General features: G+C 43.7%; 1 non-coding gene across 1 annotated transcript; it reads right to left on the reverse strand.

Annotated features, from left to right (window-relative positions):
- Positions 1-27,681: 27,681 nt before the first annotated feature.
- Trnas-cga lies at positions 27,682-27,756 on the reverse strand. The gene has a single exon. It is a non-coding gene; the product is annotated as a tRNA-Ser (tRNA).
- Positions 27,757-72,089: the final 44,333 nt, after the last annotated feature.

A 72,089-nucleotide genomic window follows, 5' to 3' on the forward strand; every position in this document is an offset into this window, starting at 1 on the left:
GCCAATAATGCGGTGACCCACATCTGGCTTTACGCAACCAGTTATTCGACTCGCCACTGATTTGACAGAATTGTTGGATGTCCTCCTGTCAAATTCTGCCCAACTGGCGCGTTAGATGGTCAAAATCCCGAGCTGGTTGGAGGGCCCTGTCCACGATGCTCCGAACGTTCTCAGTTGGAGAGAGATCCGACGACCTTGCTGGCCAAGTGAAGCTTTCGCAAGGATGAAGCCAAGTAGTAGAAACTCTCGCCATGTGCGAGCGGGCATTATCTTACTGAAATGTAGGCCCAGGATGGCTTGCCATGAAGGGTATCAAAATGGCGGGTACAATATGGTCGCCGTACCGCTGTCGACTTAATCAGGGTGCTGCGGATGACAGCCACAGGGGACCTGCTATTCTTCCGCCTGGAATCTCACTGACTGTATTAAGTTGTCTTCAGCGATGAGTATCGCTTCGAACTGAGCCGCAATGACCAGCGGAGACGTGTCCGGAGGCGCTCCGGACAGCGGTGGAACACCAGCCTCAAGTCGCCTGCCACGTGGCCCGACACCAGCAGTGATGACTGGGTGCCATTTCCTTTCATAGCAGGACCCCTTTGGTTGTCATAAGAGGCATAGCGGTACCTCGACTATATTCTACACCTCATTTTGTTGCTCCTCATGGCAAACCACAGTCGGATTACATTTCAGCAAGATAATGCCCGCCCACATATGGTGAGATTTTCTACTGCTTCCATTCGCGCTTGCCAAACCCTGTGTTGGCCAGCAAGGTCGCCCGATCTCTCCCCAACTGACAACGTTTGGAGCATTATGGGCAAGGCTCTTCAACCACCTCGAGAATCCAACCACCTCGAGAATTCAACCACCTCGAGATTTTGACGATCAAACGCGCTTATTCGACACAGTTTGGCACGATATCCTTCAGGAGGGCATCCAACAACTTAATCAGTGCCAAGCCGAATAACTGCGTGCACAAGAGCCAGAGGTGGACCAAGACATTATTGACTTGCTCAATGGTAAAGCTCTTTCACTTGAATGAATCATCTAATTTTTCTGAAATTGCAATCATTTGTTTGTTTGTACATGTATATCACATATACCGATATCTGTCGCATTCCCATTCGAATAATTCCTTCGCGGTGCATCGGTTTTTTTTGTTTTGTTTTTTGTTTGGAATGTAATCTTAAAGATAGTAGTCGATGTTTACTGGTAGGGTCAAAAATTAGAATTTTGATACAAGGCCTCAGACTGACAGCTACCACTTTATTTGTGTAATAACTGTACATTATCTGTAATAACACACCCTGAACGAACAAGTTTAGAGATTCGATTAACAAAAAATAGAGGAAAGTTAAGATGGTGGTATTTATGCTTCAAGTGTTTTATACTGTCTCCTCTCACTTCATTACAACGCACAGAATGTTCATATCAAATTCGTGAAACTGTCAAAGAAGTCATTTGGAATGCTGTTCAACTCTCATCACATCAGTTTGAATGTTCATTATCTCGTCAGAGCGTTGACCCTCCATGTGAATTTCTGCCCTCTGTCATTTTACGGTAGATTCATATTGACAACTAAGTCTCGTCAGCCGCGATGATTTCGTCCACTGTCCGCGTTTCTTATTTCAAACAGGTCACGCCACGCGCCGTTTTTGTTAGGGTGTCAGGGTGAGCGGGACAAACTTTACACATGGTTTTCTTCCAAAAATCCTGAAGAATGTCATTAATACTTGATTCTCGTTAGTTGCTCGATTGCAATTAGTGACATAACAACGTTGACAATGCGGTCGGACGTCCTCTACTTTAACACTATCTGTTCACAGCTGACGGGTCGAATGAGCGTCTGTTGGCTACAGCTGTTCTCGCAAAGTGCCACCGTAGTTACTGCGCTAATGTTGCTTATACGCCAGGAACAAAATCCGTTTGGTGTATCAAATGGCATTAATTAAGGAAGAAGATTTCTGTGGTTCCTTACAGTCCTCCTCGTAGATTTTTTTTCCGTGCCTCCATAATACTATTTCTCCCCTTCCTCATGCTGCTGCGTGAATGACCTAGTATGATTTACGTTTAGAGAGAGAGAGAGAGAGAGAGAGCGAGCGAGAGAGAGAGAGATAAGTACAGTAACAAACGTTGTCTGTGGCTCAATACAAGAATGACAGGCTGTAAGTACATAAGTCCAGAGTTCGAAATGATGTTAGTCTTATAACTTTCATTTCTGTCGATGCTCTAAGTATCCGAAAAATGCCACGATGCCACGAACTTAATTTTCCTGGTACGCAGATGAATGACGGGTACCACACATCCGATAGAAGTATAGTGAGTGTGCAGGCTCTCCTACAGGTAGATGACCGCTATACTCTATTACTTTTTACAGTTGCCACGTTTTAACGACAGTAAAATTTCTCGGCGTAACTGAGTCGATTAGCCTGCCACATTACACTAATAGCTCAAGAACTTTCTCTCTCCGCGTTGATTGGCTACGAATTCCAGTTCATGCATGACTCATACCCATTACCGTAAACTATCTTCGCAAGGAGTTTCGGAGGTGAATAACATGCTTGACGAAAACACGAGAAAAAGAAACCAGCTCTACAGCTTGAGGCAGAGATATTCTTGCTTACCTTTGCTATTCTGCACGGACTTTCCATTCGAAGTCGGGAAGTAAGACGATCGCTTCCTTCTTTTAGACGTGCGACCAAGATGTGTTTGGGCCCTGTAAGGGTGATCGCAGTGAAATTTCTGCTACCTCAGCCAGTGCAAATGGAAAACTATTCATCGTATGGGTACTCAAACTTTATAGGAACGACGTTCAGACTGTTGTTTAGGAAGTTAGCGTTGCCACGGCAGAGAATGCTGGACGAAACGCGCGATCTTCAAGCAGCGCACGAGTTGTGCCGCCAACATTGAACATCCCGTGCTCCATAGTTCGGAAAGCGCTGCGAACAGTTATGAAGATGGTATCTCTAGTGCGGTTCCAGGCTGTCGTGGATGCAAATGGTCGTCACAGTGAGCAACGCTTGTAACCTGGAACCCAAACACGGTACGCATTTACTGAACTTTAACATTCTCATGTGGTGCAATTGGCCTTCGGTCTCTCCCAGGAGCAATGTCCAAATCTTCAGTTAATTCGAAAATCCGAATCTTGTTTTTCGGTCCCGATGCGGAATGAGGACCTGCCCGTATTCCTTTAATGCGTCGATCCTCGCGAAGAAGAGCAGCACTATTGCTGGAATTTTGATGAAAAAGCTTAACGACTGAAGCCGTTTTCACCGTACCCACCCACATCCAAGTCGGCTGTCCGCAACTGTAACGCACACTGATGCTTGTCTTTCGAAACTACGTCGCTGTACCAACACCGGTGCCTGACGGCAAGTCGTGCTACTAACAACACACATCCTGCACCGTAGTCTGATCATCATTCCTAAACAGTTGGGTATCAACACGGTAAATAGTTTTCCGTCTACAGGTGCTCAAGTAGCGAAACTTCAAAATAATCGGCCGTACCGCGCCCAACAGTCCTTGCTCGCACGTCTAAAAGACGGGAGCGGTCCCTTACTTTCCAACTTGGAATGGAAAGTCCACGCACAATAACAAAGGCAAGCAACGATATCTCTTTCTTTCAATGGTTTATTTGTTATTTGTCTTTCGCATGTCCTTACAAATGTTTCCACGAAGTTTCATTGTCCTACAATCACTCGTATTTCATGGAGGCCTTCTCAAGTAGCGAACTCGCCCGCATACTGATTGGGACTGCACTGTTGAGAGAATTTACAAGTACTCCTGCCGAATGAACATCCGTGACTGAGGATCGTAGTAAATGCCCATCATAAGGTGTAATGTAAGTCGCGTGTTGCGACTCCGAGCTACGAGGGAATGGGTAGAGCGGAGGCGACCACCTCTAGCTTGGCCGCCTCCGCTGTACCCAGTCCCGCGCAGCTCGGAGTCGCAACACGCGACTTACATTACACCTTATGATGGGTATTTCTTAGCCCGAAACCGGTCGTGATGCTAGGAAAATAAAAGTCTTGTCCAATTGAAGCGGTTTATCTCCGTATTTACTGAGAGAATTTAGTTGTGATGTAGAAATTTTCGTACAGTCGGAACGTACTTACCACTGTAAACGATCACTACCTCCTCTCGCCTCACTCGGACAGCGCCGCGGTGCTGAATAACCTGACCTGAGGGGCGAAGCAGTAAGCTTTCGCTTCAGCTCACAAGTTTTTGCGCGTACGTAGAGGCACCCGGTTCGTTTGTTACTGACAGGAATGGGCAAGTGAACGAACGAGAGAACTATGACTTTTATATATGACGTAGAGTTCAAAATAAGTGCCATATATGTTAATACGTTTATCCCAGCGTGAGGCAAGGCGGTTAATACCTTCATGGAAAAACGTTTGCTGTTGCCTGCGAAACTGTTTGTACCCAGGCGTCTACATATTCGAAGCAAATCGACGCCAACGAATGTCTCCCTTCAGCGCTCCAAAAAGAGGAAGTCGGCTGAGGAGAGATCGGGACTGTATCAGAGAATATGCAAGGGCTGCCCTGCGAAACTTGTGCAGCGTACTCGAGAAACCTTGGCGACATGAGAGCGTACATTTTGTTGGTAGGTTGTTTCTTTTTTCGACTACGCTACAGACGTTTCGCTGGGATCCTCTCATACGTTCCCGATACCTCCTCATCCGATTTCCTCTTTTTGGAACCCTGAACAGAGACGTTCGTGACCTTCGATTTGCTTCGGACGAAGATGTGCACACCTGGGTCTAATCACGGTTCCGCAGGCAACCCCAAACAGTTCTCCGTGAAGGTACTGACCGCCTTGTCTGACAGCGGAATAAAGGTTTGGCGATTACTTTTGAAATAATAAACAGTTTACTTACTTTTTTCCATCTGTTATCTGCAATCTGAGAAAGAACGTCCGCCAGTCTGATCGTAACTGGCATGCAGTCTCTCATACCGATGTTGGTCTTACATGTTCTCTGACAATTGCTTTCACTGTATGTTCAAAATGTGTTTGGACATCCTGGATAAGATTGTATCCTGCTTCAATTCACGAGTTCGCTTAATTAAAAAAGAACGCTAATTCTTTTTCCGCGTGGTATGCAAAAGCGGGGAGCTGCACACACTTCCACATATATTTATAGCAACATATATATTTATACAGCAGACAAGACACTTTTTAGTTTCATCAAAATTCTAAGAAAAATATCACTTAGCAGCAACTTAAAAATCCGCTTATAACAATCGACCATTATACCTCTGATGATTTATGGACGTGAAATATTAATACTGAGACATAAAGATGAAAAAAAAAATTGTTAATATTCGAAAGAAAAGTACCAAGGAAAATTTTTGGGCCTGTATACGACGAAAATAACATGGAATGGAGAATAAGAAGAAATGAAGAATTAAGAGGGCTGTACAAACACCGTAACATCGTCGATGTGCTCAAGAGGAGAAGGTTGAATTGGGCAGGCCATATAGCAAGAATGACAGAGAATAGACTGTCTAGAATGGCATTCAGCAGAACAATAGATGGAACGAGAGGAAGACCCAGAATCAGATGGCTGGATAACATTCGGGAGGACACAACTGGACATACAGCAACAGCAACTGGACATACAGCGCATTGGACAGACACAAGCGGAAGAGGCTCTTAGAGCAGGCGTATGGTCGATAAGGCCCTTGCCACATGTAAAGCAAAGCATATATTTATAGTACACTTTCGGCCATTTTGCTGCAGTATCGTGGCTCGTGTAAGCACTTCTGGCTCGAGAATATATCACGGTAAATACTGTGGAGTAGCACTGACCGACAATGTTGCCGGACAACATTGCTGCACCATACTGTCGACAATATGCAATTTCTATGGTCTGTCTGAACTATCTTTAGCAATGACAAAAAGCATAATTGTTTCGGAAGCAGTTTGGCTCTTATTCTAAGTCAATGGAAAAATTGTTTCTACTACACTGTTTAGAATTTGAGTATTTCTATCTGCGATGTCACTACGAAGATGTAAGCAAACGCTCCTCCTCGACGATAACGACGTATCAGACACAGAAGAATGCTTTCTCGGAGAGATAAGCGGAGAACTACCGCGTACGTACGTGGGAATCCACGCGAGAGCACCCAAAGCCTTGCAAAAGTTACTGTCAGAGGAATAACAAATCAAGCTGGTGGAACAAGACTGTTGTGAAAATCGTGTATAATTACAAATAATATACACTAAAATGATGTCTGTTCAGCGGCTACACATTGGAATGCAATAGAAGCGGAAGTATTGTCTGGTAGAAGAGTGGATTGCTGTGCATTTTATTTCATGTCTTATTTTATTATGTAGACGGTTCAGTTAACAAAAATCTGAACAAATCCTTATACCATTAACATTAATATCATATATTCACTTTTTTTGTAATACATGTGAAAATCTTATTTTAGGAAAACACATATTCTGTGACAATTGCTGCAATTCTGCCGTTTAATTTCTCTAATTGACTATGAAACCAGTTCAAACAATACATCAACATAGCACAGAAAAAACATTTTGTAAAGGTAAGTAAAAATCAACTTATTTTGTTTAAAAAACTTTATCTTGTAGACACAAAAACTGGTATTATCACTTTTAATTTCTTGCTCAATGTAAATTATTTGAAGGATGTATTGATAATGGTTAAGCTTTGCATGAACATTCGCATTACACTGTGGTTCATTGTATTTCACAACAATAAAAGACATTTCGAAAAAAAGTGTCTCAACTGGTTACATACCAGGCTATAGATGCCAAAGACCTGGGTTGAATACCCGGCCAGTCCTAAGGTTTTTATCTGTCACTTATCGCTTCTTTCACCTCGGGAATATATTTGCTACGGTAAAAATACCGAGCTACGCTGAAGTTAAGATCAAAGTTCGGAAGAAGGCAATAGCATACCACCTCTATAAAGACCACGCCTAGTAAAGCTGTGTGATGCTCGTAGCGAACTTCGGGTTGATGACAGCGTTTAACAAGTGTAATAAATCAAAGCGAGTTGGAGCAGTTTCTTTACGAGGAAAGAACAGACAACATACCTGTATAATATATGCGCCTGATCGTGTATCGACCTTTCAGAGCAGACACACAAGACTGTCCGACCTCTCGTGGGAATACAATAGGGCTGCGAGCGAAGAGGATTAACGGACAGGGGTCACCAGTCTGTAGCGTGTGGCACACGCAGACTTGTATGGAAGGCGCGATGGCCGAAACCATTAAGGTAAAGCGGGAAATCCGGGTTCGAATCCCGGTTCGGGACCTTTTTTTTTTTTACTGTCGCCACTGAGTTATGCCAATTGATTATTATTTGAGATTACTACTTACGGTGACCGAGTACTGTTCAGGATTTTCTGCACACCAACGGAAGCTCTACGCAACGTCTGATGAATGTTTCAACACCCCTCCAACAGCGCTGACTACTTGCCAAACTCTGGTCAACTCGCCAGGCTGGTTAGACAGCAGCCGCTACGTGCCCACAAAATCGTCCTCTGCTTTCCCGCCGCCTTCCAACTCAATTAGCCGCCCTGTGAGGGACAATGCCAGCTGGAAGGGCCAAGTGGCACAGCCGGTCACTGGCCCAGCGAGTTCGCTGCCGCGTGTCGCAGCTCCGCCGCTCCTTAACGGGCCAGTCGGGTGAGACGTCCCTCTGAGGCTTATTACGCTCATGTTACGTCTGTAAGTACCAGACAGCTACACAGTATTTGTTTGCAAGAACGTCGGCAATACTGTCGTTCGTCAGCTTCTGATTCTTTTTTGAAACATGCTGTCGGCGCAGTGAGTCACGTACGTTGACAACATATGCCATTGCTTGTCTACTGCAACGTCATGAAGTCGTACTAGTCCTGCTGTTACCTAGAGCGCCTGACCACCATCGCCAAGAGCAAGTGTTAACAGAACTTGGTGATACTCGTCGCAAGATGTGTAAGCCAAGCCTATGCGGTCCCTATTACTGCGAATGTTTATATTTTCGGCTGCACTAGTGAACAAGATGAAAAAAACTTCTGCTACGAGACATTTCATAAAATGACTGTTGGCTGTGATTTAGTTGCCCAACCACTCCCTATTATTTAAAGAATTTATAAAACGTCATATCTCCCTAACTATGTGTCGTACAATGATACAATTTTGCAAAAACATTCAGTTGAATACGTGGGTACTGTCTGCAAAATGTGTTGCGAATAGAATGGGTTGTAAAGAAGTAACAAATTAAAACTTCATAGTAGATGATAAAAGTTTACAACGTGGCCAGCCAGGGGAGTCAGTCAGTCAGAGAAAGTTTCAAACAATGTTTGAAAATGTGTGTAAACTGTGTAAAGTTTGTCGAAAGTCGCTAAGAGCACTGATTCACAAATATTAGATGAATACAGTCTGGGTAATTTGGGCGCCGTGAGTTACACTACCTCAGCTTGTAACTATAATACTTGGCTTATTGCGTTGTATCAATGACTGTACGAAATATCAAAGTTTTGTTGCTTCTGGAAAGCTGTCTGTAACTCGGATTGTGCACAAGATTAGCCGTTTAGGAATATCGATGCTGTAATACGTAAGCTGAATGCTATAATTTCAGCACTCCAAGCCCATCAATAGTCAGTAACGAAAACATAACCTTCATATAATGGATTTTTACTAAAAGGTTGTTATAGCCACAGCAGCTTTTCTGCATACTCATATGTTTGTGCAAAAAGTTGTAATTGACATTCATCTTGCAAAATATTGTTCCGCATAGCAAAAACTGTTTCTTTTTTGTCATCAGTCTTCTAATTGGTGTGACGCGGCGCACTCCGAATTCCTCTCCTGTGCCAACGTCTTTATCTTCAACAACTGCATGTGTCAAATTAATCTAAAAAAGTCTTCAATTCCCTGTAATTTTTTTTTTCTTTTTGTACTTAGTCCTTACGATATCACATCGGAATTCACCCGCTTTGGTCCTAGGGGGCACGTCAGTATTTCTAGACGTAAAAAAAAAAAATTGCATAATATTTAATTTTGTTTGCACCATTGAATTAAAACAAATATTAGTGTGCCTTGAAAAAACTAATCAGTAATTAGGAAGACAGAACAACACATTACTTTCATAAAGTTTGTTCAATGTTACACTTCCGTCATTTTTATGCACAGTCTTATTTAATATTTTAATTCACATTCTGTCCATTAATCGCGTTTTTTTTTTTTTTTTTTTTTTTTTTTTTTTTTTTTTTTTTTAATGTCCATCAGAGGCCGGAGAGAAAACAACAGTGAAGAAACACTTGATATTGCAACATTGTGATTTTGCACAAACAGTAATTTCCATGTTCGCGAATAGTAGGTTGCTCCGCCATTAGCTTAAAATTTCCACTTACAAATCGTAGCCGTACTCCCCTGTCTGCACTATTCGTACCATCCTTTGTTTCATGATGTTATGTTACTCACAGAGCGCACTTTCATCCACTGGCAACAATTGCTCTCGTCAATCCTCGGCAAAACGTAAATCCATTGTAATAAACGCAAATGGAAAATTTTACTGACTTCTCATCCCGTCCTTTAATCTCATCGAAGTTAACTTTTTCCATTTGCACTTCTGTACATTGTTTATTATGTTCCATGACATCCATTCGAAAGTCGTTCCAATTCGTGACGTAAAACAGTGGAGGAGGAAAATTAAATTGCGATTACTTATAAAACTAGTTATACCACGCTAGGAGAAAGTGCACTTTGTCATGTAGAGTGAAAGATTCATCTTGTGATGGTTGTCTGATTAAATAAGTGAAAATAACCCACATTTCTATTTCAGAACTCACTCTCTGTGCAAAACCCTCAGGCTGTATTAGACATGTAGTGAGCCTTGGTTGAAATATGCCTTCGACTCAGAACCACGACGAACTTGCTACAGATGGAACCCAAGCGCGGAGAGCGTTTAAAGCGAAGTTGCGTTTATCAAGCGCGTTTACGAACATGGACCGATAAAAATATGACCAACGCTGCACCATAAAATTTTGTGCGAAGCTTGTCGGAGCCGATACTGTGACTTACGAAAAGTTAAAAGGGTTTTGAGGACAACATTCCCGATTCAGAGCAAAAGTGTGTGGATGGCACAAGTACTTTTTAGACGGCCGCGAAGAACTGGAACACGAGGCTCGTGCGGGAAGATTGGTTTTTTTTTTCTTTCTTTTGGGGGAGGGGGGGGGGGGGGGGGGGACCAAACAGTAGTCATCGATCCCATCGGTTTAAGGAAGGAAGCCGTGCCCTTTCAAAGGAACTATTCCGACATTTGCCTGAAGCGATTTAGAAAATCACGGGACACCTAGAGCAGGATGGCCGGACGCGGGTTAAAACCAACGTCCTCCCGAATGCGACTCTACTGCGCAACCTCGCTCGGTCGTGCGGGAAGACTTTCAACTTCAAAATGGATGACAATGTGATCAGAGTGAAGTGTCTTGTGAGGCCAGATCACATACAATGTGCGCATAACAGCAGCAGTCAACAAATTTAAACTTTTTTTCTCCGTCTGCTCTGTAAATGGGTCGATTTACCCAGTTTTGGGACGCTGGATTCACTGGTAAAATCACTTTTTCCCTATCACGTCACATTCCTAGATACACAGCAGAAACAAAAAACAGTTGCGGGAAACACTGACAGAATTAAACAAACAAGAAACACATATTTAGAACTTAATAATTCAATACCATTTATATACATGGCCATGACACCAACAGATCTAAATTTGTTCACAACATAATTTCAGCTTTAATCTTTGGTATTCGAAAAAATTGACAACGATACTTTTCGCTTTAACATGAGATCAGCAGTAGTCGCCCATCATTGCAGTGTTCCACTGACATTGACAATGGTGTTCCATTGCGCTGATATCTTGGTGATTGTGTCATGCTTCTTATCGCTTAAGGCACCCAAATTTTCCACAAGGGAGCCGCGGTGGGAATTTACAAAAGAGCATTTTACGTGACACTCCATACCCAATATTCATGTAGCTGTGTGACAGATCATTCACAATGGAAACATAATTATCACCTCTTCTGTTGCCCCAAAAGCCATTCGCGATTCCTTTGAAAGAGGACCAAGTTGCTAACACTGGGTCTGATACCGTGCCTCTCAAATTACCAAAAGGAACAGGCAATCCATCTCGAGGCACACGCTTATCCAGTGGTAACACATTTGGATATTTATTTTTTTTGTCTAGTTTGGCTTGAATGCGCAGCAATATTTGCGAGACAGAAGCAACAGTCACGAAAATGGCCTAAAGGTTCACACCACACTAATGCAAATGTGAATGGCATTGCTCAGAGTTTTTCCTTCGAAAATTCTGTTAAAGTGTTCGTGCAGATTATGCACGCAAAATGAGGTGTAAAATTTTTATGTTTATCACCAACAAGGCCATCAAAATACAGTTTATTAGGCCTTCTTAACTAAATCAGTAATTGATTTCAGACCGAGATTTTGGGGTGAAATTCGCCACAGGCAAAGCAAAAGTTGTCGAAGTGGTTCAGATAACAACGACGTTTACCAGTTATTTTTACTAATTGAGTTCTAAACACCAAACATTCCATTATCTCTCAGAAGAAACACACTGAGGTACCAAAAACTCGCAATATCCTGCTGGGCCGAGGTAAGTATTCTCAGAATTGCACAATGCTTGTTTCAAAATGCACAGATCATAAAGTCTCTTCCACACTACGGATTACATTGACGTGACAAAAAGCCATGGAATAGCGATATACACACGTGTATACGGGGTAGTATCTTCCACACAACGTATAAAAGTCCGCCCCCGGTAGCTGAGTGGTCAGCGTGACGGAGTGTCAATCCTAGAGGCCCGGGTTCGATTCCCGGCTGGGTCGGAGATTTTCTCCGCTCAGTGACTGTGTGTTGTGTTTTGTCCTAATCATCATCATTTCACCCCCATCGACGCGCAGGTCGCCGAAGTGGCGTCAAATCGAAAGACCTGCACCAGGCGAACGGTCTTCCCGACGGGAGGCCTTAGGCACACGACATTTCATTTCAACGTATAAAAGGGCAGTGCATTGGCAGAGCTGTCATTTTTACTCAGGTAATTCATGTGAAAAGGTTCCCTTCGTGATTGTGGACACAGGACGGGTATTAACAGACTTGGAACGTGAAATGGTAGTTGGAGCTAGACGCATTGGACATTCCACTTCGCAAATCGTCGGGGAATTCAGTATTCCGGGATCCACGGTGTCAAGTGTGCGCCGAAAATACCACATTTCATTTCAAGCACTGCTTCTCATCACAGACGAGTGGCCGACGGCCTTCACTTAACAACCGTGAGCAGCAGCAGCGTATCCGTAGAGCTGTCAGTGCTAACAGACAAGCAACAATGCGTCGAGTAGCTGCAGAAATCAATGTATGATGAACGTATCCGTTACGACACTGCGGCGAGACCTGACGTCAATGAGCTATGGCAGCAGACGACCGACGCGAGTGACTTTGCTAACAGCACATCACCTGCATCACACCTCTCCTAAGTTCGTGACTATGTGTGTTGAATACTAGACGACTGGAAAAGCGAAACCTGGTCACATGAGCCCCGATTTCAATTGGTGAAAGCTGATGACAGGGTTCGTCAGTGGCGCAGACCTCGTGAAGCCATGGACCCAAGTTGTCAATAAGCCACCGTGCGAGCTGGTGGTGGCTCCATAATGGTGTGGGCTGTGTTTTCGTGGAATGGACTGGGTCGCCTGGTCCAACTGCACCAACAACTGATTGGAAATGGTTCTGTTCAGCTACTTGGAGACCATTTTTAGCCATTCACGGAGTTCATGTTTCCAAACAACGATGGAATTTTAATGGATGACAAAGCACATTGTCACTGGGCCACAATTGTACGCGAGTAGTTTGAAGAACCTTCTGAATTATTGGAGTGAATGATTTGGCCGTCCACAACGCCCAACATGAATCCCGGCGAACATTTATGGGACATAATCGAGAGGTCAGTTCGTGAACAAAATCCTGCACTAGCAACACTTTCGCAATTATGGGCGGCTATATTTCTGCAGCGGACTTCCAACGACTTCTTGTTGAGTCCATGCCACATCGAATTGCTACACTACTGACACGACGAGATATCCCATGACTTCTTTCATCTCAGTCTAATTAAGAATCTTTATCACGCCTGTCATATAGTACTTTTTTTATCTTCTAGCACTCCTGCACTTATAATAATAATAATAATAATAATAATAATTAGAATCGGAACAAAAGAACAGTAAGCACCGAAAAATGGAACATGAACAATAAGAAACTCTTAAAAACTAAAAGAAAAAATATTACGTGCTGAAACCTTCTGAAAGAGAGAGATTAGGATTCTACACACCAAAATACCTACTAATTGATATATCTGATTCCAGATGCAAAACTATGTTGAGTAGCCGAATTAATAAGTTAAATTTGAATGTTTTTCTTGTTCTGGTCTTCAGTCCGAAGACTGGTTTGACGCAGTTCTCCGTGCTAGTCTAATCTGAGCAAGCTTCTGCGTCTCTACTGCAACATAAATCCATTCGAATCCGCTTGCTATGATCCAGCCTTGGTCTCCTCCTCCAAGCTCAATTGTTTTGAAGCCTCAGCATGTGTTGTATTATCCGATCCCTTCTTTTAGTCAAGCTGTGCCATGAATTTCTTTTCTAACCACTTCAAATCACACCTTCTCATTAGTTGTTCGATCTACTGTAATTTTCAACATTCTACTGTAGCATGGCATTTCAAACGCTTCCGTTCTCTTCTTATCTGAATTGCTTATCATAAATGTTTCACTTCCACGAGAGGATAAATTCCAGACATACCCGAGCGAGGTGGCGCAGTGGTTAGCACACTGGACTCGCATTCGGGAGGACGACGGTTCAATCCCGTCTCCGGCCATCCTGATTTAGGTTTTCCGTGATTTCCCTAAATCGCTTCAGGCACATGCCGGGATGGTTCCTTTGAAAGGGCACGGCCGATTTCCTTCCCCATCCTTCCCTCACCCGAGCTTGCGCTCCGTCTCTAATGACCTCGTTGTCGACGGGACGTTAAACACTAATATCCTCCTCCTCCAGACATATACTTTCAGAAAGACCTCTATCACTTAAATTTATATCAGATGTTAAAAAATTCCTCTTTCTTTAAAAAAATGCATTCCGTGCTATAGCCACTCTACATTTTATAACCTCTCTACTTTGGTCGTCATCAGTTATTTTCTGTCCAAATACCGAAACTTATCGACTACTTCTAGTATCTCCATCTCCTGCCCTAATTCCCTCAGCATCGCTTGATTTAATTAGACTGTATTCCATTGACCTTGTTTTATTTTTTTGGACATTCATCTTATAGCATATTTTCGAGAAACTACACATTTCGCTCGCCTGAAGTCCTTCGAACCTCTGACACAATCACAGTTTCGTCGGGTCAACTTTTGTCTTCGGCACAGCCTCTCAGCTTTGAGCCGTGAGGTGGCAATGTTGTGGTCGGTAACGTCATCCACCAGTCAGACATTAAACATTGTCTTTGGTTGCTTTGCTATCTACCGAAAACTGTAATTACAATTTATATGAATTTAGATTTATTTATGAATTCATTTTCCATTTGGATATAAAATTCTTCCCTAGCTTGCTACTTCTTTGAGAGATCGAGGGTCAATTTGTGTGTTATACTGATGTTAACCTATTAATCCTTCGTTGTATTTCCACACTGCGCTTCGCTGATTGCGGCGATTTTGATCTAAATGTAATGGCATCACTTTTTGGCTTTTTTGTGCTGCTATCTGTTTCTGGCGTTTTGTATTGGTGTCAACGTGTTGTGCTGTATAGCTCATGTAATGTTTTCGAAGCTACATCTCGTTAGTTCGTGTTCCGGGGGAACATGAAAGCAGATAGTATCATTGGTTGACATCTCGGAATCGTGTCTGTGTTGCACTTTGGGTCTTGTTATGGTGTTAGTGGTCAAAGCCAATGGATGGTATCACGGTTCTGGTAAACCTTAAATTTTTATTTATTCTCCCTGATCACTAACTCCCTTTCCTTTACCGCCTGCTCAATGTGCAGATGCTGCAGTTTTGTTTCTGTGTAAATTGTAGGTAACTTTTCTCTCCCTATATTTTACCCCTAAGTCCAGAATTTCAATGAGTGTACTCCAGTCAACATTATCAAAAGCTTTCTCTAAATCTACAGTGCTATAAACCTAGGATTGACTTTCTTCAACGTATCTTCTAGGGCAAGTCGTAGGGTCAGTATTGTCTTATGTGCTGGTTTATTTCTCCAGAATCGAAACTGATTGTTTGCCAGTTCTTCCATTCATCTATCAGTATTTTGTAACCATGGCTTAATAAAAGCGTGGTTCGTTAACATAACACCTGCCAGTCAGCCGTCTTTGGAACTGGAATTATTATGTTCTTCTTGGTCAAATTTTAACAATGCATTTGGACATGGGGAAAGTGTGAGCAAGCAAGAAAGCAAAGAATCTTACGACCGATCAGAAGAACCCGAAGAACGATTGTGCTGAACATTAAGACTGCTTTCAGAGGCAGCCAGAGTTCTTGTGCTATCACAACTGGCGAATATGGTTTTCGAATAGGATCCATAGACGAAACAACAAAGCTGCTAATGGTACACTGCAAACTCTTCCCTTCCGAAGAAAGCGAAAATGAGCAAAATCAGTTCGGTGCTCAATTGTTTTGACAGTCGTTTCGTCGTACAAAAAGAATTTTTGCCTCCAGTACTGTCAATGAAACTTTTTATCGAAAAGAGCTCGGAAGACTCAGGAGGAAGTTGGTACGTGTACGGCCAAGTATTCCACGTACTCGGACGCTGCACTATAGCCTTGCTCCCTGTCACAGACCAACTTCAATCAACGAATTTTTGCAAGAAATACAATTCCTGTGGTTCCTCAGTCTCCCTATCCGGCATATCTAAGTGCCTATGTATTTTTTATTCCCCCGACTTAAAATCCATTTGAAAGGACGTCACTTTAGTACTTTGCATCATATCCAGAAGAACGTAACCAGAAAGCCGAAGACCTTTCTCAACTTCCACGAAGACAGGGAACGATGTATCCGTCGCTCGGTGACTACTAAAGAGAATTATTTAGAAAGGGTCAACCTTGAGGTCTAAAAATAAGATTAATCGTTACAAAGAAACGTGTCTCGTTTTCCTAGCACTCCTCGCATACACTCACGTCCGAAGAAGGAATAGAGCCTTCGACCTATGCGTTACGACGACGCACAAAGACCTCAGACGCCGGCGCAAAGTACTTTACAAGCTGCAGGTCCGTTGCCACATTTTTCCAATATTTGCCGACTTCCATAGGTAACAGCATTCGCAGATTTCGGTATCGTAACAAGAGTGAAGTCATTTACGCAAATATAATAATCGAGCTGACAGCATTAGAATATCCGTGCCACTGGGTCCTTCTACTACCAAACAGTAGACGGGACAACACGTTTTACGTTTTATTTTTCATTCGGATTTAGAACGCTAGCTATCGTCCTCCATGTCACCCGACACGACACTAACAACAAGGTGCTCAAGGTAGCGAGTCAACACAATTAGCATAACTGGTCGGCAGCTCCGCGTTCATCTGTAGAACACTTCTTTCGTCGCAGAGGAAAGAGGGGAGAGGGGAGGAAGAGTGGTGTCCTTCCGTGTAAAAAAGCATCGGCGACTTTTAATACCAGTTGGTTGCTATTTGCGTCAGGGCACACGGCAGTTGTATCATCAAGCCTAAGAGTGGATAAATCTAACGTCATACGAAGAGAATTATATACAAAAAATAATACTACTCGTCCAAATTCTGGAAGAACCAGGTCTGAACCTCGAAATTATTGCAGTTATTACTGAAACACTGAATAAGACAAATCCTACAGTAAAATTCAGGAGAGAAATTTCGGTATATTCTGAAATTAAAACAGGAGTAAGCCAAGGTGATTGAGTCTCTCCATTAGTTTTAAACTGAGTCTTAGAAAAAGTTACTCACGGGTGGTGAAAACAGAAATCGGAACTTAAAACTGACAAACTAATCAAAGCAGGATTAGACAATATTAGGATAAACTGCTTAGCTTTTGCTGAGGACTTAGTGATCCTATATGAAGACTTTGAAGTAGCATAAAATCAAATAGCAAATCTTGAAGAAACAGCACAAAGAGTGGGGCTCCAAATATCACAGGAAAAAATGAAGTAGATACCTAGCAACAACCTGTCACCCAAAATTGTAAAAACCAAATAAAAGAAAATCTAAATAGTTTTTCAGGTCAAATTTTTAGATGAAATTACTCAGGAAACTGGCCTGGAAAGACTGGTTACGAAGTTCTTTATTACAAAATAAAAACAGCTTTCAGGTTTGCAAAAGTTCTCTATACAAGAAATGCATCTCAAAATAGACAAAACTGAGACACCAGAACACAGTCATCAAATCTCACTGACTTTATGGGACCGAAACACTTACCTGTGACAGAAAGAGACACACTGGTCAATTGCATCTGCATGCAGACAGCTGGGGCACCACCTGATGCAGAAGAGCGGTGTTTCTAGGACGCTGGTTAACTAAGATCGCAGCTACACTGACAGGGAAAGTCTCTCCCGAAGGGACCGGAATATCTGGGAACGGTTTTCCGTGGCAACAGATACACGGTACAACAAATCAGGTGAGTACTTTGCACGACATTGTCTACCCAACTTAGGAAGTCTTAAGTCGGCCGGAGGAGACCGTATCACTTACGTTTCTTCCGCGAAGTGACGCCTTATATCAAACAGTCGGATTAATTCTGAGGAGATAACAATCTGCGACTCTTTTCTGTCCATCCATCACAACTTTATAGTATTAAATACGACCTCGGACTGCCCAAGTCTGATGTATATCAAATCCGGTTCTAGTGTGACATCGATGTTTAGATCTGTACGATGCTGATATGCCAACGTTTCCAAGGTATGGTCACACACTGTCCAGTCACATCAATGTGATCATCTGTCAAAAGCCTGAATAATCACATTTTGCAGTGCGGATCGCAAAGAGATGCGCAGGAAGGAAGTCAGTGAGGTTCTGGACAAGGACGTGGAGCCGTGCCTGCTCCACTGCCGTGATCAGCTGCAGCAGGTTCCTCGGTTGAAGATCCACGGCGCGAACAGTCCGCGTGAGGTAGTCCCACAGAGTCTCGACAGGCTTTAAATCCGGGGAGTTTGGTAAACTCATCGTGGCGCTCTTCGAACCACGCACGCAAACTGCTAGCTGTGTGACGCGTCACACTGTCCTGAGGAAGAACAAACTGCGTGTAAGAGCAGACGTGGTCCCCCAAGGACAGGTGCATACTAGTCGAGATCCACTGTGCACTGCAGAATAACAAGATCACCCAGCGAATGACACGAGGACATTTCCCAGACTACAACGCTTCCTCCTGGTTGTATGGTATTTGCTTTTAGATATTTCACACGGTTCATGCCAATGGCCATCTGTCCGAAGGAGCATAAAACGCGATTCGTCTGAAAAAGCCACCTGTCGCAACTCAGTGGACGACCCGTTTCGTTACTGGTGTGCAAAAACTAGGCTTTGACGGCGATGTACAGCATTCAGCATAGGTCCATGGATTAGGCGCCTACTGTGGAGGCCCGTGCGCAGTAACTTTCCCTGAACCGTTGTTGGGAAGACACTGTTGGTATCCCCTCGGTTTACATGGGTGGTGAGTTGCTCAACAGTTGTATCGCAAGTAATCATTTCTGTAGCCGTCGTTCACCCCTGTCGTTTACAGACCATGGTGCACCACAATTGCCTCGCCGACGATTCTGGATAACGCCAATTTGCCAGGGACGGTATACTTTAGCCACCGCGGCACTTAAACAGTTTACAACCTTAGCCGTTTCGGAAATGCTTCCACCCTCGGCCCGAAATCCCTCTGGACGTCATATAAGTCGGTACGCTTCCACATTAGGCCAACGACTGCAGTGTTGTTCGGGTCCCCCCGACACGCTTTATATGCCCTCCGCTACTAGTGTTGCCAAATGCCGTCTGTGAGTGGTTATTGTAAGTTGACGTCGATCGTAGGCGGTAGCCACATTAATGTGTGATAGTTAGTTTAACTGGTCGAATTTTGCACAGAGCACAACATAATCATAACTAACACTTGGTTTAAGAATCATGAAAGAAGGTTGTATACATGGAAGAACCCTGGAGATACTAAAAGGTATCAGATAGATTATATAATGGTAAGACAGAGATTTAGGAACCAGGTTTTAAATTGTAAGACATTTCCAGGGGCAGATGTGGACTCTGACCACAATCTATTGGTTATAACCTGTAGATTAAAACTGAAGAAACTGCAAAAAGGTGGGAATTTAAGGAGATGCGACCTGGATAAACTAAAAGAACCAGAGGTTGTAGAGAGATTCAGGGAGAGCATAAGGGAGCAATTGACAGGAATGGGGGAAATAAATACAGTAGAAGAAGAATGGGTAGCTTTGAGGGATGAAGTAGTGAAGGCAGCAGAGGATCAAGTAGGTAAAAAGACTAGGGCTGGTAGAAATCCTTGGGTAACAGAAGAAATATTGAATTTAATTGATGAAAGGAGAAAATATAAAAATGCAGTAAGTGAAACAGGCAAAAAGGAATACAAACGTCTGAAAAATGAGATCGACAGGAAGTGCAAAATGGCTAAGCAGGGATGGCTAGAGGACAAATGTAAGGATGTAGAGGCCTATCTCACTAGGGGTAAGATAGATACTGCCTACAGGAAAATTAAAGAGACCTTTGGAGATAAGAGAACGACTTGTATGAATATCAAGAGCTCAGATGGAAACCCAGTTCTAAGCAAAGAAGGGAAAGCAGAAAGGTGGAAGGAGTATATAGAGGGTCTATACAAGGGCGATGTACTTGAGGACAATATTATGGAAATGGAAGAGGATGTAGATGAAGATGAAATGGGAGATATGACACTGTGTGAAGAGTTTGACAGAGCACTGAAAGACCTGAGTCGAAACAAGGCCCCCGGAGTAGACAATATTCCATTGGAACTACCGACGGCCGTGGGAGAGCCAGTCCTGACAAAACTCTACCATCTGGTGAGCAAGATGTATGAAACAGGCGAAATACCCTCAGACTTCAAGAAGAATATAATAATTCCAATCCCAAAGAAAGCAGGTGTTGACAGATGTGAAAATTACCGAACTATCAGCTTAATAAGTCACAGCTGCAAAATACTGGTTGGTTGGTTTTTGGGGAAGGAGACCAGACAGCGTGGTCATCGGTCTCATCGGATTAGGGAAGGATGGGGAAGGAAGTCGGCCGTGCCCTTTCAGAGGATCCATCCCGGCATTTGCCTGGAGCGATTTAGGGAAATCACGGAAAACCTAAATCAGGATGGCCGGACGCGGGATTGAACCGTCGTCCTCCCGAATGCGAGTCCAGTGTCTAACCACTGCGCCACCCCGCTCGGTTGCAAAATACTAACACGAATTCTTTACAGACGAATGGAAAAACTAGTAGAAGCCAACCTCGGGGAAGATCAGTTTGGATTCCGTAGAAACACTGGAACACGTGAGGCAATACTGACCTTACGACTTATCTTAGAAGAAAGATTAAGGAAAGGCAAACCTACGTTTCTAGCATTTGTAGACTTAGAGAAAGCTTTTGACAATGTTGACTGGAATACTCTCTTTCAAATTCTAAAGGTGGCAGGGGTAAAATACAGGGAGCGAAAGGCTATTTACAATTTGTACAGAAACCAGATGGCAGTTATAAGAGTCGAGGGACATGAAAGGGAAGCAGTGGTTGGGAAGGGAGTAAGACAGGGTTGTAGCCCCTCCCCGATGTTGTTCAATCTGTATATTGAGCAAGCAGTAAAGGAAACAAAAGAAAAATTCGGAGTAGGTATTAAAATTCATGGAGAATAACATGACATTGTAATTCTGTAAGAGACAGCAAAGGACTTGGAGGAGCAGTTGAATGGAATGGACAGTGTCTTGAAAGGAGGATATAAGATGAACATCAACAAAAGCAAAACAAGGATAATGGAATGTAGTCTAATTAAGTCGGGTGATGCTGAGGGAATTAGATTAGGAAATGAGGCACTTAAAGTAGTAAAGGCGTTTTGCTATTTGGGGAGCAAAATAACTGATGATGGTCGAAGTAGAGAGGATATCAAATGTAGGCTGGCAATGGCAAGGAAAGCGTTTCTGAAGAAGAGAAATTTGTTAACATCCAGTATTGATTTAAGTGTCAGGAAGTCATTTCTGAAAGTATTCGTATGGAGTGTAGCCATGTATGGAAGTGAAACATGGACGATAAATAGTTTGGACAAGAAGAGAATAGAAGCTTTCGAAATGTGGTGCTACAGAAGAATGCTGAAGATTAGATGGGTAGATCACATAACTAATGAGGAAGTATTGAATAGGATTGGGGAGAAGAGAAGTTTGTGGCACAACTTGACTAGAAGAAGGGATCGGTTGGTAGGACATGTTCTGAGGCATCAAGGGCTCACCAGTTTAGTATTGGAGGGCAGCGTGGAGGGTAAAAATCGTAGAGGGAGACCAAGAGATGAATAGGCTAAGCAGATTCAGAAGGATGTAGCCTGCAGTAGGTACTGGGAGATGAAGAAGCTTGCACAGGATAGGGTAGCATGGCGAGCTGCATCAAACCAGTCTCAGGACTGAAGACCACAACAACAACAACAACAACAACAACAACAACAAAGTTAGTTTAACATAAAAAGTTTTGCAACAACCTCGTACTTGCATGGTTTGTGTGTCCTTGATCAGAAACCCGTTTCTTAGTAATCTTTCGAGCGAAGTTGAATAGTTATGTATAGTTACTTTTATAATGGAGGAAGAGGAAACGTTCACTGTCAGTGCAGTCCACTCTCCAACTGGGTACAGGACAATGAGGTTTCTGCATCTTGTTCACTTTGTCAGCACGCTTCAATGCGTCGTCTGGTGTTTACGCCGTGCGCATATTGCCATTTAACGTCAAGAAGGATTGACGGCGCAAGAGGTTGCCCGCCGAAATCACGTACGACAAGCAACATTATTCCAATATTCAATCCTAAAGTGAGACAAAAACAATGAAAACTTACCTTGTAGCTCTCACCGACAGTCTAAAGCATAGAAATTATGAGTTGTAGGATGCAGAGGAGACTGCAACAGAACTGAGCTCTGCCTTTTGGGAGCCAATTGGGGGGTCGACACACAGTCCCGCACATTACGAAACCATATCCATGCATCAAGTTGACCTTCACGTTTGCACTACAAATGACACTGCAAACTTGACACCGTGGTGTGTGAAGAAGATAAGTCTAGGCAATGATTTGTGGACAATTAACATCTCCGAAATAGACCGGCCTCCTCAGAGTCCCAAACTGAAACCGATCGGACGTGTCTTCAGCTGCAGATATCGGCGTCTAACACCAGTACGTTCGCTGATTTACACTCTTCTCGAATGGGACTGAGATTCCTCCACATTCAGACACCTCTGTGAAAGAATACCCACCAGAGTTCAAGTGGTCATAAAGACGAAAGGTGGACACAGCCCATATCAATGTCCGATAACACGTTTCCAGATATTTCTGATCCGACAGTGCACGGAAATCGGACCAGTCATCAATTTGCAGTGCGTAGTCGCAGGAACACGCTTCACACACCGGATTTTCCGAGCAGGCCCACCGTCGAAGAGTGGAACAGGCGTGAGCATCAGTGTCTGGACAACCTTGTGAACGGCCAGCCAAGAAGGATCCAAGAAAGTTACAATGCACTGGGAGGTACAATACGGTCTCGAATGTTCTCCAGCAACGCATTTTGGTTTCACAGATGTGCACTTTCGAGCTGACTTCTTTTTTCATCGTACAGTTATTTTTACTGTTCCGTACTTGTTATTTTCTCATGCAGTATATGTAAGGCGCACGCCCTCGCTGACATGCATCTGGTAGTGCAAAGCTCTCCTTTCCTTTCGGGCAGCTTGTAAGCCAGCACGCTGTACCCCGTGACTCACCTAGAGGAGTGCTCCGGCGTGGCGCCGGCGGGGCTGGTGGCCAGGGAGGTTTGGCGGCGTGGCGCGTGCGCAGGAGACACGGTCCCGCGGGCGCATCCTCCTTCCCTGCTGCCGTCCGCTGCTGCTGCTGCTGCTGCTGCTGCCGCGGCGACGGACACCTGTAGGGTGGGAACAGAGGCTGCTAAAGACAACACAACACGTCTGCGTTAACAATGACAGGCGCCTCGCCCAACGACTCGCCGTGCTTTTGTTCACTGCCAGCCCGCCGTACACATTCTGCGAGTGCCTACGAACGACTCCGACGCTCTCCTTTTCCGCCCAAAGAAACTCAATGCCATCTCTCTGCTTGGAACGCACTTCCGTGACAGACGCCATAGCCAAGGGTACGTGTAACGCCACGAACTGTCGTAAACTTCATAAAATTATATGTCCCACAACAAATTCTGCATTTTTTTTACCGAAATTGGCCGAGAGAAGAAAGGTGTTCCATTACTAATAGAACGGCCCTCGCAGAAACCATCCCGCTGGAAGGGTTATCGCCGTGTCCACAGTATCGAACTGATATGAACTGAGACTACAGCCGCGCGGGATTATCAGAGCGGTCTAAGACGCTGCTGTCATGGACTGTGCGGCTGGTCCCGGCGGAGGTTCGAGTCCTCCCTCGAGCATGTGTGTGTGTGTGTGTGTGTGTGTGTGTGTGTGTGTGTGTGTGTGTGTGTTTGTCCTTAGGATAATTTAGGTTAAGTAGTGTGTAAGCATATGGGACTGATGACCTTAGCAGTTAAGTCCCATAAGACTTCACACACATTTGAACATTTTTGTACAGCTACATCCACACTCTGCAAGCCACCCGATTGTGCGTGGCGAAGGGTACTTTGAGTACCTCTATCGGTTTTCCTTTCTATTCCAGTCTCGTATTGTTCGTGGAAAGGAGGATTGTCGGTATGCCTCTGTGTGGGCTCTAATCTCTCTGATTTTATCCTCATGGTCTCTTCGCGAGATATACGTAGGAGGCAGCAATATACTGCTTGACTCCTCGGTGAAGATATGTTCTCGAAACTTCAACGAAAGCTCGTACCGAGCTACTGAGCGTCTCTCCTGCAGAGTGTTCCACTGGAGTTTATCATCTCCGTAACGCTTTCGCGATTACCAAATGATCCTGTAACGAAGCGCGCTGCTCTCCGTTGGATCTTCTGTATCTCTTCTATCAACGCTATCTGGTACGGATCCCACACTGGTGAGCAATATTCAAGCAGTGGGCGAACAAGTGTACTGTAACCTACTTCCTTTGTTTTCGGATTGCATTTCATTAGGATTCTTCCAATGAATCTCAGTCTGGCATCTGCTTTACCGACGACCAACTTCATATGGTCATTCCATTTTAAATCACTCCTAATGCGTACTCCCAGATAATTTATGGAATTAACTGCTTCCAGTTGCTGACCTGCTATATTGTAGCTAAATGATAAAGGATCTTTCTTTCTATGCATCCGCAGCACATTACACTAGTCTACATTGAGATTCAGTTGCCATTCCCTGCACCATGCGTCAATTCGTTGCAGATCCTCCTGCACTTCAGTATAATTTTCCATTGTTACAACCTCTCGATATACCACAGCATCATCCGAAAAAAGCCTGAGTGAACTTCCGATGTCATCCACAAGGTCATTTATGTATATTGTGAATAGCAACGGTCCTACGACACTCCCCTGCGGCACAACTGAAATCACTCTTACTTCGGAAGACTTCTCTCCGTGTGGGAGTCGCCGTTGTATCTTCACACATCGGAAAGAGATCGCGGATCTCTCTTAAGTTGCACTAACGTGGCGTCGTCTGTCCAAGTACACTGGTGCCCAAAACTTAAGGATAAAACTAACTTCCACATGTCAGGTAACTAACGTAGCTCGACGAAACTTGGACCATACATAGAAAAAACTGCTACAGTATAGTAAAGAAAGAAATACGCAACGAGACGAAGAGAAATAACAGTTTTATTCAAAGACTATGGTTATACTGCAGTTACCGCGATGTATGATGGTGCAATGGACATCACACAAGTCGGGACATGGTGCTTAGTAAGGTGTATGATGTGCATTCCGCCATGCAGTATCAGATTCCCATCAGACCGACGAGAACAGTGACCGACGACAGTGTTCAGATGCCAGTAACCGATTTGAAAACTACGCAGTTTGCGTAATTACATTGCCCGGATACTGATAGGAAAGATCGGTAAAAGTTATCTCAGGGACATTGAAATAAGAGTTTGAAAAAAGTAAATGCCGATTGGATACCAGTAGCATTCGGCTGTGGCCACCAAACAACCTGTCGACAACACTCCTTCGGTGCAGCCTGAAAAGGCTCTAAAACGCAACATAATAAATTGAGATGCGACATTAACAGGAGAAGAAAGTAGTGTTCTTGATTCAAATACGGTTGTTGCCACTAAATTAACGTAATTATTTAAGAGTTACAGACAGATAAGAGAGCAGGTCCTGCTTTTATACAGTCAAAGCAAATTATGGCGACTACCTTCAACTTGCTTTACAGAGCTTCTTTTATAAAGTTTCGTTACATAAACATTTCACTGGAACATTCTTTATACGAACACTACGAAAATACATTTTTATATTAAATTAAGATCTTTTCTCGTTAATTTACAGGTTTATTTACACTTAGAAAATTTATTCTTAATGTCTTTTAGCATTAATTAAGCGTTTGGGACATTTTATTAACTATTCAAAAAGCAACATTTCAGGCCGCCTGTGGCCTCAATACGTGTGCGGGGATTGTCGGTTATCACCTTGTGGGGCCAGTTCTCCTCCCACAAAGCCTTACGGGAGAGGTATATCTGCACTTCCTGGGGGTGATCCTGCCTCCTCCGCTGGAAGATGTTCCTTTGGTGGTACGAAGGTTAATGTGGCTACTACATGACGATGCTCCAGTTCACCGCCTTCTTTAGTGTGGACCTAAAACACTATTACAGACAGAACATTCCCACTTGCCTAGGATATCCTCGTGTGTGTTTTCGGTGAAAGAGCTTTCATGTCCACATTGACAACTTGGTTTACCTCCCTTGGCCTCCGGTCATATGCCCACATGACTTTTTGCTCCTTATCCTCTCAGAGATCCTAAAGTTTGTCTCCATTCACTAAACTCACCCTGTAGAATGCAAGCTGGCTTTCTCGCCGTCGTGGTCGTGTATTTACGATCTCGGAGAGTCCAAGTAGCCTCTCCGGGCTGCCCCACCCACCCTGGGGCACAGACGCACAGCTCCGTCCTCTTCGGAGGCGACCAATCGATTCCATCTCCATACTGCCACTCAAGCGTGGAGTATCATCGTCGCTACCGTGCGGGGATGTAATGCCCTCCCTTGGCGACGAAGGAATATGCTGCTCCGACAGTTTGGTCATTGTTTTTACTGCCTAAGAAGTGCTTGGGTACTCACAGCTCTCTTCGTCTAACAAGACATTCTACATATTTTACACTGTGTTCACATAATGACACAATGTTACAAAAAGTGTTGTATTTAATATGGGATACAACACACAGAAGTAACTATAACATAAAGCGTTAGTAGTATAGTAGAAAGTAGCTCTGCTTTTATTAGTTCATGAAAAGCAGAACAACAGGAAAGGCTTACAATCAGGTAGATTTCAACTGAGGGCTCTTCCAGCAATGGAGGTGACAGAAGGGCTCGGAGACAGAGAGGAACAGGTACGTGACAGAATCACAAACAATGAAGACAGGGCCAAAGGATTTGGTTTAACTGATTGGGAAACAAAAAGAATAATACGCATAACAAGGAGAAGATAAAAGCCTTTGATTTATTTTTTGAAGAAAGGAAGCAGTCCATCGTTTTAATTTTTTAGGGAGAAGTGAAATGGAGATTCCACTGTTAAAAGCAGGGGAGAGAGCGGCAAAGTGAAAAAGAGTGAAAAAGACTTCTAAAGATGAGGAGAACTTCGCTGATGACATGACAGAAGAAGAAATGGCGGTCAATACACAAGACTTGGGGAATCCTGAATTAGTTTAGGGGTTTAATAGAGGTTTGGAAGACTTGCGACAGACACAGATAACGTTCTTTCGGAATTTCTAAAATCACTGGGGAAAACTGGAAGCAAAACATAGTGCAAGTTGTTTGTAGACACTATGAAACTAGAAAGGGCCTATCAGACTTCCGGAAAAATATCATCGAAACAATCCCGAAAATAGCAGGGCACTTAAGTACGAAAACTATCACAGAATCAGCTTAGCGGTCCAAGCATCGAAGTTTCTGACAAGTATAACACACAGAAAGACGGAAAAGGGAATTCTGGATCTGTTAGAGTTAGGCGACTATTAGTTTGGCTTTGAGGAACGTTGAGGGGCAGTTCTGAGGTTGCGCTTGATAGTGAAAGCAAGACGTAAAAATCAAGACAAATTCATAGCATTTGTCGACACACAATAAATGGTTCAGCAATGAAAAATGGTGCAAAGTGGTCGAAAGTCTAAGAAAAATTGGAGTAAGCTTCATGGAAAAGACGGGTAATCAATATTTCGATGGTATTCTATAGACAAGTCGTCGCTTAACGCTACCAAAAATCTCGAAAACTAGCTGACCGAGTCACTTGTACTTTTACACGATAGATGAATGAACATTCGGACGGACACACACATACAGTGTATTTTTTTTAACAACATGCACAGGAAACTTCCTGGCAGATTAAAACTGTGTGCCGGGCCGAGACTCGAACTCGGGACCTTTGCCTTTCGCGGGCAAGTGCTCTACCAACTGAGCTACCCAAGCACGACTCACGCCCCGTCCTCACAGCTTTCCTTCTGCCAGTACCTCTCTCCTACCTTCCAAACTTTACTGAATTTCTTCTGCGAACCTTGCAGAACTAGCACTCCTGGAAGAAAGGATATTGCGGAGACATGGCTTAGCCACAACCTGGGGCATGTTTCCTGAATGAGATTTTCACTCTGTAGCGGAATGCGCGCTGTTATGGAACTTCCTGGCAGATTAAAACTGTGTGCCGGACCGAGACTCGAAGGTAGGAGACGTACTGGCAGAAGTAAGGGTGTGAGGACGGGGCGTGAGTCGTGCTTGGGTAGCTCAGATGGTAGAGCACTTGCCCGCGAAAGGCAAAGGTCCCGAGTTCGAGTCTCGGCCCGGCACACAGTTTTAATCTGCCAGGAAGTTTCATAACAACGCACACTCCGCTGCAGAGTGAAAAATCTCATTCTGGAAACATGCCCCAGGTTTTCTGTTAAACTGCGAGAAATAAAACGCTGTGCTGTGAAAACGTGAGATTTTGTTTTCTTTCCTGCTGTCAGTTTTAACTACGGCAACAGTGCATTTAAACCATTACAAAAATTGTTTCTCCCATACATAGTCTTTCTCATTACAGATATTTTTAAACACAAATTGTATACAGAATAATGTGCTGTTTTGTTTTCTTCCTCGAAGTCGGTTTTCACAGAAGACGGGAAAGTGGTGTTTGTGGCTTATCGGCTTATGATCAGATGCTACTATGGCATCTGAATTTGCATTAACAATAACATAAAAGTCAGCGTCAACGAGAGGGGGAAGAGGAGATTGACAGAGAGAGGTGGAGGTGGGGTGGGGGTGGGGGGGGAGGAAACGAACACAGGAAGGGGAAAGAGGAGATGGACAGAGAGGACATCACTCACATTCCATGCCCGAGGCTGGATTCGAACCTGCGACCGTAGCAGCAGCGCAGTTCTGGACTGAAGCGCCTAGAACTGCTCGGCCACAGCGGCCGGCAACGGACAGAGACAGGAGAGAAAGGGAAAGAGGAGATATAAAGTATGTTAACTGTAAGACGATGGAGTTGTCAGGGGAGTGCGGGGAGAGGAGGAAGCAAGCATTGGCTGGCGAGGGGAGAGGAGCCGTTAGGGGGGGGGGGGGGGAATGAGGCACGCCTACCAGTTGCAGTGCTGGCACTACCAATTGCGCGTCATGCCTACACGAAAGCAGACGAAATGCTTGGAAGTAAAACTCGCTTTCAATGTTGTCCGTAAACGAAACTGAAATCGTCATGTACATTAAAATCTATATATAAATGAATGTATGTATGTTTGTCTACTATGCGCTCACAAACCATTCATCCGATTGCAATGAAACTTTGGTGAGCTGTTCTCCGAACGCCCGAAAAGAGTAATAGACAACGTTACAACAGGTAGGTCAACGTAGCATGCGTAGCGCATATGATTAGAGGGAGGCACGGTAGCTCAGCGTGTTCGGTCAGAGGGTTAGCTGCCCTCTGTAATAAATAAAACTGAGTTAATGGGTCAACGACGAACTGTAACGGGTCTGAAACTTCCTGGCAGATTAAAACTGTGTGCCCGACCGAGACTCGAACTCGGGACCTTTGCCTTTCGCGGGCAAGTGCTCTACCATCTGAGCTACCGAAGCACGACTCACGCCCGGTACTCACAGCTTTACTTCTGCCAGTATCTCGTCTCGTCGGGCACACAGGTTTAAAAAAAAAAAAGGTAAAGCCTTGTCATGCAGCGGACCCGGTTTCGATTCCCACTGCTCGTAATTTTCTTTTCATTTTATTTCATTCCCAGCAATGTTAAACTATTAATTATAAAATTTAAAACAAGTCATATAGTATAACGTAACTGTCAATCTCTACATATAAAAATGAATGTACCTATGTCTGCCCTCTGCGCGTTCCCAAACCATTCATCCGATTGCGATGAAATTTTGGTGATTTGTTCTCCGTCCGCCCAAGAAGGTTTCTAGCCGAAAAAAAAAAGAAATAAGACACATTCCTGAGGATATATGACGTCATAAACAATGAGATGCCACCGCGGGAAAATACCCAGATTTACGCATCCACTATTTGAGAATGAGAGCACTTCGCGACTAGCAACAAACGTTACACACAATTTCAAACCTTTACGAAAATTTTTCTCGCCGACACCCCCCACAAAATAATGAAAGGAAAAAAGGTTGTCGCTTACTACATTTTCTCAGTACATAACGTAAATCTGCCCCAGTAGGCATGGCGTTTTAATGTATTATTTCGTTACTATTAACTCTAATCGCAACATATTTCGCATACAGTATTCACATATATCAGTAAATAGGGGGCTCCTTCAAAGTGATCGCGAACAAAATATCTGAAATGGAAACTCACCTTTTCTTGCCAGGCGTTTGTGGTGATACGCCAGGATGATTCTTGGAAAACTGTTTGAATCATCCAATGCCCAATGCTACGCATGCTTTGTCCTGTGTATGTAGCAGCTCTCACTGAAGATTTGTAAATGGGGTGAACCAATTTTTCCTGCTCCCTTTCCCTTTCGCAGCATTCAATCACACGCAATATAATTTTGCGAGCATCGCTACGTAATACTGGTTTCCTTCTAACCGTAGGCCTACCGGTAGGGGTTGCTGGCGACTCCCGAGATGGGCCAGCAACCGCCTCTTCACTCATGTTGATAATGTTTAGCACAACTGCACAATAAAAACACGCAGAACAGTACAGCGCAAAACAATAACGAAGCAGACGACAATGGCTACCTCGGACAACACAGTCAGCTACGTAATGTTGGCAGCAGTCGAAACTGCGTGCCTACCGAAGCCTCCCGACGTTTACCGACTTCTACCGATTCAGGACTAGGGAGAGGTCTGCCATCTAAAAGTTTACACACTGTAGAGAGAGAGAGGTTGGAGAAGGAGATTAGGACGTATACACAAATTTAGCAATTACGAAGCATTGCCAGCTTGGCTAGTCTACGAGGTGTGGCTAGAAAAAAACCTGACTAGTACTGGTGAAACAATAAAACGAATGCAATAAGGCTGAAAGTCGCGTGGCCTGTCACGTGACTCTCGCTCCGCCTACTGCTCGAGTTTCATCTGCCTCCTGCACTCACAAGGTGAGGCCGCCAATTGTGAAATTCAGATTCGATTCATACTGCGCATAATAAAAGCTCATGGCCAGAGGTGTAGTGTGGCAAAGCACCAAGTTGCACTTCTCAGCCGTTGTCGAGAAAATCGACAGTCAAAAGAAACCGTTGCGGTGAAATACTCTCTATGATTAATAATTTTCTACAGCGTCGTGGCGCAGCGGTAAGCGCTCGGATTCGTAATCCGAAGGTCGCCGGATCGAATCTCGCGCGTTGCAATATTTTTAATTATTAGTTTTTTGTAATTCAAATATATATATATATATATATATATATATATATATATATATATATATATATAAACTATTAATGAATTGCTTATGCATGTTGGTGAAAGCGGATCGCTCTCCAATTGTACCGCCTCCATTTTTCCGTTTTTTTAACAGGGTGTACCAAAGCTCTCCCGTCCGCACTGACTTTCGACGATGTTATAAGCTGCGCTAGGGACCGCATCTACCTTCTTTCGAAGTTAGCAGGCAACTACGCTGTTATGCGGCGGCTCGTTTCGGCCCATTCAACATCTGTCCTTCAAGTGTAACGAGCGAGTAATGGAGTTTATATTTCATACCTTCCGCAGCAAATTTGTGTTCGTGGAGTCTCTATTCTAATTCGAACGTTTGACTTACGCTATACGTATTCGTTTCGGAATACCGTTTGTACGTCTTCCGTTAACTATACGTGGTTAAGGGGATACGGAATCGGATTTTGGGTTAAAAAATCGATTTTTTTTTATTGGCGTATTATATTCTGCCATGTTTCCTCTTTAAAATGACGTATCATACATAGCTCTACTACAATTATAACTATTTAATTTTTATATATTTGTGAGATCGGGTATTGCGCTTTAGTTATACACGTCTCTCGTGGCTGACCATGAACTTTTTGGCAGTACCTTTAAAGTGACATGAATTCAAATATCCCGGTTTCCAGCGACTATTTATACACTAGTTGCCCGAAAATGTTTCTCTCTGGTTTCCTCAAGTTACTCTTTGACTTTGTGGCGGGACTGTTTTGTAAACAGTGTGATATAAGAAAGTAGTTGTTGTTGAGTTATTTCGTATTTAGTGCTTCATTTTTCGCAGTGAAAATGCCTAGAGCTAAAGCAAAAGTATTTAAAAAGCGTGTGAACTGGCAAAAGAAAAGAAATAATGATTCATTAGCAAAGCAAAGCAGTTCATCATCATCACTGTTGGAAAATGTGAATCCACTTATTACTGATTTGCCGAACGAACTTACACCAAATGAAAACAGTGCTTCTCATAAAAAACTAAGAGATTTGGAAGAGAAATATAATTTACTTGATAGAGGGAATGAAGTTTTTGAAGTCATTGATACGAATATATTGTGTGAAGCTCTTGAAAACAGTTTGTGCTGCAAAAAATGTCATGGAAACGTTTCTCTGAAAGTAGAATCCCATGTTGGCCTGGCTGCCCAGTTTAATTTAATATGCAGTGTTTGTAAATACAGCTGTAAGTTTCCAAGTTCGGTTTCAGTAACTGTAAATAATGGATACAAGAAAACTGAACTTTATAGTGTAAATATTAGGTTAGTTTATGGATTGCGAGCAATTGGTAAGGGCAAAGCAGCTGGTGATATGCTATGTGGTGTTCTAAATCTTCCAAGTGCACCTTCAAAGTTTGAAGCTTACAATTATGTACTAGGATCTGCAGTTGAAGATGTAGCACAGAAGTCAATGCAGGTTGCTGTGGAAGAAGCAGTGGAAGAAAATGACGGCAGTCGTGACCTCACAGTGGCGTTTGATGGCACGTGGCAGAAAAGGGGCCACACCTCCAACAATGGTGTTGTAACAGCAACTAGTGTTGATACTGGCAAGGTTATTGATGTTGCAATAATGTCTAAATACTGTAGGTGCACAGGCAGGCTGAAAAATGAACACAGTGATGACTGTATTGCTAATTATTATGGTAGTAGTGGTGGCATGGAGGTTGCTGGGGTGAAGAAAATTTTTCATCGCTCTTCACAGTGGTATAATGTTCGCTATGTCAGATATCTGGGAGATGGTGACTCTAAAGCATTCAAAGAAGTTTTGGAAAGCAAACCATATGGGAACAGTGTAAATATAAGCAAACTTGAATGTATAGGACATGTGCAGAAGAGAATGGGTGCCAGGCTGAGAAGGTTAAAATCAGTTATGAAAGGGAAAAAACTAGATGATGGGAAAACCTTGGATGGCAGAGGAAGATTGACTGATTCCATAATAGACCACATTCAGAACTGCTATGGCCTTGCAATCAGGCAAAATACAGGCAATCTTGAAGAAATGAGGAGAGCTATATGGGCTTTATATTTCCACACCGCATCCACGGATGAGCATCCACAACATGGTTTGTGCCCCAAAGGTGAAAACAGCTGGTGTAAATACAATAGGGGACTAACAACAGGAGATAAATACATTCACCACCACAGTCTACCATCAGCCATCATGGCAGAAATAAAGCCCATTTTCAGAGATCTGGCTGACAGAAGTCTTCTGATGAAATGTCTTCACGGAAAAACGCAGAACCCCAACGAGTGCTTGAATAGTGTGATATGGCATCGTCTCCCAAAAACAGTGTTTGTCGGAATTAATACACTACATTTTGGTGTGTATGATGCTGTGGCAACCTTCAATCTTGGAAATATAACTAAATGCCAGGTCCTTCAAAAGTTGGGTATGTGTGTTGGTTCCCGTACGGTACGTGCTATGTTCTTTTTAGATCAGCACAGACTAAGGCATGCTGATAATATAATCAAGACATTAGTGAAAAAAGCAAGACAGGTGCAGAGGGGTGCCAAAAGAAGACTTGAAGATGATTATGAAGACTGTGAAGGGGGTATTAGCTACGGATCAGGAATGTTTTAATCTTCTTTCTCCGTTTCCCGTAAGTTTACTTTTTACTTCATCTAGGAACATTATCTCAGGTACTGGTCAACCTAGAAGTCTGAAATTTTTATGACGTAGTGACATAGGTCCCTATTACATACTGAAACAACGATTTTTTAATTACTTGATTTACAAAAGACTTAGGGGTGATAGTCTAGTAAAAAGCGATGGAAAAAATTTACTTAAAAATAAATGTACAATATCTCTGTAAGAAAATACTTTGACAATAAACTGTTGTTTCAGTATTGTTGTAACATATGAATGCACATACAGTAAAATTTTTACCTCTCTGTCTCCAGTAGTTTGTGAGAAAATGTTCCCTATAGTAGGCATATATTAACATTGCGGGGATAGGTGATTCCGTATCCCCTTAACATTATGAAGACAATAACATTTGTGAAATACAACTTTGTTTGCGGAAAACATAATGATGTTCGAAGTCGCCAGTTTTTCCACGACAAACGACTTTCAACAACTTATTATATGCGTAATTGTTGCAACTGATTGCCGGGAATTATATATATGAATTACAAAAAACAAATACTAAAAAAAAAAGTTGCATGGCGCGGGATTCGATCCGGCGACCTTCGGATTACGAACCCGAGCGCTTACCGCTGCGCCACGACGCTCTAGAAAATTATTAATCGTAGAGAGTATTTCACGGCAACGGTTTCTTTTAACTGTCGATTTTCTCGACAACGGCTGAGAAGTGCATCTTGGTGCTTTGCCACATTACACCTCTGGCCATGAGCTTTTATTATGCGCAGTATGAATCGAATCTAAATTTCACAATTGGCGGCCTCCCCTTGTCAGTCTGCCCGTGGCGTCTGTTTTAAGTAGTTGACATTTTGTCTGTGCGTCGGAAAATGTTGAGTGTACAGAAAGAACAGCGTGTTAACATCAAATTTTGTTTCAAACTAGGAAAATCTGCAAGTGAAACGTTTGTAATGTTACAACAAGTGTACGGCGATGATTGTTTATCGCGAACACAAGTGTTTGAGTGGTTTAAACGATTTAAAGATGGCCGCGAAGACACCAGTGATGACACTCGCACTGGCAGACCATTGTCAGCAAAAACTGATGCAAACATTGAAAAAATCGGTAAACTTGTTCGACAAGATCGCCGTTTAACAATCAGAGCAGTGTGTGAGTTAACAGGAGTTGACAAGGAAAGTGTTAGGCAGATTCTTCATGAAAGTTTCAACATGAACAAAGTGTGTTCAAAAATGGTTCCAAAGTGTCTCACAATTGAACAGAAGGAACGCAGAAGAATGATTTGTTCTGACATCCTGGAAAACATTGAAAGTGATCCCACCTTCTTACAGAATGTTATTACTTGCGATGAATCGTGGTTTTTTACTTACGATCCCGAAACTAAACGCCAATCGATGCATTGGAAAACTCCTGGTTCTCCACGACAAAAAAAAAACACGAATGTCAAAATCGAAATTCAAGGCAATGATGATTGTTTTTTTTTTTTTGACATCAAAGGGATTGTGCACATTGATTGGGTACCAGAGGGACAAACAGTGAATCAGCATTACTACATTAGCGTCCTGGCTACCCTACGTGAGCGAGTACGGAGAAAACGGAACGAGTTGTGGAGAAAAAAGTCATGGATCCTTCACCAAGACAATGCCCCAGCTCACAGTGCGTTGTCAGTGAAGACGTTTTTGGCTAAACACAACATTCCCATCTTAGATCATCCACCCTACTCACCTGATTTGGCCCCCTGTGACTTTTTTCTTTTCCCTAAAGTCAAGTCAGCTTTGAAAGGAACTAGATTTGAGACTGTTGAAGCAGTAAAAGAAAAAGCGACGGAAGTAATGTATGGACTTACCGAAAATGATCTGCAGCATTGCTATGAACAGCGGAAAATTCGTATGGAGCGGTGTAGAGACCGAGGAGGAGAGTACATTGAAGGAGATAACATGAAATTGTAAATAAATGTTTTTTCCAGCATCAGTCCGGTTTTTTTCTAGCCGCACCTCGTATAACATACTAGCTGAGTACAAGGCGTTGCCCGGGTATGTATTTATTCCATCGTTTTATTTCCTCCTTCAGGCCCCCTCTCTCTGTCCATTTCTCTTTCCGCCTCTGTCTATCCCCTTCTCCCTGCCGGCCGAAGTGGCCGTGCGGTTAAAGGCGCTGCAGTCTGGAACCGCAAGACCGCTACGGTCGCAGGTTCGAATCCTGCCTCGGGCATGGATGTTTGTGCTGTCCTTAGGTTAGTTAGGTTTAACTAGTTCTAAGTTCTAGCGGACTAATGACCTCAGCAGTTGAGTCCCATAGTACTCAGACCCATTTGAACCAACCTTCTCCCAATATCCCTGTCTATCTCTCGCCTACCCGCTGACTGTCCATCTCCTCCTACCACTCCCCTTTCTCTCTCCACGTTATTACGTACACCCCGATAGGAAGCTGCTGGTTCTTATCCCCACAGTATTCCTTTACAGACCATAACTAATGTGTGCACCGAAAACATAAATAAATTAAAACGTCATGCATGGTGCAGCAGTTTTTCACGCATCTCCGAGTTTATGACGTCATATCTCCTGACCCAAGTGTTCTACAGTGATGTATTTTCTAGGTACTTCCAGTGGCATATGTTGTCACTTTAGCGACATGTATTGCGAGCAGAGTTAATAATAAATAAGTAATAAATTTAAATCATCATTCATGGCGCCGCAGTGTTTCAACATCTCAGTATTTGATATCATATCTCCTGAATGGTGTGTCATACAATGGCATATGGTTCAAATGGCTCTGAGCACTATGGGACGTAACTACTGTGGTAATCAGTCCCCTAGAACTAAGAACTACTTAAACCTAACTAACCTAAGGACATCACACAACACCCAGTCATCACGTACAATGGCATAATTTTGTTGATACATTCAGCGGTACATGCGAATACTATTTGCAACATGAGTCACGGACACAATTAGTAGTAAAGATGTAATAAATTGTCATTTTCCATGCAACGATTTTACTGCATGAACAGCGAAAATGTTGTAAGCGATAAACTTTTTCCTTTCTTCATTTTTTGGGCCTAGTCAGCGAGAAAAAGTTTCGTAAAGGGTATTCGAGCGTCTTGGGCTACGTTGCTTTTCCAGCCCCCACCCGCACACATTTGATACATAGGTGGTTCTTGCTCCCAAAGCAATTCTTTCCAGGCAATAAGGGACATGTGTACCAAGTTTGGTTAAAATCTATCCAGTGGTTTAGGAGAAGATGTGGAAAATACATACATACATATATACATATATACATACATACATACGTACATCCATTTTTATAGTATGTATGGACGTATGACTACAGGAAACTAGGTGGAACAATAAGAACAGAAAACCAAGAACAAAATTCTTTATTAACGAGGGTTAAGCACGGATGCAGTCTTACTCTCTTATTGTTCAGTCTCTACATCGAAGAAACAATGACAATAACAAAAGAAAGGTTCAGGATTGGGATTAAAATTAACGGTGAAAGGATGTCAGTGACAAGATTCACTGATGACATTGCTATCATCAGTGAAAGCCAGGAAGAATCACAGGACTAATGGAATGAGTCTACTGATCACTTTGACTAATGTGTAGCAGAAACAGGATTAGTGAGAAACGAATCATCGAAATTGGTGATCGAATTAGATGAAGTGATGTACTTCTGATAGCTTGGAAGCAAAATTACACATGACGAATGAAACAAGGAGGAAAGAACAAGCAGATTATCGTAGACAAGACGGCATTTCTGGTGCAAAGAAGTGTACTAGCGTCAAACATACACTGTTCAGACACAGTTATGTGACCGACAGTCAGCAGCCTCAATAACCATCTTTGGAAGCGCGGACCGCTGAGAGGCGTGCAGGAAGAGCGTCAGTGAAGTTCTTGCAGGTACCGACAGCGATGTCGACACCAATTCCATGGTGCGCTAGGTTCCTCGGTTGAGAATCCTTGACGCGAACAGACCGATGGAGGTGCTCCCACAGACTGTCGATTGTTTTTAAATCCAGGAAGTTTGGTGGCCAACGGAGTACCATAAACTCATCCTGCTGCTCTTCGAATCACGTACGTACATTGCGAGCTGTTGGACACGATGTACTGTCATGCTGGTAGATGCTATGGTGCCGAACGAAAACAAACTGCATGTAAGAGTGACCATGGTCCCCAAGGGTAGATGCATACTTTTGTTGATCCATTGTGCTTGTCAGCCAGCCAATTTACCATCCGGCATAACAGTCACCATAATTGTATACGAATGCGTTAAAGCATGGGTTTAGTTGATCTTGATACAACTCTCTCGATACCTCTAATTTCCAGGATTCCTTTCATATGCATTTCCTGTTCGAATCCCGACTGCTCGGATTTGAAAACAAATTCCTTACTGAACGATAAGTTTATCTCATCTACATATTTTCAGGCCGGTTTCGCAGTTTGCTGCGCATCGTCAAGTTGACGCTTTGTGTGAAATTTCCTTATCAAGTCATGCAATTCTGCAGCACTGTTTGGCGTTATGCAACCATCCACTGCTTCCCTTGAAATCACTAATCCATGCCGCGTGCAATTTAATGCGCATAACACAGTAGATCACTATCACGCAGATCCTATATAAACTGTATCGAGCATCCTTGAAACGAGCAAACGCTAGTTTTTGGAACAGTTGCGCCTTGTCTTCGCCTGAATATCTGTAGCTTTTCTTCTGCACTACACGGCCATATTGGTGCGGACCTACTCGAAATATATATATATATATATATATATATATATATATATATATATATATATATATATATATATATATATATATATATGAACAGATTTCAGAACAGATACGATATTTCGTCAGAAAGGCACCCAAGAAATTTCGCAGGGTGAGAAAAAAGTGGCAGCAATCTGCAAGATAAGTCAGTGGACAGGAGCAGTATATATATTACTACGCTGCGGGTAATCTCCCATAATTATGTTTAGTACCTGCTCCTTGAACGACGATTGTCCTTTATTACGTTTCACTGGAGGCGGGATTTGTGGCTCCCTGTCCGACAAGATGATTAACTACATGGCTCGACTCCTGTTTCAGTATCACTTTCACTTGTTAAGCACGTATCGTTACCATTGTACTGCCCATGCCCATTGTCCGCACAGTGGAGCTTATACTATACCAAGCAGTCCACTGACTTATCTTGCAGAAAAGCTAATACATCATCTGCCACTCTGCGAAATTTCTTGGGTGCCTTTCTGACGAAATGTCAATTTCGGCAACTGTTGTTGCAGATATAATGCAATATTTCATTTATTTATCGTTGCCTTTCCTCTGCTTTGTATCAACACCACTAGCACTGTAACACAGTGGCGAGTTTCTCGTCGACCAAGCAGTTCGACTAGGCTCCGTAGCCTCGTGCTGTGCGCACCACTGGATACCTACAGTCCCGCCCTTTTTGCTATCAGCAGGCAATATTGTGGCTGCACGGTGGACAATACAGTGATCGACCAGAACATCATGACCACCTACTGTGTAGCCGGTACGTCCACCTCTGGCACGGATGACAGTGGTGACACATCGTGGCAGAGACGCAATAAAGCCTTGGTAGCTCGCTGGAGGGGGTTGGCTCCGCATCTGCACACCCAAGTCACCCAATTCCCGTAAATTCCGGGAAGGGGGCCGATGAGCTTTGACGCCACGTTCAAGTACATCCCAGATGTGTTCGATTGGGTTCAGATCTGGCAAGCTGGGGGCCCAGCACATCAACTGAAACTCGCCACTGCATTTCTCGAACCACTCCATCACAATCCTGGCAGTGTGACATGGCGCATTATCTTATTGAAAAATGCCACTGCCATCGACAAACATGATCGTCATGAAGGTGTCTAGGTGGACCGCAACCGGTGTATGATACTCCTTTGCCGTCACGGTGCCTTACACGATCTCCACTGGACCCACGGATGCCCACATGAACGTTTCTCAGAGCATAATGGAGACCCCGCCGACAATTCTCCGTCATGCAGTACAGGTGTCAAGGAGCTGTTCTCCTGGAAGACGATGGATTCGCGTCCTCCTATTGGCTTGATGAACAAGGTGTCGAGATTCATCAGCCTATACAACGCTCTGCCACGGCGCCAACGGCCAGTGTCGTGGTCACCTGCCCATTTCTGACGTAACTGCCGAAGCCGTCGTGTTAACACGGGTCGTCGGCTGCGGAGGCTCATCGTTAGGGGTGTTTGACGCATTGAGTGTTCAGGTACACTCGTACTCTGCCCAGCACTGAAGTATGATGTTACCTCCGCCACAGTTCGCCGCCTGTCCTGTTTTACCAGTCTGCCCAGCCTACGACGTCCGACATCTGTAATGAGGGGTGGCCGCCTAACCCCACGACGTCTATACGCTGTCTCGCCTCGGTTTCGCTACGTGCTAAAGACACTCACCACACCACTCCACATTTGCTGTCAAATGTTCAGTTTGGTTTTAGAAATGGTTTAACAACCGAAAATGCTATTTTCTCTTTTCTCTGTGAGGTTTTGGACGGATTAAATAAAAGGTTGCGAACGCTAGGTGTTTTCTTTGATTTAACGAAGGCTTTTGACTGTGTTGGTCCACAAAATATTACTGCAGAAGTTGGACCATTATGGAGTAACGGGAGTAGCTTACAATTGGCTCGCCTCTTACTTTAAGAACAGAAAGCAGAAGGTAATTCTCCGCAATATTGAGAGTGGTAGTGATGTTCAGTCCCAATGGGGCACTGTTAAGTGGGGTGTTCCCCAAGGGTCGGTGCTGGGGCCACTGCTGTTTCTTATTTATATAAATGATATGCCTTCTAGTATTACAGGTGATTCAAAAATATTTCTGTTTGCTGATGACACCAGTTTGATAGTGAAGGATCTTGTGTGTAATATTGAAACAGTAACAAATAATGTAGTTCATGAAATAAGTTCGTGGCTTGTGGAAAATAATTTGATGCTAAATCACAGTAAGACTCAGTTTTTACAGTTTCTGACTCACAATGCAAGAAGAACCGATATTTTGATCAGACAGAATGGGCATATTATAAGCGAGACGGAACAGTTCAAGTTCCTAGGCGTTCGGATAGATAGTAAGCTATTGTGGAAAGCCCATGTCCAGGATCTTGTTCAGAAACTAAATGCTGCTTTATTTACCATTAGAACAGTATCTGAAATAAGTGACACTTCAACACGAAAAGTAGTCTACTTCGCATATTTTCATACGCTTATGTCGTATGGTATTATTTTTTGGGGTAATTCTTCTGATTCAAAAAGGGTATTTTTGGCTCAAAAACGGGCTGTTCGAGCTATATGTGGTGTAAGTTCGATAACCTCTTGTCGACCCCTATTCAATAGTCTGGGAATTCTGACATTGCCCTCACGGTATATATTCTCTTTAATGTCGTTTGTTGTTAGCAATATTAGCTATTCCCAAGCGTTAGCAGTTTTCACTTAGTTAATACTAGGCAGAAATCCAATCTGCATGTGGAATGCACTTCCTTGACTCTTGTGCAGAAAGGAGTGGAGTATTCTGCTGCATCCATTTTTCAATAAGCTACCACAAGAACTCAAAAATCTTAGCAGTAGCCCTAACTCTTTTAAGTCTAAACTGAAGAGTTTCCTCATGGCTCACTCCTTCTATTCTGTCGAGGGGCTCCTGGAAGAGCTAAATAATTAAGCAAATTCCAGTGTTACATTCTTGATTTTCTTTATTTAAACTCACGACTTGTCACCTGAATATGCTTTTTTATATTTCATTTTATCTGTTTCTAATATCGTGTTATAATTTCATGTATTGACTCGTTCCATGACCATGGAGACTTCTCCTTAATTTGGTCCCACGGAACAATCAATAAATAAAAACACACGGCAAGTCGTGCAGTTTCCGAAATGGTCGTGTCGAGCCTAGGGTTCATCACAAACCTGCCCTCGGTCAAAGTCAGATTGGACCGCGCGCCTTCCCCATTCTACCCAGCGACAGCACGCTTTACTGTTCCTACACGCGCCGTGCGTGTGCCTGACTAGCAGTCACTCCTCGCCGGGTGACGCTGCTATCGCTTGGTCGCTGGTCGTGATGTTCTGGCTGATCAGTGTACGTGGGGGGATAGAATACCTTTAACACCTCTGGCCTTTTGCGACCTCTCACTCAAGAACTTCCCTGCAAATAGCAAAATAAAGCTATCCTCGCCTTTATTGCTATATGTAAGGAGTGTAGAGTTCTGATCGTGGCTGTAGCCGACATACTTTGCAGGTGGCGGTGAGGCAGTGAGCTGTGGCTTGGTGCCGCTGCCGCCTGCCCGACGTCGGCTCCAGTGTAAAGGACGGGGGGCGCTCATTGGGCGCCTGTTAAGGTCGGCCGCAGCGGAAGAGATAATCAGCGGCGGCGGCGGAGGCCGTGGGGGCCGGATTACAGCGGGGGCGTGGAGGGGGCGGGGCGGCACGGGAGCGGCCGAAGCAGGGGATGCGCGCCAGTGGCGAGAGACACTGGGGATGGGAAAAATCGACCGGTATCTTAGTCGTGAATAACCGGTACTTTTCAGTATTTGTTTTCCCTCGGTTACATCCAGTGTTTTCTTTATTTTTTACTAATAAGCGGGTAAAAAGAAATACCAATACCCACAGCGGCAGTGCTACATTTTTTGGTTATTAATTAAAACTTTTTTAAAAAAAACGAGTTATATGTATTTTGATCCTGCAGTCATTATGAATTAAGAGAAAATGCGATTACAGACGTTGGCTGCGAGTGGGCATCGATTTAAATCAATAAGGAAAGTTGAAAATTTGTGCCAGTCCGTGCAGCTGCGATGACCACTGTAACTCGATGGCTTACTGGTTAGAGCATCTGGGTAGTGGGCAGGAGACCTGGGTTCAAATCCGGGTCTGGCACAAATTTTCAACTTTCCTTATTGATTTAAATCGATGCCCACTCGCAGCCAACGTCTATAACTCCTTTACCTCTTAACTCATAGTGACTCCTGGATAAAAATGGTGCGGGTGCGACGGTACCTAACGGTTACTGCTAGTGTAGTTGTTCTTCCAAACTGCTTCACTTGCAAGCAAATCTATTGCGTCTTTATCTGTGGAAACTCGTACTTTAGGTACTTATGCTATGCACGGCTCTGTTTAAAAAATTAGCTCAGTGTAGTCATAGGGACAAGACGCACATATCTACTCTCATGCCCCGCAGCTAGTTCATTCTAAATAATAACCTGTAGCTGTGATACCTGCAGTCAAATATTCCGTGAATTGGCTAGAACTGCGAGGTAATAAAACACACAGAAATCAAAATAAAGTTAATGAATAATTCAACAACAAGGTTTCTATTCTAATGTCTATAATTGATACAGATGATGGATAGTGACGTTGAATAATATTTATTCAAGGAGGGGCATTTCAAATAAACGGGAAGTGGTCCAACGATTTTCATTTTAAAATACAGACAAAAATACCCTTACCAGATTCAGTAAAGTTACGTTGACAGCATTATGAGAATAGTAGCAAAATCCACACACTAAATAGTCGTCAAGGATGCGCAAAAACTAAGTACATTTTGTGATCACAATACATGAAATATTCGCCATCTCAAGAAAGTTCAGAGTTCAACATGATGATTCAAAAATTAACACATGCGATGTATACTATGTCAATTCTCAGTTCCGTAAATCAAGAAGAAGTCGAGTCTTATTCTGGAGCACATTCAGACCTTTCGAAATGTGAAGTCCCTTCAAAAGTTAAACTATGGTAAGTGGCATTCACCGCCCGGAATGGGGCATCCGCACCATTAAATGTCACTCATTACCACAGGCAAGTCTTCCTCCTTCCAGAACTAGGTAAAGTGTCCCGAATCGTCCCTTTGAGCTCTTCACTCAAAAAGTCGGTCTCCACTTGACTCCTGTAATTTTCTACCATTGTCTGCTTTTCCATTGGCCGAAGGCTGTTGCCACCAAAAATACATCATTCTATAGAGGTGGTTCGACCCAGCACTACCACTTTCATGTACTACGCAAATATATTACAACAACACTTAATTAGACGAAATGTTGTAAATATCCGGTCACACTCAGAGCGAGTACAATGATTGCAAATACAGGTTTGTTCATAAATAAATAAGCTAGTGCTCTTGCACAAGTGCGCCCACGTTAAATGACAATGAACTGTCGTTAAACAATTATTTACGCCAGTTTGACAGGAGTGTCTTTCTGCACTCTTTTTGATGGTAGTGTCGGCGAACACTTTTAAATTACTATTTTTAATAGCACTTGCAATCAACACACTTACAAAATAGTAAAAATAGCTACACAAGTGTGACAAATTGTGAGATATTCATGCAGTATTCCTTAGCTGTGTAACTCTGGAGAATACGACATTCCGGCAAACATTTGCATAACGGAGAAGACACAAAAGATATGGTAAATCATTAAATAAAATAGATACAGATACGTAGCTTTCAGGTACGATAGCTATAATGCTGTGCTATCATCTGGGATACCTTTGTTGAAATCACATGAAGCGATCAAAAGTGGTTAATTCAGAGGTTCATTGTGTAAATATTTTTTCACTATGAAATTTCAGCTTCTGTAGTGTTAAAAAAAATGGTTCAAATAGCTCTGAGTACTATGGGACTTAAATTCTGAGGTCATCAGTCCTCTAGAACTAAGAACTACTTAAACCTAACTAACCGAAGGACGAAACTTCCTGGCAGATTAAAACTGTGTGCGCGACCGAGACTCGAACTCGGGACCTCTGCCTTTCGCGGGCAAGTGCTCTACCATCTGAGCTGCCGAAGCACGACTCACGCCCGGTCCTCACAGCTTTACTTCTGCCAGTATCTCGTCTCCTACCTTCCAAACTTTACTAGAGCACTTGCCCGCGAAAGGCAAAGGTCCCGAGTTCGAATCTCGGTCGGGCACACAGTTTTAATCTGCCAGGAAGTTTCATATCAGCGCACACTCCGCTGCAGAGTGAAAATCTCATTCTGGTAACCTAAGGACATCACACACATCCATGCCCGATGCAAGATTCGAACCTGCGACCGTAGCAGCAGCGCGGTTCCGGACTGCAGCACCTACAACCGCTCGGCCACAGTGGCCGGCATTTCCGAGAAGTACCTGAAGTTACAACATTCTGTCGTCATCAGTTGAACGAATATTGTAAAATTTACTTCACAATGTAAACAAATGTTAAAATGTAAATAAATGTAAATGTCGTGTGACTAGGGCCTCCCGTCGGGTAGACCGCTCACCTGGTGCAAGTCTTTAGATTTGACGCCACTTCGGCGACTTGCGCGTCGATGGGGGTGAAATGATGATGATTAGGACAAAACACAACACACAGTCCCTGAGCGGAGAAAATCTCCGACCCAGCCGGGAATCGAACCCGGGAGCTTAGGATTGACAGTCTGTCGCGCTGACCACTCAGCTACCGGGGGCGGACAAGAAACATTGTAAATACTTTAAAGAAAAATGTTGATAGCATCACCGATTTGTTGTTATTACTGTCATTGTGCTTAGTCCAACTGGTTTGATGCACCTCTCCACACTATCATATAAGGTCTGTTCAAAAAATTCCGGAATTTAATCCACAAAATTGTTCTACGCTTATCTTTTATTTATTGAGCACGGTCTCCTTCGAAATACTCTCCTCCACAATTAATACACAAGCTCCCAATGCCGTTTCCACTTCCGGAAGCAGTCTTGGTACGCCTCTTGCTGGATAGCGCGAAGCGCCGTATGCGAATTTTCTTTTATCTCGTCTATAGTTGCAAATCTTTGTCGTTTCAACGTCGTTTTCAACTTTGAAAATAATAATAATAATAATAATACGTTCTGCCAGTCGTAAAAGGCGACGAAAAGAACAAACCACTAATAGGGCTAACCCCCTTTTAGTGTGATTAGTTGGTTCAGGACAGAACTAATGAAGCCTCGGACAAGCGCTGTCATGGCCGGGGACGACGCTTGAACCCTATGCCCGCCCACAATGGTAACGACACTGCTAGCCACACGGAAAATAATTTAAATCCAAATAGAGGTGTTTTGCAGGATATGCTTCCTGTAACCACTCTAGAAGGAAAACAAATACAGAGGATGAGATGATCAGATGAAGTTAATCGACAACTCATGTTCTGTTATTACCAAGCAACAAACCTAGGAACCAAAACAACTGGATACAGATCACAAGTATACACAACATTTATTACCAGATACCCAGAATTAAAATTTTTAACAGAACAACGACTAGCTGATCAGATCCGTGTAATAATCAAAAATAACAGGATACCCCAGTCAGAATTAGAAAACATCAAACAACAAGTACAACAAGTACTGGAACAAAATAATGTGCAATCAGAAGAAGAAGAAGAAAATACAGTAATGGACTCAAACATCCCAGAGCAAACAAACAAAGAACAACACGCATCAATTAAACAATCAGAGGACAACGAAATCTTAAGACAGCCACCAGAACAAGCACAAATAGAACATGAAGTGACACAGATGTTAGATATAGAAGAAAAATTTCAGCTGACATATATAGAATACAAAGACACAAATACAGACATTAGACCATTCTTGCATAGACTGCCAAATAACCCACAAGTCGAAACAACAATAAAAACTATCAACACAACCATACACAACAAAATAAATGAAAACACAACTATGGAAGAGTTACAACTACTGGTTTATACAGGAGCACTCACTACACTAAACATACACACTAGGCAGAGATCATAACCAACCAACACACAGAAGAAACCCACAAAACCAGCATGGCAACACAGGCTACAGATCAGAATAGAAAAACTGAGAAAAGACATCGGACAGCTAACACAATTTATAAAAAATGAAATGTCAGAAAAAAAAACGAAAAAGGTTAGGTAAAATCTCACAACAAGAAGCGATAGAGCAATTAGATGAAAAGAAGCAGAAATTACAAGCATTGGCCAAACGACAGATACAAAAAACGTGAAAATAGAAGGAACCAAAACCAAACATTCAACACAAACCAAAAGAAATTTTACAAGACAATAGATAACACACACATTAAAATAGACAATCCACCAAACATAACAGACATGGAGCACTTCTGGAGCAACATATGATCAAACCTGGTACAACATAACAGCCATTCACGGTGGATACAAGCAGAAACAGACACATACAAGATGATACCACAAATGCCTGAAGTGATAATTTTGCAACATGAAGTCACCCAAGCAATTAATTCTACTCACAATTGGAAAGCCCCTGGAAAAGACAAAATAGCAAATTTCTGGCTAAAGAAGTTCACCTCAACACATTCATTCACATCTAACTCAATTATTTAACAGTTACATTGCAGACCCATACACATTCCCTGATACACTTACACATGGAATAACTTATCTGAAGCCTAAAGATCAAGCAGACACAGCAAACCCAGCTAAATATCGCCCCATAACATGCCCACCAACAATATACAAAACATTAATTTCAGTCATTACACAGAAATTAATGACACATACAACACAGAACAAAATTATAAATGAAGAACAAAAAGGCTGTTGCAAAGGAGCACGAGGATGTAAAGAGCAACTGATAATAGATGCAGAGGTGACATATCAAGCTAAAACTAAACAAAGGTCGCTACACTACGCATACATTGATTACCAAAAAGCTTTTGATAGTGTACCCCAATCAGGGTTACTACAAATATTGGAAATATACAAAGTAGATCCTAAATTGATACAGTTCCTAAACATAGTAATGAAAAATTGGAAAACCACACTTAATATCCAAACAAATTCAAATAATATCACATCATAGCCAATACAGATTAAGCGTGGAATATACCAAGGAGACTCATTAAGTCCTTTCTGGTTCTGCCTTGCTCTGAACCCACCATCCAACATGCTAAATAATACAAATTATGGATACAATATTACTGGAACATACCCACACAAAATCACACATTTGCTATACATGGATGATCTAAAACTACTGGCAGCAACAAATCAACAACTCAACCAATTACTAAAGATAACAGAAGTATTCAGCAATGATATAAATATGGCTTTTGGAACAGACAAATGTAAGAAAAATAGCATAGCCAAGGGAAAACACACTAAAATAGAAGATTACATATTGGATAACCACAGCGACTGCATAGAAGCAATGGAAAAAACAGATGCCTATAAATATCTAGGATACAGACAAAAAATAGGAATAGATAATACAAATATTAAAGAAGAACTAAAAGAAAAATATAGACAAAGACTAACAAAAATACTGAAAACAGAATTGACAGCAAGAAACAAGACAAAAGCTATAAATACTTATGCTATACCAATATTGACCTACTCATTTGGAGTAGTGAAATGGAGTAACACAGACCTAGAAGCACTCAATACACTTACACGATCACAATGCCACAAATATAGAATACATCACATACATTCAGCAACTGAAAGATTCACATTAAGCAGAAAGGAAGGAGGAAGGGGATTTATCGGCATAAAAAACCTACATTATGGACAGGTAGACAATTTAAGAAAATTCTTTCTAGAACGAGCAGAAACTAGCAAAATACACAAAGCAATCACTCATATAAATACATCGACTACACCACTGCAATTTCATAACCACTTCTACAACCCTCTAGGTCACATAACATCAAGAGATACGAAGAAAGTAAATTGGAAAAAGAAAACACTACATGGCAAGCACCCGTATCATCTAACACAGCCACACATCGATCAAGACGCGTCCAACACATGGCTAAGAAAAGGCAATATATACAGTGAGACGGAAGGATTCATGATTGCAATACAGGATCAAACAATAAACACCAGATATTACAGCAAGCATATTATTAAAGATCCCAATACCACAACAGATAAATGCAGACTTTGCAGACAACAAATAGAAACAGTAGATCACATGACAAGCGGATGTACAATACTAGCAAATACAGAATACACCACAAGACATGACAATGTAGCAAAAATAATACATCAACAACTTGCCATACAACATTAATAAAACAACACATTCCCACATACAAGTATGCACCACAAAATGTACTGGAGAATGATGAATACAAATTATACTGGAACAGAACCATTACAACAGATAAAACAACACCACATAACAAACCTGACATCATACTCACCAATAAAAAGAAGAAATTAACACAACTAATCGAAATATCCATACCCAATACAACAAATATAGAAAAGAAAACAGGAGAAAAAATTGAAAAATACATCCAACTGGCTGAGGAAGTCAAGGACATGTGGCATCAGGATAAAGTTGACATTATACCAATTATACTATCAACTACAGGAGTCATACCACACAATATCCAACAGTACATCAACGCAATACAGCAACAGCCAAACGTATATATACAACTACAGAAATCTGTAATTATTGATACATGTTCAATTACCCGAAAGTTCCTAAATGCAATGTCCCATACACCGTACAGTTAAAAGGAAGTCACGCTTGATCAAGGTCCGCGTCACCTTCCATTTTTGACCCGACGTAACGTCTGAGAAAGGGAAGAAAGGGTAATGATGAGAGGTTGTTAGGGTGGAGGGGGACGGGGCGGCACCTACCGACAAGCGTGATCGTGCGGCTGCGTCATCGTGATGCAAGGTCCATGAAGTGTGTCGCCACACTTCAGGCCGTTTCCTTCTCACATTTTCTCGCAGGTGTCGCAACACGTCCCGATAGTATAACAGATTAACGGTTTGTCCCTGTGGCACAAATTTCGTTGACATTGCTCACATGAGCGTCGGTAGACGTCGAAGGGCGTCCCGAATGAGGGTCATTTCTGAACCGTGTGAACCGTTCGTGAAACGCCAAGTACGGCTTAAGCACTCATCTCCGTAGCCTTCCTGCATCATTTGGCGTTCTCTGTAAAGATTTTCTTGTGTTACACGCAAAATTTAATGCAGATATGTTGCTCTGCCATCTCGAAATTCGCGACACAACGCTCTACTCAACAAAGCATTGAGCAATAACTAACAGACATAAAACAATGAAAAACATTAAGCACAGGTGTGTGAAGGGATGCCAACCGCATTTCGCCCCAACATAACCGTTTGTGCGTAATTACGAACGCTCCGAAATTTTTTGAACAGAACTCGTACAGTGGATTCGCACGTCCTCGAGAAACTTAACGTCTGCAGTTTATCATTGCTTTCAGCCGTCCGCAATACCAGCATAACAAGTGTAACGTTCCACGGCCAGATCAGTCATTCCTCCATACCGGTGTGGCTCCAGCTACCAAAAATTCTGCTGTCCCTCTTCAGGGAGATCATGTCTGTCTGTCTGCCTACACCACAGAAATCCCTTTGATGTGGTTGGACGTACGCTATGGCTATCTGCATCGAAGAGGCATGCAAGCCACCTCAGCACGCAAAGTTCCAAGATGCGGACGTCATAGCGAATATTATTTATTTAGTATGTTTGTTTGTTTTGTTTTCGGGCGCAAAAACGATTGAGCTCATACGCGCCCAAGTCAAGGCTATAGAACACGAAGACAGAGAGGAGTTAAAAAACGACTATACGTCAGTCCCAATTGACATAAGACAATACAGCTATCAGGTACGTGGAGAACGAAATACAGAAGACACCACAGAGAAACGGAGGTCCAGAACTAAAACTTAAATGGCCTTCGCCATATTCTCACGACGGACATAAAGTAAAACGCAGCCGACAGCCCGCACGTCGTTCGGTAAAACGGCGGCTAACTCACGACAGCAAACCCAAGCGGGAACGTGAACGGTTAAAAAAATGGACACACTGTAAAGAAGTGGCGGACAGTTGAAACATGGGCGCAATGTGTAAGAGGTGGTGAGGCAGCGCCACGTAACAAATGACGATGGCTACGAAGGCAGTGACCATCACGCAAACCGAATTCAAAAGATCTCCTCCCGGCGCGAGGGCCCAGAGGGGGTCGTCCAAGCCGCTAGGAGAGCCTCGATAATCCTGAGCTTATTCCCATGAAGCGAGCACCAATGGTGATCCCAAAATGACACCACCTCCTGACAGACGGCAACACAGACATCATTGGAGGGAATACAGGAACTAGAGGTCTGAGGTACGAGGACTGCAGCCTTGGCTGCAGCGACAGCAGCCTCATTTCCAGGCAGACCGTTATGACCAGGAACCCACATAAAAATCACAGTGGTTCCACCAAAAATGAGCAAGTGACAGTTTTCCTGGACCCGTTGCACTAAGGGATGGGCGGTGTACAGCGCACATAGACTGAACGGCGCTGAGAGTGTCTCAGCAGAGGACAAAATTGGAAAGGCTGTGCGCCGGATGTACTCCGTGGCCTGATACAGGGCGAAGAGCACGGCTGTAAATAGTGAGCAGTGTGCCGAAAGCCGATATAAAAAAAAAAGTTGGCGCCAATGAGGAGGCACACCCGACACGTCAGTCCGAGAGCCCTCAGTGTACTATCGCGAAGCTCCATGCGAAGGTCGTGACACTGAAGGCGATTGAGCGAGGCTGGAGTAGTGTCCTTAGCAAGCGAATGAAGGCCAAGGTTATCACGGGCCGCCGCATTAAGCCAAGGTGGTGTAAGGTTCACACCCACCAGCAAAGTTGTAGTAGTGTGAAGTTAAGCCGCCGCAGCAAGAGCCGAAAGCGGACTCCAGGAGGTAACAGAGAAGTGGGTCGCGTCCCACACTGGCGATCAAAGAAATCATCGAAGGAAGCGGCATTGAATGGATGGCCACGCACGGCAGGCAAATGGCATGCATACCTATTGAGGAGAAAACCACCGTGGTAGGACAGTGGTAGTTCAGTAGCTTCAGCATACAGACACTGAACTGGGCCAGTGTAAAAGACGACAGTGGCAAAATGGATGCCACGATTGTGGATGGTGTTGACACGGCGTAAGGGGGACGGACTGGCAGACGCATAGACAAAGCACCCATAGTCCAGTTTCGAATGGACAACGAACAGGTACAAACGGAGGAGGGTGGTTCGATCTGCACCCCAGTAAGTACCATTGGGGACGCGTAGGACATTGAGGGACCGCATACACGGGCTGCCAGGTAAGACACATGGGAGGACCAGGAGTGTTTCCTATTGAGCATGAGCCCCAGAAATTTCGTAGTTTCAACTAACAGAAGGGAAACAGGCCCAAGATGTAAAGATGGTGGGAGATACCAATTGCGCCGCCATAAATTCACACAAACGGTTCTGTCAGTGGAAAAACGAAAGCCATTGTCGATGCTCCAGGTGTAAATACCATCAAGGCATCGCTGAAGAGGCCTCTCAGTGAGACAGGTCCGTGGAGAACTGCAATAAATGGTAAAATCATCGACAAAACGGGGGCCGGAGATGCCCGGCGGGAGACAAGCCATTATAGGGTTAACGGCCATAGCAAAGAGTACAACGCTCAGGAAGGAACACTGAGTCACATCGTTTTCCTGGGAAAAAAGTGTCCGACAAGGCAGAACCCACACACCTTGAAAACTCTGTCTTTTTAAAAGACCGGGGCAGGCGGCCATGGAAGCCCACATGTAGAGTGTACGGAGGATACCAGTTCTCCAGCAGGTGTCATATGTCTTCTCCAAATCGGAAAACACGGCCAGTCTGGAACTTTGGCAGAAAACCTTTCATTCATGACATCGGTGGACCAAGTAACGAGATGGTCAACTGCAGAACGGTGCGCTCGAAATCCACACTGTGCAGTGTTAGTAAATTGCGAGACTCGAGCCACCATACCAGCCAGGCATGAATCATACATTCCATCACCTTGCAAACACAGCTGGTGAGAGAATGGGGCGATAGCTACAAGGAAGGTTTTTGCCCTTACCGGGCTTAGGTATGGGTATGACGGGGCTTCACGCCAGCGTCCAGGAAACATACTCTCTGCCTATATGAGGTTGTACATATTAAGCAGAAAGTGACTGCCCGCAAGAGAAAGGTACTGCAATATCTAAATGTCTGGCCCTGAGGCGGAGGATCGGGATGAACTGAGAGCATGATCAAGCTCCCTTATGGTGAAGGCGGCATTGTAGCACTCACGATTCTGAGAATATAAGGGTATCGCTCGAGTCAGGGTGATAGTGGGAAGAGCTCGACAATTCCGCAAAATGGCGGCCCAAGGCGTTGGAGGTCCACCATTACATCGTCTGTTACTGTGAGGCCGGAAATTGGCGAATGTATCTTGGTCCCAGAGAGCCGTCGGAGGTTGGTCCACACGACTGAGGAAGCGGTAGAATTGTTAACAGAACTAGTGAATGAAATCCAGCTAGTTTTTTTGCTATCCCGAAGAACGCATCTGTTTATAATGAATGCAGTTTGCCATCGTAGGATGACGGTTAAAAATGCGGGAGTACGTCTCCGCGCGCCAATTGCGTCGCAGCACGCCTCAGTGACTGGGACACGGCGTGGTAAAGAGGAAGTGAGACGAATGGAACGTTCTGCAGCAGTAAGGATAACGTTTGTGAGATATTCCACCTGGTCATTACAAGTGGGGAAATCTTTTTATTCTAAGGTAGCCAGAGAGGAGTAAAGCCGCCAGTCAGCCTTTGTAAGCTGCCATTTGCGTGCGCACGCAGGTGGGGTAGAAGTCAACAAACGGACAGCACATGGGAAATGGTCGCTGAAGTAGGTGTCAGAAAGAACGGACCACTCAAGACGATGGGCAAGCTAGGCAGTGCGAAAGGATAGGTCCAAATGGGAATAGATGTGCGAGGAGTCGGAAAGGAATGTAGGTGCTTCAGTGTTAAGGGAGAAGAGGTTAAGTTGATTAAGGAGGTCAGCCAAGAGGGCACCTCTCTGACAGGTTCTGTGATAACCCCCAAGGGAATGATGCGCATTAAAGTCAGTGAGTACCAGAAATGGGGGAGGTAGCTGCCCAATAAGCTGAAGGAAGTCTGCACTGGTGACATCAAATGATGGAGGGACATAAATGATACAGAGGGCAAAAGTCAGGTGAGGAAGGAAAAGGCAAATGGCAACATCTTGAAGATGGGTAGTCAGAGAGATGTGTTGACTATGAATGTCATCCCGTGTGAGCAGCATGACGCCCCCATGAGATGGAATGCCGACTTCAGGGAGAAGTGCAAACGAAATGGGGAGAAATGTGAAAGCTTAAAGCGGTCGTGAGGAGGCCATTTGTTTTCTGAAGGCAGAGTACAAGGGGACGCTATGATGCTAAAGGCAGCCGTAAATCCTCTTTGTGGGATCAAAAGCCGCGAATGTTCCATTGCACGACAGTCATAATGAGGAAGAAATGAAGGGGGGGGGGGGTCACCTTGGCGGCTGCCAAGTGACAGCCTGCGAAGACTTGCTGTTATGCCGGCCGGAGTGGCCGTGCGGTTCTAGGCGCTGCAGTCTGGAACCGAGCGACCGCTACGGTCGCAGGTTCTAATCCTGCCTCGGGCATGGATGTGTGTGATGTCCTTAGGTTAGTTAGGTTTAATTAGTTCTAGGCGACTGATGACCTCAGAAGTTAAGTCGCATAGTGCTCAGAACCATGTGAACTTGCTGTTACAGGGCACAGAAGCAGGAGGATCCTGCTCCGTGAGGTCCACAGAAGCATCGGATTGCTTGTGCGGTCGGTCTGTGGAGTCCAACGCTGGAAAACGGTTGGTGGTGAGCACAGGCGACACGGAGGCTGCCCGGGCTAAGGTATCTCGTAGCAACACCGTCAAAGAGGATCTTCGAGTCGGCAAAGGAGACGACCATTTGCCTTCGTTGGACTTCTTCGAGCCTTTCCGGTTAGCAGAGGAAGAGTCAGATGTTGGTTGACTGGAGGGATGTAGGAAGCTTTCACGGCAGTACTCCTTCTGTCCTTTCTAGCCTACCAGTTGTGTACCTGGTAGCTTCGCCCCTTGAGGCGAGAGTTTAATGACCTGTTGCACACCTGGACAAAGGGATGACGATGTTAGCTTGACACTGGGGGATTTCATAACCTCAGAGCTGAATTTGAGGTCGCATGTTTGCATGGCCATGTCCTTCATGGAGCGAGAGATAGAAAGAACAGAACTGTAAATGCCAGACAGGAGAACGCTGCAACTAGCGAGCAACTTGCGAGCGACTAGGTAAGGCACTTTTTCCTTTACCCAGATCTCCTGGGCAGCCTGCTCATCAAGATACACGGGACAATCCCGAGAGGCGGCGGCATGGCCGCCATTGCAGTTGATACAGCAGCGAGAAGGAGGCACACAATAGCCCTCGTGTGCATCCCTACCATAGGTTACACATTTGGATGGGTGTCGACAAGACGTGGTTGAAACTGTGACACTGGTAGCAGCGCATCGTGTCTGGAATGTACGGCCGGACTGTGATAATTTCATAGCCTGCTTTGATCTTGGATGGCAGCAGCACTCTAGCAAAGGTGAGAAAAAGAGTTCAGGTGGGCACTAAGGAGGAATCTACCTTTTTCGTCACCCGATGGATACCAATGACACCCCAATCAGAGAGGTAAGATTGGATCTCGGCCTTGGTCAGACCTTTGAACAGCCTAGCGTAAGTAACACCACAGGAAGAATTCAGAGTTCTATGGGCCTCGAGACTACCAGAATAGCTGTGGAGAAGAGAGAGTTGGGTTGTTTTGGGGGAGGAGACCAGACAGCGAGGTCATCAGTCTCATCGGCCATTAGGAAAGGACGGGGAAGGATGTCGGCCGTGCCCTTTGGAAGGAACCATCCCGGCATTTGCCTGAAGCGATTTAGGGAAATCACGGAAAACCTAAATCAGGATGGTCGGACCCGGGATTGAACCGTCGTCCTCCCGAATGCGAGTCCCGTGTGCTAGCCACTGCGCCACCTCGCTCGGCTGTGGAGAAGAGAGACGGCAAGCAGCTGTGCTTTTGAATCAGGAGTAGTCTCCAAAAGCAAAGTGCCTTTCCGTAAACCAGAGCAGGATTTCACAGAGCTGGCAATTGCATCAACACCTTTCTGAATAATAAACGAATTTAGTTGCAAAGGACTGACTGCCTTCAGTATGTGAAACCACAAGGAACTGTGGTGTGGTTGGAAGGGTCTTTGAATCATTAGCCTCATTCCGTTTATGTTTCGTAGACGTTGAGTGGGAAGATGATTGACTCATTGGAAGGAAATCCCCCACGATTGCCAGTGTCTCCAATGGCGCGCTCCTTCCAACTTGGGGCCCCCTTCACAAGTGGGCGCACCCGCCTTAGGTGATTTTTCACACCTCTCCAACATCTGACAGAGAGACGAATCGGCAATTTGCGAAGGTAGCAGCTCAGGTAATCACCCTTCCCTGGGCCTGGCCTGTACCAGGGGGTACGTGCGAACCCTACCTGTCGGCCCAGGGCTGGGAATTACGCGTTACCCAGTCACCTATTACACGTGGGCCGGCCTTCAGGAGCGCACAGGGAGGAAGAAGAAAAAGAGGAACCTCAATCGCCGAAGGGGAGGAACGCGAGGAGAAGGGAAATAAAGAAAGGAGAAGGGAAACAAAGAAAGGAAAAGGGAGCGAATGACAGTGATGAGGCTGTTCTTATGTCAGTGACACATAATGCGGAACATTCCCAGTAACACCCCAGATATGTTCCCCAACGGAGGGGCAAAAGAGTAGCAAGAGGATAGACATGCAGCACGGAAGTGAAAAGATACTGCAGAGGCCCGGGCCCTGTGGTAACCAAGCACGAACCCGTCGAGAGTGGCGGGCCCCATGGGCGGGGGGATTTAGTATATGGTAAACAAACAGGACTCATACCATGAAGTGAACGAACCAATAGATGGAACGTCATAGAACAGCCTTCATGTCACTCCGTGGCAGCTTCCAGTAGCTATGTAAGTCACCCCTTGTTAATGTAAACGAGACAGGAATGACCCAGGCGTACGACAGCTGATGGTATGACGGTATCAGGACGTACGTATAATTGTGCGAATAATTATGAAATCTCCATGTAGCATTATTTAGTCTTTGCAGATTTCAAAAACACATCTAGCCTCTGCAGGATGCTGCGCATTTAAGTCAATGTAGCAACTATCCATCTCGAATGGTTTCTAATAATGACTTAAACAATGATTGTAATCGATCACTTGTAATGCACAAATAGTCTGAAATCGTGCAACTGACACCGTTCATTAACTTTTAACACAAAGTAATAATAATTATTATTATCGACATGCGGAGATACCCCCACGGATATCAGCATCGGCTAGGCTTTTATTCGCAGGTCAATATTATTACTACGAATATCTGCTTCTGTACAGACCTCGATAGTACTAGTATATTAGTACAGGACAGTCAAAGCTAATTTCAAACAGGTCTCGTGGGGACAGAGTGGTTGCCAATAAAACGATAGGGTGTTATTTAAAAAAAGCCGTACTGAAGTTCATATCTTTGTAATGAACAATGTTACAAGGAAGCAAGGAAGGCAAACATGCTAGCTAAACAACATTTTCTTGACACTTTTTTTTTATTATGCCTCTGACCAAAAAGTTATCCGGGGGGGGGGGGGGTGTTTCAAGATAAGTGGGACAGCCTGTGTACTAGGCGAGTCAACCGGAAGTTAATGGTTGGCTGCCTGCAAATATTAGGCTTGCGGACGAAGTGAAAGCGTGAAACAAGAGTCTAATCAGCAGGTGCTCTGACTGACCCAGAAATACATTACAGCTTTTATCTTTCGTGGTATAAATAAGTACTAGATACGTACACTGGTGAAAAACATGTTTATGCATGAATGTGTCTACGTTTAGAAACGTTGGAGAGAAGCGGAACAAAATTCAATTTCTCTCTCCTGAAAGATGATTCAAAGCACAGGAATATCTATATGTGTCCATATAACGTCTATATACAGGGTGTCTCAAGCCTTTTGAGTCAAACTGAAGCAGGTGACAGTTTGACAGTGCGTCAACAACCGATTATATTGAGATGGCCAGAATGCGTATTTATTATGTTATGGACAAACACAGCTCAGACTGCATAACAACAACAACAACAACATACTTCTTACAAGGGAACCTCCCCATCGCACCCCCCTCAGATTTAGTTATAAGTTGGCAGAGTGGATAGGCCTTGAAAAACTGAACACAGATCAATCGAGAAAACAGAAAGACGTTGTGTGGAACTATGAAAAAAAATAAGCAAAATATACGAACTGAGTAGTCCATGCGCAAGATAGGCAACATCAAGGATAGTGTGAGCTCAGGAGTGCCGTGGTCCCGTGGTTAGCGTGAGCAGCTCCGGAAGGAGAGGTCCTTGGTTCAAATCTTCCCTCGAGTGAAAATTTTAATTTTTTGTTTTGAGACAATTATTATCTGTCCGTCCGATGCGATCACTTTTTTGGGAGTGATAATCACATTCACAAGAAAACCTAAATCGGGCAAGGTAGAAGAATCTTTTTACCCATTCGCCAAGTGTACAAGTTAGATGGGTCGACAACATATTACTGTCATGTGACGCACATGCCGTCACCAGTGTCGTATAGAAAATATCAGACGTGTTTTCCTGTGGAGGAATCGGTTGACCTATGACCTTGCGATCAAATGTTTCGGTTCCCATTGGAGAGGCACGTCCTTTCGTCTACTAATCGCACGGATTTGCGGTGCGGTCGTAAAACAGACACTAAACTTATTACAGTGAACAGAGACGTCAATGAACGAACGGACATATCATAACTTTGCGAAAATAAAGAAAGTAAATTTTTCACTAGAGGGAGGACTTGAACCAAGGACCTCTCATTTCGTAGCTGCTCACGCTAACCACGGAACCACGGCGCTCCTGAGCTCACACTATCCTTGATGTTGCCTATATTGCGCATGGACTACTCAGTTTGTATATTTTGCTTATTTTTTTTCATAGTTCCACACAACTTCTTCCTGTTTTCTCGATTGATCTGTGTTCAGTTTTTCAAGGCCTATCCACTGTTCCAACTTATAGCTAAATCTGAGGGGGGTGCGATGGGGAGGTTCCCTTGCTAGTAACTGTTCGAAGTGACGACAGCCAGTCTCAATGCATGCATGACAATGGCACATGAAGTTCTTGGAGATTGTACCACTTGTTCGCGAAAGGATGCAGCAGCCCACTTCGATGTTAATGTCCGCGAGCACTTACCCTCGTCGTTGGATCGGAAGGGGAGGTCCTGTCCCACGAGCAGGAATATCGCCAGATCTCACACGTCTGGGCTTTTACCTCGGTGGTTACGTCAGGACTTTGGCCTATCAAACCCCGTAGAAACGGATGAAGCCCTGCTTGTTAGGTCAAAGCTGCATACCTCCTGGTACAATAGACACCCACTATCTTTGCGACAATGCGGCAGAACTGCATGCGCCGTTGCAATACATACATTGAGACTGCCGGTCGTCGCTGTGAACAATTACTATGAGCTACGTTGTTACACGAGGAACGGTGTGCATGACCATGACACAAAAATATGTATTCCGTGGTTCCCTATCTCAGTAATCGGTTGTGGACCGACTATCACTGTTTCATTTTGACCCAAACGGTTTGAGACACTCTGTAGTACATGACGGCTATCGTAAGCAGAAGTTTTGAGTTGTAAACAGCGCATTCACTTATCACTAGTCCGCAGCTCGTGGTCTTGCTTTCGCTTCCCGCGCACGGGGTCCCGGGTTCGATTCAAGGCGGGGTCAGGGATTTTCTCTGCCTCGTGATGACTGGGCGTTGTGTGTCTTTCATCATCATTGACTCGCAAGTCGCCGAAGTGGCGCCAGCTAAAAAGGACTTGCAATTTCGGCGGCCGAACACCCCGCATGGGGTCTCCCGGCCAACAATGCCGTACTATCATTTCATTTCACTTATCACTAGTCTTCTGCCGAAGAACTGAAGACGTTGCTTCGAATGGAGGGCACGTGACACGAATACAGAAAAATCATTCGGCTGACTGTGTGTACAGAAATCGCCTGGTATGGGCATTTTTGGCACACTGTACATGAACGCGAGCAGTGGACTGTGTTTGAGTGAACAGAAACGAGAAGACTGGCAGGACTTTGCCATCGAAATGAGTACGAATGAGGGCGAAACCGTATGTTTTAACGGTTTTGTAAAGCAGGACAGTCGGTACTCTGTAGCACAACTGACAACGACGATGATCGCAGAAATGTTTTAGAACGAGCCGTTAAAATTACATCTCCATCGGCATAGGAACATCCACGACTGGACAACAGAATAACGAAAACGACACTTCAGATGACTGTTTCGTTACTTCGATGCTCAAGTCAAAATATGCTGCCTTCCAGGACCACGCTTCGCAACACCCACTCGCGGTTCTAAAACGACCAGTGGTGACATTTCAGAGGTATGAAAAACATTCGCCGATGGCTCCCTTGGACGTGTGGTTGTTGAAACCTTGCACAGTCGACCTCACACCCTCTGACGCGGGAGCAGGTCAGTTATCTATGGTCCAACGGGAGAATAATCGTACTAGAGCGCATTATGAATTCCGGCTGCTGTCCTGCCAGCCGTGTACTCACTCCAAATATCTCGAGTTCTGCGTTCAGTTCGGAGCCATCAGGAATTGCGCGGAGACAGAAAGAGAGCACACAAGGTTAGAACATTTTACTGTTACCTGTACAGAGTTTTTCGTTTCGTACACTGCTACGCAACACTAACAGCTGTCTCCAGCCTTTCAAACGCACGTCCGTCGCGCAGCCGGGTCTCAGACGAATTTATTTTTGTCTGCGGTACCGTTTTATCCAGTGGCCGCATCTACCTGTCTGAAGGCACGCTAACTGTTCTCGTGGCGCCTGACGTGACGCTCGCGTCTCGCCTCAGTCAGTTCCGATGTAATTCACACAAGCGAAAGGAAGGAAGATCAAGATTTTCCGTGCTGTCGACGGCGAGGTGGTCACGAGAGACGGAGCCCGTGTTCGGATTGGGATGGAAATCAGCTGTGTCCCTTTTGAAAGAACCATCCCGGCATTTGTCTTCAGCAATTTAAGGAACTACGTGAAACCTAAATATGGACGGCTACACGAGGAATTAAACCCGCTTTCTTAAGAATAAGAATCCAGTGTTTTAGTGCAGTATTACACTGTAAAATATCTTTGACCAATATCTTATAAAATACCTTTTGTAAATTTTTGGACAGTATACTACGTGAGCTTTTGTAAGGGATTTCTTTTATGCTTGTTGCTAAAAATCTTAATTTAATCATGAGCTGACCTTTAGCAGAACCGAGCGTGGTGGCGCAGTGGTTAGCACACTGGACTCGCATTCGGGAGGACGACGGTTCAATCCCGTCTCCGGCCATCCTGATTTAGGTTTTCCGTGATTTCCCTAAATCGGTTCAGGCAAATGCCGGGATGGTTCCTTTGAAAGGGCACGGCCGATTTCCTTCCCCATCCTTCCCTCACCCGAGCTTGCGCTCCGTCTCTAATGACCTCGTTGTCGACGGGACGTTAAACACTAAACTCCTCCTCCTTCTTTAGCAGAAATGGCGTTTCTCAAATGGGTAACTTGTTTGTAAACACGAGGGCCTCCTTTCACAAAGGACACCCTAAATGTTTGTTCGACCAATCTAAATTTTCGTTGCTCTTTAAGTCGTCGCACTATAGCTCTTGAAGCAAACTCTGGTGAACACTTAAGAGCTTCTCTTCTCACCACCCACGGCTTCACTCACAATCGTTTCCGTTCCCGTTTCTTTTCAAGCAATACGCTCGCCGCCAACATCATATTACATGCTAGTGCAGAGACTATTCGGCATCCGTTCCCGGGCAACTACGACCAAAAATTTTACGATATTGTAATGGCTGCAGCGAACTAGTTTGATCCAAGAAGTTTGATACACTCTCTGACAAAGATTTTTGTCGAAAAATTACATAGTGTAGTTTTGGTCTTACCCCTGCGGAACCTCACACCGTGATGTAATCTATAACTGTGTTACAGGAGCGGTAACTACTCCCACATGTTGCCACCGGATCGATTTTTCTAATAATGAATGTTTTAATAACAACTTATTGCCTTGTGTATATTACTATATACAACACTGCATCACCGACTACAATAAATCTCTTGAAGTACAATCACGTTGACGTCACATATTGGCGTGTGTACCAACTGCCGCCTCTGTGATCAGTAAGTGCCAGGGCTACAGTTGGAAAGGTCCGAGGTTCTATCACCTGTGGAATCTAGGAATGTTTGTCATTATCTTTTCTATCATCTTTAGCAATGATTCGTTAATGGGAAGGACGGTAGTTCCCCCAATAACTGAGTGCGTATATCAGTTCACAGGTCGGACGAAAGTAACGGCAGACCACCTCCAAGTTAAGCTCTGTGGTGTCAAACAAACCAGCGGGACGGACACACAGGCCTGGACTGACACTAGCGGCATGGTTGAGTGGTTGGTTTTGGGTTTTGATGGGGGCTAAACATCGAGGTCATCAGTCCTAGGTTCCAAACAGACATACCTGTAAAAGACCTAAACTGTAAAAGCGTAACTTCTGCACCCACTAGCGGCATGCTGCGGTCATGTGGCACGGAGATTTTAAGAAGTGTACCACGACTTCAGACGTATATAAAAAAAAGTAACTTAGAGTTCTCGAGGTAATAATTAAAACTTTAGGTGCATAATATTTGATTAGGTGAACATCCGCAACTAAGGAACATATTTCTAGAATAAAAATTCGCCTCAGTTGCCGTACAGGCGGGCGCTGTGGTTGCTGGTCCTTCGCTCCCATACGTTCGTTTGACAAGACTGACGGACCCGACCGCCATATATTTCTGTTCATATAATTTTTTACTGGCTTCTGAAGATGAAGCTTTATCCTTCGAAACCGATCGTGGAATAAATTAAGAAATTAGTGGCAACTGAAAACTTTATAGCTAGGCCTCATACAGTCGCCTACACGACATAGTTACAAATCCCAAGTGGCGTGCACATCACGCTTGCATCAGGCCGTCAACAATACAAATATTAAAACAGGGCAACTTCAGGGGTGCAGTGAAATACGATCGCTGCTGTTTATTGAAGTTTCTCGGCAGATCGAATATCCCATCATTTTTCGGGAGTGAATCCCAGACGTTGTTTACTCTTGCACCGATATTAGGAAAGCGCTTGAATTTTCCTCCTACACCGGAAACCTTGCCATTAACATCTTTTATTGGAGGAACTGAAAATCCATTAGAGAATTATCTGATGACGCAGCTGAAGAAATAATGCACGATGCATGCCGAACACTAAGATCCCGTCCGCAGAAAAGTAAGATATCCTCGTCTGATAGTGATACACTTCGTAAATTCCGGAATGATTCCCAGACTGTAGTCCTTGCTCCAAAAAAGGCCAATGCCACTGTTTTGCTGCCGAGACAGGTCTATAAAGAGAAAATGTACAGCTTATTTGAGAACACAACATATCGTATCCCGCTGCACGGGTTCAAAGAAAAATTGCTTCTCTTCTGAATTATGGCTTTATACCCATTTAAGATAGCAATAGACTGAAGGGACACAGCTCTGTTTTTCCAAGATTACACGGCCTTCCCATGGTCCACAAAGTAATACATAAACAAAATGGGATTTAGAAGAAGATGGACGTTATAAACCACGTCTACGGCAGATAATAAAAGCACTGCCGTTTAGACCAATAGTTAGTAACATTAATGCATCTACTTATTGGTTAGTCAAATATTTAGCCTCGTCGTTGAGAATTTTTGAGGTTACCATATCCGTAGTTTAGCAGTTTTTGTTAGTAAGTTAAAAACTTTGAAACTTAACAGGCACACGATTTATTGTTCAGCTTGGACGTCGATTCCTTGTTCACAGTACTTTTTGTTGACGCACTGTCACTGATTAGCAGCAAGTTTGAAAAAGACATAACTGTGTTGCCTAACCTCCACTTACTTCTCATTTGATGAACAATATTTTGACAGATTGTTGGTGTTGTCACGGACAGTAGTTTGCCACCCACGGTAGCTAATTTATTTATGGAGGATTCTGGGGAATATAAGCACTGAACTCTGCAGTTTTTAAACCGACAGTGCTCTGGAGATACGTCGATGACACATAGGCCTTAGTTTGGCCCCAAGGTGAGGACAAATCGATCCAGTTTCTTGAACATCTAACCTCCATTCAAGAAAATCTCAAATTTACAAATGGCTCTGAGCACTATGGGACTCAACTGCTGGGGTCATCAGTCCCCTAGAACTTAGAACTACTTAAATACTTAAACCTAACTAACCTAAGGACATCACACACACCCATGCCCGAGGCAGGATTCGAACCCGCGAACGTAGCAGCAGCGCGGCTCCGGATTGGAGCGCCTAGAACCGCACGGCCACCGCGGCCGGCCTCTAATTTACAGTGGAACGGGAAATGAATGGCTATCTATCGATTGTGGACAAATTAGTCCGAAGAAAGAAAAATTGGTTTTTAGAATTTTGCGTTTGATATAATCCCACCCATGCAGATTTATACTAGCAGACGTCTCGCTGCCACCATCCTTCGCAAACCATGAGTGTTGTTAACACTTTAGCACGCAGGCCTCATGCAGTGTCGGACACAAACTATTGGAAGAAATATTCCATAAGACTGGATAAACAAAACATCAAATTAAGAGAGCTCTGCAAGCAATACGCCACACCGACTAAAAGAAATGCAAGAAGAAAGAGATGTTAAGTCTACGGTATTCCTACCGTATGTGGGGAAACACTTCTTCAAAAAGTACAAGAATAACAGAGAAGCATGAAGTGGGTGTGATCTTTCTTCCACGAGCCCAGACAGCAGCTGTCCTGTGTACTGTGGATGATGGTATGCTTTTAAGAACGGCGAGTGTGGTAAAACAACACGCACTGTACAAGAGCTTTGCATTGAACACCAGAGATACACTCGCCTAATACAGCCTAACAAATCTGTAGTGGCTGAAAACTGTATTTCCACTGGCCATTCCGTGGACTACGGGAACGGCAAGATACTGGCCACACCCTCATCCTACTGGAATTCAGTGGTCAATGAAGCTGTGAAAACAATTAGCAGACATCCTGCTCACCCGAGACGAGGATTTCTGCTCGACAAGTCATGGAAACTCCTCAATTTCACGTCTGAGCTCTCAACGAAGATATTGTTCTTGGTCTTCACTGCCTGGCATATACAACACTGTGGATTCGCTGTATTATTACTCCACAGTGTAAAGAGCTCAAACATCTTGCAAGCGACTCACCTTGAGAATGGCAGCCGAAATATCGGTAAAAGACTTAATAATGTCCCGGATGCACTCCCGAAAAAAGATGGACTAACAATAGCTGATTTCCACCATTTAGTGACGCTTCCACATTCTGATTCCATACAAACGACTGGCTTACATCAACGGCAGAGGTTCTCATGCCGTTACTATACTATCTGCAGCGATCGGAAACGAACAGTGCGCTCTTTTATCGGAGTGACTAACATTTTTTTCTCGTGACCTTACACGATTATGACATTATATGATACAGAAGGATGCTCGTAATACATGGCAACTGTGAGTGAGATTATAGTGGCAAACAGATACACACGAAAATGAAGGAAAGAGAATAGTTAAAAGTGGTACTGTACACACACATTCGCTTACTGCAGTGGTTGCCAATGTTTCTGAGACCATCACCCAAAGTGCAATCAGATACTGGTTGGTACCCCCCCCCCCCCCCCCCGCCTGTTTCCATCACCACCATCACCATCACCACAGCCTAATTTAACTTAAGAATGACGAATTTTCTTTGAACTTTTTATTTTTAAAATGAAAGAGAAATGATATTTAGTTTTTGTAGGCGTTTCATTACACTAAAAACTAATGGCTCCATGAGACAATTAAAAAGGACTTCCTGAACAGGCGGTGAAGGCTCAAGGGATGTCGACTGGACACCGTGTGATCCTCTGCCTTGCGGCGTCATGCGGACACGGTATGGAGGGGAATGTGGTCAGCATACTGCACTCCCCGCCGTTTTGCATACTTCCCAGACCGTGGAGACACTATTCGGTCAACTAGCTCCTCAGTTGATATCACGAGGCTGAGTGCACCCCGTACCGGTACTCGCACCGACGAAATATCCTTGGCAGTACCGGGAATCGAACCCGGCTCTTCCGCACGACAAACATTAACACTGACCACTCAATTACGGAGGCGGACAACAAGACAATTGGTACGTCTTATGTGTAACTTCTTTTTTAGTAAAATGATGAAGCAATTCTCAGTGCATTGTGACACCTACAACTCACCTTTGGGGGAAAAAAAGGTTAACTATCCACAATGACGGCAGACCCTCGTTACAAAACATGCTTCCTCTGCACCTCTCCTCTGTCTAGAGACATTTGCTCCACTCACACCCTGTACCGGCAGTTAAAATCCAACAAGGTAAAACGCGTGTACTATACTCAATGTTTGAAATTCACTTGATTGCAGACTTTTTACTTCTGAACTGTCCGAAATTGGGAGACTTCAGGCTACCAATCCTTTATGTCTGTGCAATGGCATTTATAATAATAACAATAATAATAATAATAATAATAATAATAATAATAATAATAATAACAAAAATACTGAAAACAGAATTGACAGCAAGAAACAAGACAAAAGCTATAAATACTTATGCAATACCAATATTGACCTACTCATTTGGAGTAGTGAAATGGAGTAACACAGACCTAGAAGCACTCAATACACTTACATGATCACAATGCCACAAATATAGAATACATCACATACATTCAGCAACTTAAAGATTCACATTAAGCAGAAAGGAAGGAGGAAGGGGATTTATCGGTATAAAAAACCTACATTATGGACAGGTAGACAATTTAAGAAAATTCTCTCTAGAACGAGCAGAAACTAGCAAAATACACAAAGCAATCACTCATATAAATACATCGGCTACACCACTACAATTTCATAACCACCTCTACAACCCTCTACATCACATAACATCAGCAGATACGAAGAAAGTAAATTGGAAAAAGAAAACACTACATGGCAAGCACCCGTATCATCTAACACAGCCACACATCGATCAAGACGCATCCAACACATGGCTAAGAAAAGGCAATATATACAGTGAGACGGAAGGATTCATGATTGCAATACAGGATCAAACAATAAACACCAGATATTACAGCAAGCATATTATTAAAGATCCCAATACCACAACAGATAAACGCAGACTTTGCAAACAACAAATAGAAACAGTAGATCACATCACAAGCGGATGTACAATACTAGCAAATACAGAATAACCCAGAAAACATGACAATGTCGCAAAAATAATACATCAACAGCTTGCCTTACAACATAAACTTATAAAACAACATGTTCCCACATACAAGTATGCACCACAAAATGTACTGGAGAACGATGAATACGAATTATACTGGAACAGAACCATTATAACAGATAAAACACCACCACGTAACAAACCTGACATCATACTCACCAATAAAAAGAAGAAATTAACACAACTAATCGAAATATCCACACCCAATACAACAAATATACAAAAGAAAACAGGAGAAAAAATTGAAAAATACATCCAACTGGCTGAGGAAGTCAAGGACATGTGGCATCAGGATAAAGTTGACATTATACCAATTATACTATCAACTACAGGAGTCATACCACACAATATCCACCAGTACATCAATGCAATACAGCTACATCCAAACGTATACATACAACTACAGAAATCTGTAATTATTGATACATGTTCAACTACCCGAAAGTTCCTAAATGGTTCAAATGGCTCTGAGCACTATGGGACTCAACTTCTGAGGTCATTAGTCCCCTACAACTTAGAACTAGTTAAACCTAACTAACCTAAGGACATCAGAAACATCCATGCCCGAGGCAGGATTCGAACCTGCGACCGTAGCAGTCTTGCGGCTCCAGACTGCAGCGCCTTTAACCGCACGGCCACTTCGTCCGGCAAAGTTCCTAAATGCAATGTAACATATACCGTACAGTTAAAAGGAAGTCACGCTTCACCAAGGTCCGCGTCACTTTCCATTTTTAACCAGAAATAACTTCTGAGAAAGGAAAGACATAATAATAATAATAATAATAATCGCAATAATATTTATGGGCTCTAAAGCAGTGTAGTAGCCACTACACAGTTACTTCTGTCGATTACTAGCTTCTTCCGTTGTGAAGTAAATAATGAAGCAAATTCTGGTTCACTAAGGGAACTACTCACACCTGGGAGGAGACAATTTCATGAGATACATTGTGTTATCAAAAGTATCCGGACCCCCCCCCCCCCCCCCCCCCCAAACATACATTTTTCACTTTACGTGCATTGTGCTGCCGCCTGCTGTCAGGTACTCCATATCAGCGACATCAATAGTCATTAAGACATCGTGAGAGAGCAGAATGGGGCGCTCCGCGGAACTCACGGACTTCGAACGTGGCCAGGTGATAGGGTGTCACTTGTGTCATACGTCTGTATGCGAGATTTCCACACTCTTAAACATACCTAGATCCACTGTTTCCGATGTGACAGTGAAGTGGAAACGTGATGGACACGCACAGCACAAAAGCGTACAGGCCGACCTCGTCTGTTGACTGACCGATACCGCCGACTGTTGAAGAGTGTCGTAATGTGTAGTAGGCAGACGTCTATCCAGGCCATCACACAGGGATTCCGAACTGCAACAGGATCCACTGCCAGTACTGTGACAGTTAGGCGGGAGGTGAGGAAACTTGAATTTCATGGTCGAGCGGCTGCTCATAAGCCACACATCACGCCGGTAAATGCCAAACGACGCCTCGCTTGGTGTAAGTAGCGTAACAATGGACGACTGAACAGTGGAAGAACGTTGTGTTGAGTGGCGAATCGTGGTATAGGGTGTGCCGATCCGATTGCAGGGTGTTGAGTATGGCGAATGCCCGGTGAACGTCATCTTCCAGCATGTGTAGTGCTATCAGTAAAATTCGGAGGCGGTTGTGTTATAGTGTGATCGTGTTTTTCATGGAGGGGGCTTGCACCCCTTGCAGTTCTGCGTGGCACAATCACAGCACAGGCCTACAATGATGTTTTAAGCACCTTCTTGCTTCACACTGTTGAAGAGATACTCGGGGATGGCAATTGCATCTTTCAATACGATCGAGCACCTGTTCATAATGCATGGCCTGTGACGGGGTGGTTACACGACAATAACATTCCTGTAATGGAGTGGCCTGCACAGAGTCTGATATGAATCCGACAGAACACCTTTGGGATGTTTTGGAACGCCAACTTCGTGCCAGGCCTCACCGACCGACATCGATATCTCTCCTCAGTGCAGCACACCGTGAAGAATGGGCTGCAATTCCCCAAGAAACCTTCCAGCACCTGATTGAACGTATGCCTGCGAGGGTGGAAACTCATCAAGGCTAAGGGCTGGCCAGCACCGTATTGAATTCCAGCATTACCGATGGAGGGAGCATGAAAGTCATTTTCAGCAAGTGTCCGGATACTTTTGATCACATAGTGTTTGTACATTTCATTGTCACAGATACATAGTACAAAGCACGAACGTAGTGCGTCGACTATGTGTGGAAGATGTTCCTACGCTCATTTCACAAGCTATTCCCTGCACCACATTGCGCCCAGGTTAATGTTAGTATACGCGGAAAAAGTGTGATTATTGGTAACTTGTAGAATTAATATTATAGTTTTCTGAAATAGTGATAATAATAGTAATGCTCGTTTAAAAATAATTTTGTTTCGTCACCCAAAAAGAAAAAAAATCGCACACGTTTGTTTTCAACCCCTCAGATTATTTCATGGGATAATTACCCCGGGTTGGAAACTACTGGCTCATTGTAAATTGAACTTGAATAAATCACAAAAATCTGTTAAGTGATTTCACTGCGTTACAAGCAGCATCTTCAGTTTGTTCTACATAGAAAAGAAAGCATCCTTGTAAGCTATAATTTAAAACAACTTATTAAGGAGTGCGAATAAAAGTAATCCTACATAAAACTACTTACAGTAGTTTCACATAATCCAACCCCTTGAAGAGCAGAAATCAACAACACATAATAAGCGATAGAGCATTGGGGCGAATAATGCAGGGGAGGGGGTGATGAGGTACTATGGCAAAAATAACCGCAGTTAACGTAATAAATATGCGTAAAAAGTAATACAATACTTATAAATAAAGTACGTAGTGGAGCGTTCATCTGAGAATAAAGCCATTAACCAGACCCGTTACCACAAAGAAAAAAATAACCCCCCCCCCCAGACGGATAAAATTACGCAAGATTAAAACTCGAGAACCAAGACGTTAATTATGCTGTTGGGCCTACATGTGTATCCATATGAAAATTTAATTTAGATGAAACACTAGACCGTATTAAAAATCTTAGGTTACAAACTTTATTTAAGTCAGTTACCAAAAACCACGAATGAACATCAGATAATAGGGGATCTCATTTATAAAAGCAAACCTAAGAACCAGAAGAACAGATTAATGAACCGCCTAGCATTACTTGAATGTCAAAATATGCCAATATGCGAAATTTACATTCCCTACAGTTGGTTGTCGCATGGGCAAAGCACTGGAGGCGGGCTTATATATACTAAAAAAGCACTGAAGGGGACCAGCTGTATACTAAACTGGCGAAGATCGCCATACTAGGCACTATTTGCCCCAGTGCTCTGCCACTTTATTATTTGTTGACGACTTCCCCTCTTCATTGGTTTGCACTATGTGATAACGTACATTGAAGGCGTCTCCGTGTCCTTTATCTACGTGACACTACAGCAGTTGTTATCCGCCTGCTTAGCTGGGTGGTAAAGTGCTTGCCTCCCGTGGAGGGGGCCCGGGTTCGATTCGCGTCCGGGTTGGAGATTTTCTGCGCTCGTGGGCTGGGTGTTGTGTTGTCCTCATCATCGTTTCATCCTCATCACCGGCGCCCACTGGAATAAGACTGGCACTTGGCGGCCGAACTTCACCGGACTGGGCCTCCCGGCCAACGATGCCATACTATTATTTCATTTTTTACTGCTGCTGTTGTGGTCTTCAGTCCAGAGACTGGTTTGATGCAGCTCTCCATGCTACTCTATCCTGTGCAAGCTTCTTCATCTCCCAGTACCTACTGCAACTTACATCCTTCTGAATCTGCTTAGTGTATTCATCTCTTGGTCTCCCTCTACGATTTTTACCCTCCACGCTGCCCTCCAATGCTAAATTTGTGATCCCTTGATGCCTCAGAACATTTCCTACCAACCGGTCCCTTCTTCTAGTCAAGTTGTGCCACAAACTTCTCTTCTCCCCAATCCTATTCAATACCTCCTCATTAGTTGCGTGATCTACCCACCTTATCTTCAGCATTCTTTTGTAGCACCACATTTCGAAAGCTTGTATTGTCTTCTTGTCTAAACTAGTTATCGTCCATATTTCACTTCCATACATGGGTACACTCCATACAAATACTTCCACAAACGACTTCCTGACACTTAAATCTATACCCGACGTTAACAAATTTCTCTTCTTGAGAAACGCTTTCCTTGCCATTGCCAGTCTACATTTTATATCCTCTCTACTTCGACCATCACAGCTACTTTGCTCCCCAAATAGCACAACTCACCTACTACTGTAAGTGTCTCATTTCCTAATCTAATTCCGTCAGCTTCACCTCACTTAATTGGACTACGTTCCATTATCCTCGTTTTGCTTTTGTTGATGTTCATCTCATACCCTCCTTTCAAGACACTGTTCATTCCGTTCAACTGCTCTTCCAGGTCCTTTGCTGTCTGTGACAGAATTACAATGTCATCGACGAACCTCAAAGTTTTTATTTCTTCTCCATGGTTTTTAATTCCTACTCCAAATTTTTCTTTTGTTTCTTTTACTGCTTGCTGAATGTACAGATTAAATAACATCCGCCGGCCGGAGCGGCCGAGCTGGTTAGGTTTAAGAAGTTCTAAGTTCTAGGGGACTTATGACCACAGCAGTTGAGTCCCATAGTGCTCAGAGCCAGCCAAATAACATCCGGGATGGGCTACAAACCTGTCTCACTCCCTTCCCAACCACTGCTTCCCTTTCATGCCCCTCGACTCTTATAACTGCCGTCCGCTTTCTGTACAAATTGTAAATAGCCTTTCGCTCCCTGTATTTTACCCCTGCCACCTTTAGAATTTGAAAGAGAGTATTCCAGTCAACATTGTCAAAAGCTTTCTCTAAGTCTACAAATGCTAGGAACGTAGGTTTGCCTTTCCTTAATCTTTCTTCTAAGTACTACTTACGTACTTTTATTTAGGATTACTTTTATTGGCTGTCTGTAATCAATTTTTTTTAATATACGGATTACAAGGATGATTTATTTCCTATGTAGAACGAAGTGAAGGCGCTGTTTCAACGCCCCAACATCGGTCGTTAATAAATCATCGCTTAACAGCTGTTTGCGGTTTATTCAAGTTCAGTTTACTACCGAA

This window comes from Schistocerca americana, chromosome 8, assembly GCF_021461395.2.
Source record: "Schistocerca americana isolate TAMUIC-IGC-003095 chromosome 8, iqSchAmer2.1, whole genome shotgun sequence".
In the NCBI taxonomy this organism is placed as follows: domain Eukaryota; kingdom Metazoa; phylum Arthropoda; class Insecta; order Orthoptera; family Acrididae; genus Schistocerca; species Schistocerca americana.